This window comes from Dreissena polymorpha, chromosome 15 (assembly GCF_020536995.1).
Source record: "Dreissena polymorpha isolate Duluth1 chromosome 15, UMN_Dpol_1.0, whole genome shotgun sequence".
NCBI classification, from domain to species: domain Eukaryota; kingdom Metazoa; phylum Mollusca; class Bivalvia; order Myida; family Dreissenidae; genus Dreissena; species Dreissena polymorpha.
The window spans coordinates 24,125,620-24,197,708 of NC_068369.1; the positions used below are offsets into that span (position 1 = coordinate 24,125,620).

Genomic DNA, 72,089 nt, shown 5'->3' on the forward strand with positions numbered 1-72,089 from the left:
GAATACTGTTTTAATTATAACAGTGACGGATTCACGTTTTGAACAATAAGCGTGTGTGAAGGTATTAATGTCAAGATGCTTTTTTAATTAGCGGATCTGAAATTGTACACAAGATCAATCTAAGCTTGTAACAATACAAAAATATAATAATTGACCTTCATGAAATCAAACATTTCGAATTTATTGCTAAGAAATTATGAAGTAATCTTAGCCGCATATGTCCTTCTCTCACACATAATTTATGTATTGACTTCCGTATTTGGTAGCGTTAAACTAGCCACGATCTTACTTACTCGCTTGTTAGCGAGGGCATCATGATGACTGTGTCTTGATCACATACGTAAACACTTTTAGATTGATGACTTCCTTCCGATATCACCACCTAATTCAACAATGCGCTGTTAGATTAAGACATCATAGCGAGCAACATTAAGTGCAATGTAAGCACAACTAATACAACCTTCGAGTAAAACTAATTTTGAAATTATATTTTTACTTACTTTGAGTTGTGCATCCCGTATGAATGCTACTTTTTTGTTAAAACATTAAATTTACTTGCTCGTGTGAATGTACTCTATTGTCAATCGTGTGGATTGAAAAGATTGGGATATGAAATATTGAACAAAAAGATACCAAACCGGTCAAGTGTCGAGAAAAATGAAGATGGAATTATTCAACCTTCTACCTATCCTATGTTTGCTTTTACACACGCTTTGCATGTCGCTGGTTGGCGGTACAAGTAAGTTTAAAGTTATTTAATATCACTTTATCAGTCAGTTATAGGCAACTAGAAATCATTTCCACATAATTAATGATGATTAATAAAATATAGGTATTTTGTGTTACAAATTGCCAGTGTATTTTTCTATTTCAAGCTATACTTATGTCATTTGAAGATTAACCCATTTATGCCTTGCGTCTAGAAAAAAGGCCTTGACAAGCGTAGACCCAGATGAGACGCCGCATCATGCGGCGTCTCATCTGGGTCTGTGCTGCTTGCTTGGAGGAATTTCTGTAAGAAATATTCTATATATAGAAATAAATGTACTAGACATCCCTAATTTTGGAAATAAATTGATCCAATTTAGAAGTATGGGAGAGTCCACTAGGCATAAATGGGTTAAAAGACAACATCAAACCAGTGGTAACATTTAAACCAGATATTTACGAACATTTTGAATGTTCCGAAAACATCTTATTAATTTTAGACAAATCAATATTTATTTTTAATAGCGAAAATGCAGTCTGCTTTTCGTGTATAATTTTTACAGAAACGAAACGCTGAAAATGCAAAACTAACGACTGTGTAGATTGAGTAGCTCCAATGTGCATATTTTTGTATCGATGTCATTGCTTTCATCTTAATTTAAAAAACGAGACTTAATTCCATTGAAGATGATACTTTCATATTCACAATTGGAGGTAATATGGTGTTCAAACGAAAGTAACACGCAATTTAGGATTTATGTCTTGGCTGCGGTTTATTGCAGCTTGCGGTGCTCTTAACGGCGGTTTCGATGGCAATCGCTACCGTATCGATTTACAACCCAGTGATTTTCTACTACAAAACAAGGACGCTTTGGTGCGGTGGTTTATGGCTCCTGTAGCCCCAATCAGAGACAAACAAATCAGAATCATAACAAACGACTTGTTTACCATAAGTGATAATGAAACAAGACTTTATGTATTGGTTCTGAATGCTTCTACATATGGAACATATTTCGTGGACTGCTTTTTATCAAGTGGACCTGTATATAGCGGCTCTAACCGACATGATGTGAACAATATTGTTTTGGTCTCCACAACATTTGGTAATGACAATTAATACGTAATTTATTTTACATTAATTATTATTTAAACATTGCTAAGCTTTTTAAAAAAAATGCTGACCTATAAGTGACAAAATGCATAAACAAAAACATTACTTTTGGTGTTTGTCTTGTGTACGACAGGGACGTTGAAACAAAGTATAGACTGCATAAGGTAGCTGGTGTTTCTTCATATACTTTATATTTCATTAATAATATTTAAAATATATGCTATTATTATAGATAGATTTGTAGTAAGCAAGCTCATAATGAAAGTATATCTGTCATTACACTTAAGGTTAAATATTATAAAATGTGTACCATTCGACTTTGATTTAGCACCATCAACAGTTCCTTCGACAGACCAGACTAAACCTAGATCAGCGATGACCGGAACTACGATCATCGTGGTCAGCGTATGCGCACTGCTTATTGCTTTAATAATTGCAGCCACAATTCTGCTAATCATGCGAAAAAACATGAAACACAGAGGTAGGTTAATATCTGAACACTATGTTTACTCCGAGTGTTGTGTAAGTGTATGGTGTCAACAAAGGAAACGAATTTTATTTGATGGCTTTATAAACACCACATTGAGACGATCAAAGGTAAATGTGTGTTGTTGTCATATGAACACGACAATTATAATTCTGAAAGGCTTACCACTGGTTACGCTTTTGTAACATTTACGACATTTTTAAAGAAATTTCGAGGCTTATATAACTTTTTTTTTAATTTATTAAGCAATTTAACAGCAAATGTTATCTCTTGAATCATAGGGAAATAACTGTATTCACGAATGCTATAAAACATATCGCCTTAAATTTCCAAAACGGATAGATATTTATCTTTCATTTTAAGGTGTGTATATTTGTTACCGAAATTAAACGTTTTCCTCTCACGAACGGTGTTACGTGCATCCAATTTGAATAAAATGGTACGAAATTAAAACAAACCTTGTCAAGCCCCTATCGTCGTTATAATTTGCCAAATAAATGCTTCATTATTAAAGGAAAAACAAACAAATTAAACTCAACTGGGTGACGTTATGTTGCTCGGCATGAACTACTCATTCATGTATCTAATTTTAATCAAAAGCATGTTCTACTATGATTAATATGGCTCCTATCTTTCTACCGAGAGATTGCGAGTGTGATTCTTACTTGGGTGGATTTTCAAGACAACGACATATTAATGAATTTGAAAAATGCTCTTGGTTTAATTTTCAATATCTTAAGAAGAGAACACTTTATTTCATGTGTTACGGTGGTTTATAAAGAAATATCGGTGAATTACAACTGACAATTTCACTGTTTTAAACAGTGAAAATTAACGATAATTTTCACTGTTTACTGTGAAATAACGTCATTTTTTATGAAATGACGTCATTATCCCAGCGAAACCCTTTAACAATGTATATAAACGGTGAGAAAAAGCATAAAATAAAAAGAAAATATGTTGGATTCGGTAGAATATCGATTTTAATTCACTCGTGTTCATAAAAAATATATGTTTTCACTCGTGGGTGCGCCACTCGTGACAATATTATTTTATATGATCACTCGTGAATTAAAATCGATAATCTACCGAATCCAACAAATATCCTCTATTCAAAATATGAAACCATAAAAATTTGATGACATTTATTTTAACTCCAGATCTCTATTTTACTTCCAGCATCCAGACTTATCAACCAAGAAGACACATCAGCACAGTAAGTAACAGAAAAATAATTTTCTCATTATTTATTTAAAGAACCAATATGTATTAAAATTCGATATTTTTCTTGTACCGTGTGTTGAAAGTATAATATATATTTGGAATCCGCGTCAACGTATCAAATTAGATATTTTTCTTGTAAATAGTATTTAAAGTATAACATATATTTGGAAACTCCAATACAGTTTATAGAATCAATCACAGTATTTATTGGAAGCTAGTATCTGTTGTTCGGTGAGTCATTTATTGGGCAAAGCACAGCGGCGGTAAACATAAACTAATTTATTTACATCTACAAATATGTTCTTACGCTATTTGATGCGTTCAACATTCCTTTATGAAAAAAACTAACTATTTTGTTTAATATCACGTATTGTTCTCCTTATTGACTATTTTGTTTTCTGAAACTGATGGTTTTGCCTTTTGGAAATCAGTTGCTATACTTGAAATACCGGCATTTAATATGCGTTTCTGGCATTTAAAATTAGTAAAGCGACCCATATTATGACTGAATTAACGAAAACATGCACACAAAATATTAGTTGTTTATAAACCGACTCCATTTGGCGTTCTCAAAAATGACATCAAGGTCGTCAAAATTGCTTACTGAAAACCTGTTTGTTTCTTTGATATGTTTAAGGCAATTCATTTATCTATCAATATCTGAAACAGGAAAAATAAATATTGGTGTTATTCATAATGAATTATCATCTGACTCAATCGTCATAGTCACTACATATATGTCATTTGTGAATAAATTAAGATTCAATATTTTATTTAAATTATTAAGCTTATTTAACATTATTAAAACGCCTTTGTTTTTTTTAAGATTACTTTAGTGGATTATAAGATTGTTTGTTGGTTTCGGTATAGTATGTGTTTTAAGTTACGAATGACAACATGCATACGTTATTTCACAAGTGAATTAAACCGATAGTCAACCGACACCAACATTTCTTTTAATAACAAGCTTTTCCATCTTGTTTAATCTTTATTGAACGTTCTAGAACTTGATCATTTCGCAGGAAAAATAACTTACATGTACTTACGCCAAATTACTAAATGTTACAGTGAACTATTGATAATTTTTATTGTTTGTTTTTTCTATGATGAAAACAAAAAGCCAGTTTTAAATCACTCAAATGTCATGGTATCCCTATGTAAAGCATGCACAAAACTGATATGTATCCATAATAATGCTTAGAATAAAAGTGTACATTATAGAGCAGGAATACAGTTTTTGTATGCACATTTGCGAAAGTATACTGTACACTAACTTTAACCTAATTATTTACTTATAAACAAACATACAAGCTATAGGTTTTTGTTTTCAGCCAACAACGAAGTGACGATGCGGGTAAGAAACATTGATTTATTTAATAAAGTATGTGATGTGGTTCTTGTTACTTGCCAGTGTAAATGTGCTTATATTTTATAAATAGCTAGGTCACAGACAACAAAACAGAAGTCCCATACCGTATTAATAATGCGGAGTAAGAGCAGAATTTTCCTTAGTTTTATAAATCTACTAAAGAGCTTGTTGAGGTATTGCAGGATCTATTTCAGTTATTTCGGAAACCATAGCAGCCATAATTGTGTTTCTGACAACAGCACTGAAATAAAATATTGGTTTTCAAATTCATATTATGTAATTTCAAAGCTTATCATATACTGAATAAACAGCATCTGGGTTGTTAGTTTGATATCACATTTTAACAAACATTTCAAACAAACGAATAACCACTGCATAATGTGCTTGCAATTGTTTTTCATTCAGCATCTGTTTACGATGAAATTGACATGGACAAACACAGCAAAAGAAGTAAGAAACCTCAACAATCAGTTCCTATCACTGTACCTAGCAAACGACCAGGTCAGGTGCCCGTGCCACCATGTCGAGGTGATCTATCGATTGCTACAGCACAACGAATTGAAGACGATTACGCAATCATTGACTCATATGCAGATTCAGAAACGGGAAAACCTCGTAAAAGCTGTTCAGGTGCCAATTCAGTGCTAGTCGACACGTGTGTTGACTATTCAACTGTTGTTAAAAGCAATAAAACATCTGAAAACGTGAATGTCATAGAGTACGCACAGGTTAAGAAAGCTCTAACATCTCCTAGCAATGGGATAAAAGGTGGAGACAGTCTAGAATTTACAGTTACGTTTCCAGGCATAGATTGTAACACAATAAACACGTGTTTGCCAGCGGTTGATATGGAATATCGAACAACCGGGCCAACTTATTCTAACCTTTCCGCGACCTCCAAACTTCAAAGATCTCAAAAGAGAAAGGTAACCGCCAACACCAAAAATGTATATATGTATTATATTCGCTTAATAATGGACCCCCCCCCCCCCCCGAGGCTAGCGTAAACCGCTTTGTACCTTTCCTTTGGTCGATCTGGGGTCGGAAAGTCTGTTCGGAGATTTACCATCCTCGCTCGATATTTAGAGAACGATTTGACCCTGCAAACTGAAACGTTTGTACTTGAGATAACAACAAGTAACCTTTGATTTTAGGTCAAATGACAAGCTCACAGGGTCTTGTAGAGTGAAATGTTACAAAAGTACTTTTTATACGTTTAATACCAATAAAAAAAATACCTTTATAATGCTTTAAAACGATTGTTGTGATATAACCCAATCTGGACTTTCGACGCCCATTTCTATAAGAATGATCCATGTAATGGGACTGGCATCATACTCGCATACAGGGTAGTTACAAAAACTATCCAAATCCGTTTATTGAGCCATGGTGTTAGGGATTGACTATATCAACAAGTCATGCAATTGTTGGGGCAGGGAGAATGCAAATATGTTTTACAAATTGTTCATGTTTTTAATGGGTTGCATTGTTTTTAAAACCAAAGTTATTGCAACAATTACGCATATTTATTAAAAGATGGAGAAAAAACAAGTAAACACACACCATAATGAGGACAAGTTTGTATTAATAATAATGTTTACTCCTTATCAGTGTTCAGTTCATTTATTTATAGTATCATTATTGACATTATTCTTCTTAATGTTGAATATGAAGTAATAAAGCAAGTTTTTAATATCATTGAATAATGATAATACTATAACTATTAACAAGCATACTGACTTGGTGCGATTCCAGTGTGTTCAACATGGAAACTCCTTCCATCATAGTAGTCAAGTTTATTACTTATAAAGTAAATCCCCTTTACTATATTATGCAACAGAGCCGAGTGAAGAGTCGGGAGCTACAAATGCATTACGCAGCGCTTGACCACAGTTTTTCCGAAAGCCCTACAGGTGTTCAATCAGGCAGTTCGTCAACTGGAACCGTCGAAGACAATCAGAAATGTCAATACGCATCCATTGACTTTGAGCGACAAGCATTTGTTGCTCCGATAAGAAAGGCACCGTCCTCTTGGTTCAGACGAAAGAGGTAGCCATACTTCCCGGATGTTTGTGTTAAAGAAGTAACCGATTCTTCTTAACAATAATTGCAAACATGTATTGGCTTGTTTTGTTTTGTGTTGACAATATACTTCAACTTATATGCTTGACTTAAGAGAAATAGACAAAACGTGTTGAATCTGTTTATTATATAATGATCGTGTTAAAGCGAACGCTTATCGAAAATAAAGGTGAGCGTTACGGTTATTTTTTATTCAATATACTTTGACATGATGTCAATATGTCAATTTGGCATATATGATATACTTCATGTTCAAATTAAATAATAATGATATACCAAATGCATATACACATCATATTATTTTATTCATGTGTCACGAGTGTCATTCATGTGTATGTGTATGTTATGTACTTGTGTGTTTTGTCGATTTCATTCTTTTCATCTCGTACTGTTTAACAATTGGTCACTTGCAATACATATTGTTCACATGCGATCGAAAAAGTGTATCTCCTGTCGGTGCAGCTAGAGTTTCAGTTGTTATAATACCACATGTTAGTTCACTCTATACTCTATTTACTCTATGACATATAAACTACTCTTTTACAATACATATGGCAAGCAACCAAGTTTCTTTATTGTGTTTATATAATATCTTGTTTTAAGCCTGTCATTATAATTATATCCAATAGTCGGACACAAGAAGAAGCACTAGTAAACGAGTTCCACAAATCGTAATAAGAAATTATTACAGTATTTATAACAACACAATGACGTTTTAAATAAGACTAACAGATACTTTACATTGTTAAAATTTACGACCAACAGTATCATTAATTCTCTAGTCAATACTATATATTTATCTATTTCTTTGAGTTCTGAAATTGTAATTTGAGTTATGTACACTTGCACTCGACTTAAAAGCAATGGTGCATTTTCAATGGCCTTAAGTGTAAACCATGGAAAAGAGATTTCATCAGGTATGGAAGTTTATTTTGAGCTTCGATTAAAAAGGAAGATTGGTTTTATGTGTAATGGTCTCTTTCAAGTGTAATAGCTTTATACAAACTAATTGATCTCTATAAGTTTAGGTAGGCTTTAATTTAAAAAAAGTCATCTGGGAAGTGCAGAACAGAGCTGAACAGCAGTGGAAATAGTTGCTGTGTCAAAAAAAGCGCACGTATTGTTAAAAAATGCTCGTCAGAAGACAAGAAAAAGTCACTAACCGACTTACTTAACCGCATTCTGTTTTTATTAGGCAGTAATTCAGTCAGTCACTTCATGCATGTAAGTTGTTTGCTTGCGGGGATGAGTGCAATTCAGGAAAGAGTGGCAAGCGATGGGGGAAACCTTGCATCAATCCCGCCCTGACGGACACAACACAGAGCGCATTTATATGTTGCAAAGACATGTGACAGATTTTATTCTCTTATGAAAGTTTTGTTAAGTAAATAATGAAGGTTTTTTATTGCAATGAGGATCGTGCTAATGCCACAGCGGAGCGGTTGCGTCGATTATACGGCGTAAAAGAGATGACTGATAATGTTTCTAACGTGATTTTCACCGGGGTAAGCGATATTAAAATACAGCGCGACGAGCTGCAAGAGAAGATAACTTTGCGCCGAGCTATAAGCGATGATTACTTGCCGCAGAGTTGCACTCGATGAGGAAAAGCCTTATATTTACAAACATTGCAGAATGTACATTGGACACTTGCATGCAAACAACAGATGATTAAATAATATTTCTTGCTCTGCAATATATCTGTTTGATTCATGGACTAATTCTTTTCGTAATACTTTAATTAATTAAATCTTTAAATAATCACACAACACACAACTTATAAAGAAAATGTAAGATTGCAAATGTAGACGAAATAGTGGTGCGAATGTAAAAACCATATAAAACATGACATCAACATATTTAAATATATATATTACTTGTATCAGGATAAAATTAAATCACTTGCTGTTTACAGTTTACCTTTGTGCAAGGCATGTATTTTAGAATGAAATCTTCAATCATGTATTGTGTTAGCACTTAGTTGCTCGATACTTGTAAACATAATATTTCTGTATATAACTCGTTGGAATGGTCAGTTGTTATTTACATTACGGTGGGTAATACATACCATTTAATCCCATATGATTATGTAAATAATTCATTTGATTTAAACTGACATATACAAACAAATGATGTTTTATTCTAGCATTTACATAAAGCGGTTGTTTTTCACAAAAACAGACCAATTAACATTTTAGATTTGAAGAGTAATCATCGAAATATATTTGCCACAGAACAATGGCCATTTAACATTTACCATTATAAAGTTAAAAGCAAGGGACAAGTGAAACGTTAATTTTTATACACGTTTAAAAACGCTGTAGGTCAAAACAACTATTTGGTAAACAACCGTGAGAAAAGTGTTGACTTATCATTATTACTCGGATCACATTTCGAAGGTAGGTGAGAAATCTGATAACCGTATCATATGAATCCGGACCACCCTTTTTGTCAGCCTGACCAATTGCAATGACTTATATGTTCGATGTATTGCATATTATGTTTTCAATCATTACCATCAAGGACTTTGTTTACAGATATTTCATTTGCCAGTCATGATCAATTTACCTATGAAGGTTCATGATCCTAGGCAAAAGCATTCTTGAGTCATCACCCGGAAACCATTTTACTATTTCTAGTCACTGTGACCTTGACCTTTGACTTAGTGACCTGAAAATCAATAGGGGTCATCTGCCAGTCATGATCAATGTACCTATGAAGTTTCATGATCCTAGGCCTAAGCGTTCTTGAATTATCATCCGCAAACCATCTGGTGGACGGACTGACGGACCGACTGACCGACCGACCGACATGTGCAAAACAATATACCCCCTCTTCTTCGAAGGGGGGCATAATAATACGATACAATATACCAAACATATAATTTCAGGATCAAAATTTAAACATATGGCGTAAGCAGGTGTTACTATGCGGACATGTTTTGAATAATGTTTTAGAATATCATTATCTGATGTTATATTCCAAGATATACTGAGCAGTGTAGTAGAAAGTTTGGAATAATTTTGAATAAGGTTCACCCGGGTATTATTTTAAAGTTTTTGAAATCTGTCTAGCAATGAAGCAGAAAATACAGCTTGAATGAACTAACAGGCAAAGCCCGAGATACAAGAGGCATAGTTTAGGACAAGTAAAATATAGGAAACGATTTTCCTGATTAGTGTCCATATTTTAACACTTCGATGCTTTCTGATTGTTTTGGGTGTGCTTATATCTGGGCAAATTGACTAAATAAAAATTGTACAAGCTGTACATATTAAATATTGAATCCATATAGCTTCCTTCAGCATAATATGTTTGCTCAAGGCTACGATGGCATAGTCCACTGAAGCTTACATCTGTCGTCTGCCGAAGCCGACTTTACCGTATTTCCACCGGACTGCATGAAGAAGGTGCGATCCTCGACTCCGCAGTTGTAATTGTCCTCGTACTTTTTACTGGACAGCTCACGCACGACGCGGAAATCTGCTCTACTGAAAGGTACCCAATCGCCATTTAGAGTGTGCTTGAATCCATTTCGAAAGTTTACACGGCGCTCATTTTCCCCGCTACCTTCCCAGTCTTCTAAAAAGCAGGCCGTTGCATTCTGGAAATACACGTTTTTGACAGGGTAGTCCAGAGTAACCATATGGGTCCACGTTTGTTCCACGTGATGCTTAACCCAGAAGCCAAACTGTGTGTGGCCACTGTGATCCCAGCGTTTGACCATGGTTGTATACCAACAGTCGGGTTCCCATCCCAGAAAGAAGTTCCAGGTTTTTAAGCCCTCTCCCTCACCTCCAAAGCGTTCGCACTTTGTACCGGGACCCTACAATGCATTTGATTTTCACAATTGAATTGACTTGTTCACAGTGTCACAGTGACAAATTGTCTTTGTTTCTCACAGAATCAGTAAGTAAAAGAACATAATGGAGAGAAAAAACACTAAAGACGTAGACAATAACTTAAAATAAAATTGCCGTTAAACACATATTCATTTTAAATACATAAATTATAAAGCATTAAAAGGCGAAGCAAAAACAATTGGTAAAAATGCACAGTGTTACTATTGTTGTTTTTTCAAACTGTGTTGCGTCAGGTATTATATTGCTTAAATCATGTATGCCGCAATATAACAGTCTAAAGGTTAAGCAATAGCCGTTTAATCCAAAAAAGTTTAAAAACAAATGTGTCTTCCTTTTTTCAGTTGTTTGTATTGACATATAATACCAAAAGTTTTTGAATCAGATATTTCTATCGATGTAAGTATTTAATGACAAAATGCAATATCAAAATGCAAGAAAATTTAAAGTGCTTGTAGTAATGTTTACTCCATGCTCTATTAAAAGCAACCTATATGTTTCGATACAGTCCATTAATAAGCTATATAAGCTAAATTGTGAAGCATTAGTTTTACTTATATGAGATGCTCTACTGGGCAGTTTTATGTCTTAATAGAGGTAATTACTAAACTGTGATTCTTCAACGAGGTCAGTGCGGTGCTTACCTCATAGACTGGTTTAATCTTGGATTTCAGTTTAGGGTCGCATGGGTCCCAGATGGAGAATATGAAGTTACGTCCGTCAGGGTGGTCCTGAATCCCACAGTAACCGCCTCCTTCCTTTCCAGCGTTCCACTAAACATGTATATATTGATATTCAGTATACTGAGCACCGAACCGACTTCTTAATAAAAATAACAAATCCTGACAGACCAACAGACAGATACGGAGAATTATGGACAGATACAGACAAATACAGACATATAAAGACATATACAGACATACAGGTACAGATATATAAAGACATATACAGACAGACAGACGAATACAGATAGATATAGATAGAAACAGCAATCTACTGACAGATGCAGACAGAAACAGACAGATACAGACAGAGAGGCAAACAGGTACAGACAGGTACAGACAGATACAGACTGATAAAGACAGATGCAGACAGATGCAGACAGAAACAGACAGGTACAGACAGATACAGACAGATACAGACTGATGAAGACAGATGCAGACAGAAACAGACAGGTACAGACAGATACAGACAGGTACAGATAGATACAGACAGATACAGGCAGATACATACAGAAAGGCAGACAGATACAGACGGATACAGACAAGTACAGACAGACAGACAGACTGACAAATACAGATAGATATAGACAGAAACAGAAATCTACAGACAGAAACAGACAGATAGGCAGACAGATACAAACAGATACAGACTGATAAAGACAGATGAAGACAGAAACAGACAGATATTCAGACTGATACAGCCAGATAAATGCAGATACCCACAGATACAGACATATACATACAGATACAGACCAATAAAGATAAATAGGCAGACAGATACAGACAGATAAATACAAACAGAAGATCTGATACAAACAGATAGACAGACATATACGTACTGATACAGACAGATAAAGACATATACAGACAGATACAAAAAGATACAGACAGATACAGTCAGATACCGACCGGTACACACAGACAGATACTCACTTACAGACAGACAGACAGATATATAAGGAAAAATGCCCACTACCTGACGGCCATGTTTATTTACAGACCGGAACCTTTTTCAAACTCATGATCCAAAATATCATAAGAACAAATCTTCTGACCAAGTTTCATTGAGACTGGACTAGAGATGTGACTTAAACTATGTTAACAAGTTTTTACTGTAGCCTTATTAGGAAAATTGCCCTGCCTCCTGGCAGCAAAATTTGTCAAGCAACCGGAACCAAACCTGTCCAAGACAATTGGGACAAATCTTCTGATCAAGTTTCATGAAGATTGGACAATAAATGTGGCCTTTTGAGTGTTAAGTAAAAGTAAAAATGCCCAGCCCCCAGGCGTAATACTTTTAAAGCATTGATAACCATTTTCAAACTAATCCAAAATATCATTTGGTCAAATCTTCTGACACAGTTTAATGATGATCAGACAGTAAATGTGGACTCTAGAGTGTTAAAAAGGTTTTACTATAGCCATATAAGGTAACCCTGCAAAATGTTCCACCCCTTAGTTGCCATGTATTTCAACCAACCGGAACCATTTTTGAACTTGTCCAAGATATCATTGGGACAAATCTTCTGACTAACTTTCATGAAGATCAGACAATAAATACGGCCTCTAGTGTGTTACCAAAGCAAATGTTGATGACGCACAACGAACCACGGAGGATGGATAAAAGGTGATAACAAAAGCACTCCATTGAGCACATTTAGCTCAAGTGAGCTAAAAAAAACAACAAGTGTTGTAATAAAGAAATGTAAGAAATACATATACAGTTAATAAAGTTTTTTTTATGACAATACCATTTAATTTTATATGCCCTTTCAACTTTGAAGATTTACATTTCAATAATCAATTGTGCCCAATTTTGTCTAAACATATCGTGTCATTAACAACATCAGTTAAATCATTAAAAATCTACCTGGCTATAACTTTTTCACATTTATTGGATTATAGAGTATGCAAGATAGCAACTGACTTATCAGAGGACACGTATTAATGACACATTACATAGCAACGGTCGCTTACCAGATATGATTACCTGCAGACAGCAGTAATACGTGTACTTGGTAAGGCCTGACCTGGGTACACACACATCATGCATGAGAATATCTCCTTCCACATTATCGTTAAACCAGAGAGCCATGGACGGCGCACGATTTCCTGGCTGTGCCATCGTCAATACGGCACACTGTATCTTAATGGAAAGTGAAATAAATGTATATTTACAACAAAATAGGGAGTTTTGTTAAGTGTTTCACTATCATCATACTTCTTTCAGAAGGCTTTTACACAAATCACATCACATATGATAAAAAGTCTTTTTACAACCATGTTTTCCAAGTGGAACAAGATCATACACGTCTGTTACATAATGTGTTTCGTTTATACTTTAAACATAGAGGTAATACATTAGGCTTAAATATATGTAACATACTATCTCATATCGTGATTTTATGTAATTTTGAAATATTTCCATGCATGATAAACCCGAAAACCATGATTCCATTCAAAGCCCCAGTCTCTGTACATATAATTGTTGTGGTTATCCTTAAAATAATACATTTTAATGAATTTGTTTTATTTAATGTAATCTGTTGTGTACACTTTGTTCTTAACACTCTCCCCTATAAGGAGCAAAGTGAAATGGCTTTTGCAACCTGCATAAAACCAGAACAGCCTGCCAGTAACTCACAGTCTGTTCAGGTTTTATGCTGTTTGCTGCTTAACAGTAACTAGGGATGAAATGAAGCCTTTAATACTTGAATTTAGTAAGAAAGGTATTAAAGTAAATGTAACTTTCTAAGTAACTACAAATGCGTCCAAAAACTTATCTATGTGGAAAGAGTAAAGGGTGAGGTTTGGCTAGCCAAAAAACCAGTTAAAGTTTGCATTTATTGATGAAAAGGTGTTACCCAAGCTTTAATCAATAACAAGTGTATTGTTTAGTTATGTTCTTTTACGTTTGATAATAGCTGCCAGTTATAGAAATGACTCTCCTTTACTAATCGGAATGACTCTCCTTTACTAATATATCTATTCTAGCGTTTCATAGTACAATAAGTCATATGGCAATCATTTGTTTTACAACATAGTGATGTATTTTAACAATTACCAAGAAGAAACACATTTAAAGATAAATTATGGTGTATTCAAGAATTAAACTGTCGACTACAGGTATAAATTTACGACAAGTTATTTTAACATCATTCAAAGCAAAGAAATAAAACGAGCTGTACAAAGTTTTACAGAGATACCTGAATGCTTTACAGAAACCCGACCAACACATACCCAAAATAATTACTTCTTGTAAATGAACTATTAACCAACCAATGCATACTCCAAACCCCACTTAACCATACATAACCCAACCAGATTAAAACACATCCACCATCTATAATCAGGCATTTCCCCAGGGTTTTGGCCAGGCACAGCGGCAAGGCAGCATGGAAGGGAGTTGATGTGGGTGGGGGACCATTTCCTCTGTAGATTTATATATATATATATATATATATATATATATATATATATATATATATATATATATATATATATATTTTTTTTTTTTTTTTTTTTTTTTTGTTATAACTGAAAATCTTCATTACTTATTAAGAGCTATTATAAAACATTTTTGTTAACTTTTTATTTGTTTTAACTCAATTTATTTCATTTAAGTCATCTATTATAATATTTAGCAACAAACATAAAGACATGATCAGAAAACAAGCTCCGAGGCAAAATAGATTTTTACATTCAGGCACCGCGGTCCCGCTGTGCTAAAACCGCCTGGGGAAAAGCCTGATAATATAGACTTAACAAGGCTACCCCCTGATCGCGATAAATAAGTCGCAACAAATATAAACAATGCGACAAACAGGGACCATTGTCTTCAACGAATCTTTGACATTCAATATCCAAGGCTCTAGGTGGAGCTTCCACTACTCCATTGTAGACTACTATGTTCTAAAGCCCTTTCCACTTACAACAGAAACTCTGCAGCCTGGGCAGCACGGTTTGAAGTTAACGTAATTACCCAAAAGCTCAACATAACTGTTCTTCAGCGTAGCATACATTTTCTCATCTCGCTCACATCCACAGGAAAAGCAACGACTTACCAATTTACAGGTCTTTCTAAACTGGCGAACCAAGCGCCATTATCATAATTATGATAAAATGGAAAGGCACGATTCGGAAACTGCCGACGTTTCCGAATGCATTTCGTGTTTCGATATATATTTCGTGTGTTATAACATAAAATTATACGACTTTGCATGAGTGATATTAAATAATACATTGATAAACTTTATAATATTTATGAGAGCCCCATTTATAGCGAGAAGCTTACTTGGTAATTAAAACTTCCTTGTGTATATATTGCAAATCAACTACAAAGGGAAGTTAATAATAATGTATATTATAACTTAAGGGAAGCTACTATCGGTTACTATTCACACCGATTCGTCCCGAAACCGTTCGTTACAGTAGCATTTAATTGTCAAGTATGGCATTCGCTTCGAAAATTGTATGGTTTATCTTAAATGACACAAAAAAACTACCGGTTGATTAAATATTCAAATATTCTCCAATTCGGAAACTTTTAGACAAACTAGAAGATAGAGTCCGTGCCCAAGTATTACCCATTATATATATATATTCCTTCTGTAAAATAATAACGTCCATGTTCTATGTACTCGATATCTATTAGTTGGTTTATAGTCAGTCAAATTCGGGTGTTTAATCTATACGTTATTAAGTTAACTACAGACACAGCAGTTTTCCGATTTTGTGTGAAGAGTGGGTATTGAAGTACCGCACTTTAGTGTGTTAATTCATCTTCGGCCTTTAAAACCCCATTTTTATTGAAATATCAGAAAAACTAATTTCTTGTTGCTGAATTGCGCTGAAACAAACTTATTACTTATAATCTCACAATGATGATATATACATTGTGTCTTATAAGCTGTTAATTTTGAAATTATGATACTATCATCTTGACAGTTAAGTTTATTACGACTATTAAAATCTTGATGACGAATTAATCAAGTGATTAAGATAATGCTGGTAATGGTAGTATGGGTTTTTATGTTGAAGAACATGATAAAAGAACATGATAGTGGGATGGTGTTTCTGTAAATGTTGCTGTTGTTGATGATGTTGGTGATGATCTGAGGATAATGATGATGATTGTGGCGAAGATTAGGAGAAGAATAAGAAGGGCAGATAATGAAAAGGAATATGTGCCACTGTGTTATGATGAGTAACAAAATAAATATACAAACTGCACTGTGTTCAATAAAAAAAGTCAGATTGAAAGCACAGTGCATTTCGAAGTTTACAAACTTTGGAGTTTGACACCAATTACCGGTTGTCATCAAGTTGTGATGCAACACGACACAATAACTGCATGTTTATAGTAAGTGCGTGTTGTGAGTTTTTTTTTTCAATAAAGCAACACTCATAAACATTAAACGCTAAATTTGTACGCGGCGTACCGTTTATTTAATACATGCCTATTCCATCACTTAATGTGCTCATTTCAATCATTTTAATTTCGTTACCATTGTTTAAAGATAACAGTGTATGTCTTTATCAACGGAGAGATAACATATCCTATCTGATTTCCATCTTTCTACATATATCGAGATGCATTTACAAGATCATATATTGAGGGTAAAACTATTTACCAAATCGTGTTGTTTTGGTTTTTTTTGTTCTCCGACGTTTTAAATGTTGGACATACATTTATGGTTATCTCACGGAAATTATTGTCCGCTACTTTGATTAACAAATCACGGACATATATCAATATGTTTCATAAGTACAGAGAATACGGAAGACTATCATCCAAACATGCTTCTGAAGCCTCTGGTGCATGTAGTTGGAAATACTACAAATAAAAAAAATGTCAAATTATGACTAACTGTGATAGTTCAATTACAATGGCGTGCAGTTATTTGGTCATTATGATATGTGTTTTTCAGTATTCCTTTGCCGCTTCGTGTAAGTAAAAATTATCATTATTACATCTATCTACATCTATCTGCAATTAAAATTACAGTTTTATTTAATATATTGTATATAAAATGTACATTTGTAAGTGAGTTAACATATAATTCGTTGCATAAAATGATTATCGTTCCTTGTGTTATTAGTGTATTATTCGTGTATCGTTTGTTGTGTTATTATTCCATGCAGCCTCTACAAAACTCATAACCCGATCTACTCCATCTGCAATTACATCGACGACGATTAAATCATTCGATTCCACACTATCGTCTAAAGGTCAACTTATCTTTTTTACATTTTACTATATTGCACAATTAATTTGTCAGTTATAATGTGTTAATTGTTGATTATCCATTTGTCACAACTATCTATGGCATTTACAAGCTCTGTTCTAAAACATCAAATTATATTTAATATGATTAGTACATTTCATATAAAATGAGTAGGTACCACAAAGACATCAACAAAAAGCGCAGTAACCTCAACAACAGCAAATGTATCTGAATCCACAACAAAGCCGCGGCCGACAGTGAAATCTACCACCAATGACACGACACATTTGCGGAAAAGTACTGCGTCATTATTTAATACATACCATTAATACTGATATAGATCTTTTTAAATACATTTACTAGTAAACAAAATAATGTTATAACATAAATCTGCCCGCCTGATTAGAACAAGGAACGAGTTGAAAAAAAATGGTGTTACAAAATTAATAATATTAGCATGTTTTATTGTCATTAACTCACTAAGTAATAACTACGACATTTTTACTTAAGACTTTATTTGCATCTTTTTGTTACAACGAATAATTGTATTGCTTGTTTCACAGCTTCTTTTGTCGAAAACACTCTTCCATCAAGTACTCAGGCGACAACAATAATTTAACGTCTTATTATTTGCATAATATGAAGTCCTTATCAAGTCATAAAAATTATATACATATACACCTTTAAATATAGGTGTATATAATATTATATATTAATCAATATGTATACATATTTAATTATATATATATATATATATATATATATATATATATATATATATATATATATATATATATATATATATATATATTATATTATTATTTATTTATTTATTTATTTTTATTTTTTATATTTATATATTTATATATTTATATATTTATATATTTATATATTTATCTATTTATATATTTATATATTTATATATTTATATATTTATGTATTTATATATTTATATATTTATATATATATAATTAAATATGTATACAAATTAATTATACATATAAACTATAATTTAAGATAAGCGTACTTAAAACTTTGTGTTCTATGCAGCTTCTTCATCACTCACAACCCGATCAACTCCATCTGCAATGACATCAACGATTCAAACAATCGATTCCACACTATTGTCTGAAGGGCAGCCTATCGTTTTTTACAGTTTTACTTTATGGCACACTTAGTTTTGTCCGCTATAATTTGTTAATTTTTTATTATCCATTTGTCACAACTATCAATGGAATGAACAAACTCTGTTCTAAAACAGCAAAATATTAAATATAATGAGAACAATTAATATTTAATACGTAGGTACCAAAAAGACATCTACAAAAAGAGCAGTAACCGCAAGAACATTTAATGTATCTGAGTACACAACACTGCCGCGGACGACAGTGAAATCTACCACCAATAACACGACACATTTGCGAACAAGTACTGCGACATTATTTGATACATAGCATTAAGAATGATGTAGATATATTTTAAAAATACATTTACTATTCAACACAAGCAAGTTATAACAATAATATGACCGCCTGATTAGAAAAAGGAACAATTTGAAAAAAAGATGTTAGAAAACTAATAATATAGGCATGCTTTATTGTTAAAGTCACTAATTAATTACTACAACATTTTTTACTTAATATTTTTTTGCATCTCTTTGTTGCAACGAATAATTGTATTGTTATTTTCGCAGCTACTCCTTCCCCAAGCACTATTCCATCAAGTGCTCCAGGTACCCCTGCAACAAAATTGTTCTCTAAATCAGCAACAACCAATTCAATAAAAACAAGGACTTCTTTTCAAACCAGCAAAGAGCAGAATTACTATGCTACAAGTACAAGCCAAGACGCAGCCACGGTCATCTCGAGTGGTGATCAAACAATCACTATTAATCAGACAACACTTATCATCATTTCAGCTTGTGCTGTATTGGTTACTCTTATTGTATCAATCACAGTTGTCATTTGCGTTAGAGGTAAGTTTGTGCAAAAAACAACAAATAATGATGAATTGACAATTTAATGCATGGTTAAATTATGGTTAACACTGTAAGCGTAACCATTAATTGAAACGTTTTAACTGTAATCAAACTATACATTAACACTATTTAGAACAATCATTTTGAGATACTTTTATAGGATATAGTTCATGCTTCTACGTGTCTATTATCAATAGTTCGCTTTACAAAGCAGAGTGTATTTCTCTTTAAGTGCACAGTAGAAATTCCAGTTCAGTAACCATTGGATCAAACAAGCCATATACAAACTATTCAACGGTTAACAGACCACGGTACCGAACTACAAACAATGTTAACAAACCTGCATCCAAATCAAATGCAACTGTCGACCCCGGACCGCAAATGGGTCTTGGCTGCAATGGCGGGCAGAATTCTATTACATATAGTTACGCGACAAACCAAATACCACATTATACGTCTTCTCTCAGTGAACACAAAGTTCCACAGATGACCACCCCAAGCTCTTATTTCGGTGAGAGCCCAGGACGAATGCCGTCAACCAATGATGAAAAACAGTCGTATGTTGAGTATGCAGCGGCCATCCCATTGCACAAGTTTAACGCTTCTAATGGCAACAACGCTCAGGACAGCGTTCCAGGGCACTATGTTAATGTACACCAAGCGCAGATAGGCCAAACTAGTTTCTCGAGCCCTGTGTCTGTACAATACGCTTCTGTCAAAAGATCACTTCACCCCAAGCCCATCAGTGTCGACCATATTTATAGAGTTACAACTGGGCATGATTCGCCGAAGAGGGCAGGCACCAGTGATTTGCAAGTATGTTCAACAATCTTAATTTATAATAAACATAGAGACACAAATTATACATCTCACCGGCATCACCCATGTATTTGTGTAGATTAGTGATCTAACATTACATGACAGTATAAATATTTTCTTGATGTTATCTAATTATATATATATATATATATATATATATATATATATATATATATATATATATATATATATATATATATATATATATATATATATATCACATGCTATACCATGTTTCCCATGTAATACAACAATCACATATTAGTTTATATTACACATGTGTAATACACCATTTTTTAGCGTTTGCATTGGCTTAGCTTTCGTTTATTGACCAATCGCATTTTGTTATTTTGCTGAAATGACGTTGCAACGTTAAATGGCGTCACGAAATGTTAACAACATTCGGGATTTATCATTATGTTTGCGTAAATATTTATTTAATTTGCTCATTTAAAAGCATGTGATAAAAAAGATCTGGCACTCGTTGTCATATCATACCATATTTTATTAAACTCGTCCAGGAAATTCGTTAGTAAGCTCGCCAAAGGCTCGCTTACTAACAAAATTCCTGAACTCGTTTTATAAAATATGGAATGATATGACAACTCGTGCCAGATCCTATATATATATATATATATATATATATATATATATATATATAACCATCAAAACGAGAGCATCGCTATAATTATGATGTATTTTTATCGACATGTTTGTCAGGTTCATGAACTTCACTATGCGGATCTCGACCTTCCTGGATCATCGAGAAACATTGTTCAGATTCAAACGGACAATGCTATCAACAGATGTCAGTACACAGATGTTAATGTTCTCACAAAACAATAATTTATTTCCTCCAATGACATAGATCGGGTTAGGGTGTTTCCCTTTGGATAGCGCTGACACGGCCGACCAAAATAGATTTGACGCAATATGATAAATGTTGCAACTCACATATTTTTTCAGTGATGCATTATTTTTATTATTATTATTATTATTTGTCTGATACATTTAAAGGGGCCGTCCAACAGATTTTGGCATGTATTGAAGCTTGTCATTAAATGCTTTAAATGCTTTATATTGATAAATTTAAACATTTGAACTAAAAATCTCCTGCAAAAAAAAAACAAGAATATATTTTTAAAAAAGGAAAAAAGTAAACCTCAACAGGGCTATGCCACTGACCCCTGGATTCCTGGAGTCCTGGAGTAAAATGCCACCCGCCTAGACCACTCGACCATCCACGCTCATGTTTTGAGCGGATGTATTTTATAGCTATATAAGCAATCCTCGTAGTTTCCCAAAATATCGTTTCGCGTCGATACGACGCTTTATCTGTTGTACGGCCTCTTAGATACACGTGCAAATTATATTGCGTTTTCATGCAATTGTATATATAGCATTAAAGTGTCTACAGAATGATTAATTTGGTTTTTGAAAAATACTTTCGTGAACACAGGCATGTAAAATTCATAATCAACTTAGAACTTAATTTCGTGGGGTTTTCCTTATGAGTGTAAACAAATGTAGTTTTACCTTTTACACGTATTACGTGTTTTCTTGAATATATTTGGTAAGGTTTGTCAAATATATTTTTTATTTGACCCTATAGTTATGTTCAGGAATTACTTTGAATCGTTTAATGGAATGCTAAAATATGCTCCATTTGAACACAAATAAGTTTAAATTTATTATTAAAACTAATTTGTGTAAATCAAACTTCGAGCTAAGTGTTGCACATTTAGTTGTATATTCTAATTATGCACGATGTTTGTAAACATGTATATATAAACTTTGATTCGTACTCGAAAATATTTTAAAACGTGCATGAACCGATAAATGATTCATAATAGCTAAGCACGCGTCATTGCGCGTTTGAAAGTTAAAAGCAGCATTTCACATGCATAGATATTTCAGAACATATTTAGTAACTACTTATTATTATATACTAACTCTTATAAATATTTGGGACATATTGACTTAAGTCATTATATGAGCCTTGTTCTGATAAAACTGGGCTTAATGCATGTGTGTAAAGTGTCATCCTAGATTAGCCTGTGCAGTTCGCACAGGCTAATCAGGGACGACACTTTCCGCCTAAACTTGATTTTCGGTAAGGAGGCACTTCCTTGAAACTAAAAATACCATAAAAGCGGAAAGTGTCGTCCCAGATTAGCCTGTGCGGACTGCACAGGCTTATCTGAAATGACACTTTACGCACATGCTTTAGGCCCAGTTTCTCAGAACGCGGCTCATATATATAGTAAATTAGTAAGATGTAACAAAACAATAGTTGAATCTATGGACAATTAGTAACTTGACTGAACTGCTTGACTAAAATTAACTCTAACTAGTGTTTAAAAGAATTTATCTCCTGATAATGTTCTATTTATTCTGTTTGTCATATATATTTGATAATTGTCTTTATATGAATATTCCTACTATTTACATTGTGCATAAAATGTACAAGCAATTCATTTTCATAAAAAATGACTAATGTATTTTTTATTGAGAAGAACAGTCTGAAGGTTATGATTTCATTTAACCACATAAATTCATCGCCATCCGACATTTATCTTAGACTTTCATATATTCTTGTTTAATGAACAAAACTCATTGTATGAAAGTCGATTTCCGCATGGTTTCCTTCCTGAGTTAAACGACATCAATGGAAGGAAATCCATAGATGGAGATGTAATGAAGTTCAGGAAGTTAAACTAAAATAATAAGTCAGTATGATAATTGGAGTGGGAAGAGCAGTCCAAACAGTAGCCCATTCACTTTTGGGAATTTTAGTAACAGTGTTTAGTAACATAATTTTATGCTGCCAAGCGGTTTAATTCGACACGATTAAGACAAGTTGCTTTTACCGGCATCTTGTTTGGGAGTTGATTTGAGCAAAACACGTGATACAAGCTCCGCCATGGGAGAAGTTGTTCACCTCATTGTATCAATTATTTCTTTAAAAAATGAGTAAGACCTGGATTGTCATGGACACGTGAAGAAAAATATCACACAAGTGCAAGTGCTTGGGCCAGCTATTATATTGTCAATGTGTTTTAAATTACAATACAAATAACATCATTATTGACCAGTACAATTAGTATATATTTAACTGTTCTATACAGGTGTTCATTTGAAAAATATGCCGTATGTTGTTTGTCTCCCAATCAATTACAACTGCATCTTTCCAATAAGAATATCAAACATTTAAAGCCCATAATTCATTATAGCGAAACATACATATTTAAATGCATAACTCCACCACTTAGTTTATTAAACATACACCCTTTACCAATAATTTAATGTAGTATATCTACATTAATGGTATTAGATTGAGGAACGAACAGTTCGTACTTTTTACCATGTTCCATGTACCATTACTTTCTCATGGAGGATTCTAATCGACAAGCCCTATCACCCTTAACATGAAGAAAATATGTCAGAACGTATGAACTATGAGCTATTCCAGAAACGTTTAGCTCTGAAACGAATTCCTCGCGTGAACCCGGCATTTATTACATTTAAAGACTGAGTGCTTTGACTTGTCGACAGCAGTCTGACATGGAACACTAACACAAATGTACGTTAGCAAAATGTGCAACACTGAGCTCCATTGTCAGGGTTCCCTCTGAGCTTTATAAAGTTATCGCCACTTTCTTTCGCCAAATTCAAAAGGTTTTCGCCAATCAGGGACCATATTGGGGCAGTGAAGATGATGTTATAATAATACAAACACAAACTAATTTGTGTGCGTTTTATTCGTTCCTTTCATGACCGGTTACTGAACTAACGTATGGAAGAAGCGCCGTCTGTATTTCCCAATTGTGTTCCCAGTTGACAATCTCAGAACAAAAGGGTAACTCAATACATGTCCCTTGACATGACAGAAGCAAAAAGTGAGAATAGTGTGTGACAATTCATAAAACTCCCCGAGTACATTTCCTTAATATTTAGTCCATATATACATGAACGGTAATAGCATTCAATAATCATGAATAGCAAAAACAGTGATTTCTCAGTCGATTTGTGAATCGATCCTGCAAGTAACGGAACCTGCTCTATTTTAAAGACGTCATAACATGATCAGAACTCGTAGTTTTTTCCAGTTCTTTCGAACTTTAATGAGTAGCAAGAATGTATTAAATGTCCTTTTTTATAAATGTTCGTATCAAGCAAAATTGTATCAATGTCCCTTTTGAAAAACACTTAAAGCTACGTCTATAAACTGTGAAGGCTTATGAGACTGTGCCGCTTAAGCAGAAGCCTTAAACATATTAGCTTGTGTAGCAGATTTGTAAAGTACGCTATCAGATGTTACATATTTAGCAAAGCTCTTAATTGATACGTGGAACATATCTGTATACGCAAGAAATCCTTGTTTTCAGAATTCGGTTCCTAAAAAGCCTCGACAAAATGCATTAAAACAGCGTGTGTAGATTATCTAACAACCAGTCATATTCACTTTAACAATTAAGATAGCATGTTACCTATTTAGGGTGACAGTACTTAAGGTCTTCAACGTTACATAAGTAAGTATTCGGGGAAACAACTATTGATTTAAAGAATTGGGTATCTTAAAACCGTCAGAAATAATGATGTCGTAGCATTTTATCGTCACATTAAGCCCAAGTCAAAAATACAAATACAAATTATATTAAATTCCAAATAGTCATAGCGATGTAAAGTGCTCATGCCTCATAGTGACATAGGTCGGTATACAAAGGGATGAAACAAAGTTGTATGGACTTCCTGACCGAATGTAAAGTGCACAAATATAGATTATCGTAAAACTCAATGTCAATTGCTATATTGGTGAGGCTCGGAAACAGACAATGTGTATATAAGTGGATATTGAATCTCTATATTTACGGTGTCATTTGTGTTAAGTATTGATTTAATGGTTAAATATAACAACTATAGATATATTATATAAATCCTTCACTATTATGTCAAAAAAGAATATATTCCTATTTCGATAATAGTGAGCTAAAAGCACTTACTAACGTGACTTTCCAATTTTTCTTTCTTGAGCGATTGCTGCACGCAATTTGGATGTTTCCGGGAGATAAAAAAATGTATCAAATATTGTGACGATTTATTTCCTGTTCATATTATTTATGACACATAAACTTCTTGTTAAACAATTCTTAGCAGTTTAAGTCCATACAATTATAAGTCAATAAGTGTGTTGGATTCGAAAGAAGGCATGCATTTTACATATCCAGAGATTTTCGGGGAATGCTTACTTCTGATACTTGCGTTTCGATTAAACTTATATGCTCTTGCACAAAGTACTAGTAAGTGGAATATAGTTTTTTTTTCAGATATTTTGTTTGTTTCTAGTTTGTTCTTTGTTGAATAGTAATAACTGAACGTGGAGTGCTAGATTTGTGTAATACATAGATACGTTAAAGGCTGCAATTTACATTGAAAACTCCCTTTTATAGGATAACATTTGAGCAAGTATACTTACTGAGCAAAGGACAATAAAATGATAAAAGCATTCAATATTATTAACAAATTATGATGGCTTCGATTTGTTAACTTTGTGAATCAGTATTTTTTGTACGTTATGTTGTTTTTATAGCATGTGGAACTGTCAATGGAACCAGCGAAGCAAACAGACTATTGGTGCGTTTTGCACCAAGCGACTACTTCAAAAATAATTTTCTGGACTTCAGATGGGTATTTGGTAGAAACGTCATTAGTCAGCTCAACCTCACTTACAAATACAATATAGATGGGTACAATTTAACAATAACGAACCTTTCTTCGAATGACAGTGGGGATTATTATGTGGACTGTTGGAAATCCGGAAACACATATGAAAGTACACACTGGGTATTTAATTATGACTACTATATTAAAGGTAATACTTTTCAATACATATTATTAAAGCTAATATACATTATTAAAGGTAATGTATATACATTATATTATATATAATTTAATGTAATAGAAAAAAATATATGCATCTAAACTTCAAACATAGTAATTACGATAGAATTTAACACGAACTGGCGTCCATTATTTGTAAAACAACTAATAACATTACTGCAATATTCAGATAACATTGAACTTTTTTATGATTTGTTTTGATAATGCAACTCATAAAACGCTGCAAATGCCTTTTAAAGTAAAATATTATACTAAAATAAATTCAAAACACACTTAAAGACAGTTAATGTTTTAAAATAATAAGATTTGTACACTGACATTAACTTTATGATGACTATATGACTTCATGACTAATGCACCCATTTTTAGCTTTCGAGACTTCTACCAGCAAAACGACCTCGCTCTCGACCTTGAGCAAACCTCCACAAGAGACCCAAGCAAATGCAACAACTATTTTTCCTACATGGTTGGATACAAAACCCACCACATTCAGCAGTACCACCATTATATTGACCAAAGAGCACGATCTGGTTCAAGCAAGCAGCCATAATGACACGCAACCTTTGAGTCAGTCAACTATAATTATCGTGTGTGTTTGTTGGTTTTTTGTAGCTTTAATCGCTGCTGGCACAGTGGTCGTCATTCGCGTCAAAGGTGTGTGGTGTTTTTCTAAACAATCAGAGACCGACGACAAAGACGAAGACGACTAGGACTACGAAGACGAAGACGGCGACGACGACGACAGGACGACTACGCGGCGACGACGACGACGACGACGACGAAGACGACGAACGACACGACTAGAGACTACGACGACGACTACAAGACTACACAGACGACTACGAGATACTACACTACGACCTGACATACGACGAACTAAGAAGACACAAAAACAAGACGAACGAACGACGAAGAAGAGACACGAGAAGACGAATACTACTACTACATACGACTACTACGACTAACGATACGACTACTACTACGACTACTACTACACGAAGACTAATACTAATACGAATACGTACTACGAGACTACACTACGATACTACGTACATATATTACTACTACATAATAATACTACTAACTACTATATTTACTGACTATATTACTACTACTAATAATAATAGATACTATAATTATAATAATTAATAATAATAATAATTCGACTACTACCTACTACTACACTACTACTACTACTACGACTACTACTACTACTACTACTGACTACTACTACTACTCCGCTACTACTACACTCCTCCTACCTTCTATTCTACTTACAACTACTACTACTACATTACTACTACTAACTAACTACATACTACTACTAGCTACTACTACTACTACTACTACGACGACTTACTACTACTACTACTACTTCTTCTTCCACTGCGGTTTAACTACCGCTGCTATTACTGCTACGTATTCTTCTGCTGCCACTTATTCTTCTTTCACTGATTAGAAACAATACTATGTCAATTTTATTTCACTAGGCAAACCTTCGAAACCAAGCAGACCTAAGTCCACCATTATCCCCCAGGAAGGGTAAGGTCATTATAAATTTCCTTTTTCTCAAGTATGAAGCTTATTGCTATTAATCATGTAACGTATTGACATTAGTAATAACATAAAACGAGTACTACTTTGCTGTCTGCTATCGTTTTGTTGAGAGCTTAAGTGTGAGTCAAGTACACTTTTCATTTGTATATGAAGACTTAGTAAGACTTAAAGCGAGACTATACGATTTTTATATATGTAACAGTGTAATATATTGACAAAAATATGTTACAATAACACAAAATAGGCAAGAAAAATTATATATTGATGACGAATTTCATAAAATGCAACAGAGACAAATAAGCGCCCCGAGCCGATTGTGACTAAGTTAATTCGTACATATTTTCCTACAATAACCGAGGCATTCGTCTTTTTATTAGGATCGGAGTTAGTGTTCGTGTGTCGTATGAATAGATATCGTGGCAGGAAATTAAAAATGATCCGTAAAACTAAATTGAGATTCACATCGTACATGCATGATATATACATGCTGGCGAATTCGACTGTACAGACATTTTCGATTTTAGAATTAAATATCTGACTTATTTCGCATTTTTCGACACATGTTCTTCTTAACTTTTATTTTAATTTATATTGAAACATATGTATAATAAGTTGTTTACACATTTTATATAAATAAATATATAATCGACAAAATCGTATAGTCTCGCTTTAAACGGATATATATATATATATATATATATATATATATATATATATATATATATATATATATATATATATATATATATATTATATATATATATATATATATATATATATCTATATATATATATATATATATATATATATATATATATATATATATATATATATATATATCTATATATATATTGTTTTATTTCTAGAACAAGCAATGACGGGCGGCCTGCTGGTATGAAACAGTTAGCAAAATTAAGTTAATATATATCTGAGTATATAATGAAGTATAAAAAAAACGTTGGGAACGCGTGTTTAAGGTTAAACCATTTGTGTTTCTTCTCTTCGAAAAGTGATGATGCTTATCATGTAATATTTTATGTTTTTCATGTTTTAATTTCGAAAGGTAAAGCACATTGACATTCATTTCTGACAGATTATTTATCTATTATAGCCAGTATGTATGACGAAATATCAAGTCCAACCACAAAAAAGTCAGGACGCAAAAGCGTCCGGTTCATGCGGCGTTCAAAACGACGACTCCCGGAAGTACCGATGTGTGCATATCCACCGTCTGAAAACCCCTATGCAGACATTCCTGTGGATGAACCAGCCATTGAAAAGGTTTAAAAAAACGAATTAGCATGTCCACTGATAAAGTTTCATATTAATATAGCTTCACGTGTGCTCTCCTATTCTTTTCTTTTTGACGCGTCTAATGACAAGTTGTAACCCTGTTCGACGATTTTCAAGAAAGAATAATACAAATATCTGATTCATGTAACGAATTAGGAATTGATAATTTTTTACGCATAATACTTAATACTTAAAATAACATTCAAGTATTACATTACAAGTCCATGTGGAATAATTTATGTGATAGACGGTTGCCACTTTGCAGATCTATAATCTTAAAGGGATCTTTTCACGCTTTGGTAAATTGACAAAATTGAAAAAAGTTGTTTCAGATTCGCAAATTTTCGTTTTAGTTATGATATTTGTGAGGAAACAGTAATACTGAACATTTACCATGGTCCAATATAGCCATTATATGCATCTTTTGACGATTTTAAAACCTAAAAATTATAAAGCGTTGCAACGCGAAACGATTGAATAATTTGGAGAGTTCTGTTTTTGTCGTTAAATTTTGTGAAACTACGAAGATTGCTTATATAAGGTATAAAATACATTCAGTATGTGTACACGGCGGAATAGCTCAGTAGGCTAAAGTGTTTTTTACTTCAGGACTCTGGCAGGACTCCAGGGGTCACTGGTTCGAAACCTGGTCCGGGCAATGTTCTTTTCCTTTTTTTAATTTTATTCTTGATTTTTTACTGGAGCTTTTACGATCCAATGTTTACATTTATCGATATAAAGCATTTAATGAATAAGTTAAAAAATGCCAAAATCTGTGAAAAGGCCCCTTTAAAATTTCCGAAAAGTCATCACTCGCCGATGAATCCATATCAAATGCCACAAACGATCACATTTCAATGAATAATAAAACATCACAATGTGCTATAAAACAGCATATATTATAGTCAAATATGCACTTATGCTGTATGCAAAACCAACTGTAATCCAAATGTGTACTAGCAGTCAATCTGCGTGAATTACATTAGCTGTGAGGATAGTTGAATGTTGCTGAAATATTAAAAACGCACAAACAAGAAAACGATTTAAAAGATATTCACCGTATGTATAGTTCATTCCTACCATTTAAGATTCACCAGCAGAATCAAGATTTACTACATGTTACTCGTATGTCACATAGAAGTAAATTCTTTTTGTTGGTTTAAAGACTGTAGACTCCAATAAACCGGAGCTGCAATATGCCGATTTGGACCTTGTCACTACGTCGAAGGACGATAACGGGGCACGTACAAAAACCATGTGCAATGCGGTTGAAGAAAATACTGTTAAATGCCAATACGCGACCATTGACTTTGAGACAAAGGCATTTGTTGCTCCTGTTCGAAAAGCCCCCTCTTCCTGGTACAAACGAAAGAACAAGAACAGGAATGACACGTGAACAAAACTCGCGAATATGTGTTATATATTAGTTATATATGTGTTATATATGTGTTATATATCTTGATCCAGAACATGCAAATATTGCAAATATCTATACATCCATTTATGCTTCCAAAAGTAAGTATGTTTGAAGTCTGGCTGGCACAGGGGGACTGGTTATAAGACATCTTAGTATGTGCATAACTTTAATAACTAAGTTGAATAAAATAAATGTTAAAGGAACGCAATAAATCATCTATGATGTAAAACAACAGTAGTTAAGCGGTTTTCATTAAAGCGACGCTGATGTAAGATAAATTATATATGTTTATTTAACAGCCTCTAAATGTATGTATTTTAAGAGAGCGTGCTATGCATAGTGTTCGTATTGTTGGTAATAATTTATGTGCATGTGTTTGTTTGTTTTTCTTCACATTTTAACATGTAAATGATCATTTCAATTTTCAAGTGTAATAAAAACCAAAAGAGATTGATACGTGTATAAGGATTGATACTACCAAATGTATGGCTTACCTTCTATCTCTATGACAGTTTAATTTATATCACAACTATGCTCAAATATGTCAAAAACTGTTTATTTTGCGATTTTATATGAACGCTGCTCACTGATGCGTATATTTTGCGTCATATCATCTCACGCAAAGTAATATTCACTTATTTCAAAAGGCGATACTATATGAAAAAATAACTGTTGTTTATCTTTCCAAGTGCATGAATAGTAATTAACAAAATACTTTAAACAAAAAATTAAAAAAAGAACAGATGATTTTTTAACGTGCTGATTTGATTTGTATAAACCGCTGTCATACAGTTTTTATAGCGATAATAGTGCGATCACACGTTCAAAGCACACACAAAACGTCGTTGTCTTTGTTTGAATACTGGTGGCCTGTGTGTTCCCGCAAAAAAAATATGCCAACGGTATCCGTGCTTCCGGAAGATGTGCCAGATGCAGTTTATCGGAATAACCCTCAGTAGTTCATGTGGGCACGAGTATCGTCACCGGCGGAATAACCCTCAGTAGTTCATGTGGGCACGAGTATCGTCACCGGCGGAATAACCCTCAGTAGTTCATGTGGGCACGAGTATCGTCACCGGCGGAATAACCCTCAGTAGTTCATGTGGGCACGAGTATCGACACCGGCGGAATAACCCTCAGTAGTTCATGTGGGCACGAGTATCAAACCCTCAGTAGTTCATGTGGGCACGAGTATCGTCACCGGCGACTTTCTCGCTCAAAAATGTTCCCATAGTGTTAATAATACATCGTTCTAGTTCATGGATTTATACGTACGTTCTTCGAAGTTCTTGTAACTATCTCACTTTAGTGAAGTGGATGTTAAAAATTAGTTGCATACGCATTTCCGATTTCAACGCAGTGCTCACTTGATAATATGCTGATATAAGTATAAGCATATGTGTTTCAATACAGTTATACATCGTATTTCGAAAATATTGCCGCATGCATACACACACATACATATGGGCCGTGCTCTGTGAAAAGGGTGTTTAATGCTTGTGGGTAAAGTCCTCACAGGCTAATCAGGGAAGACACTTTCCGCTTTTATGATATTTTTCGTTTAAAGAAAGTCTCTTCTTAGCAAAAATGCAGTTTAGGCGGAAAGTGTCGTCCCTGATAAGCCTGTGCATTAAACCGCCTTTTCACAGAGCACGGACCATATAAATTGCTGTTATACATTTTAATCAATTATTGTTATATTACGCATTATCATGCGTACTGATTCGTCATAACAAAACAAGATTCCAGAGTACTTTAGTGATGGCTCGTTACAACGTCTTGGTTTGAAGTAGTAAACATTATTAAAGCAACAATATCACATGCAGCTGAGAAAACCTTTAACGAATATCAAACACAAGGCCCGCAACTGTTAATCTGTTCGCATAACACCGTTAAGCCGCCCAGCCATACACAATATCATTGTCAATTTTATTGACTCATTAATATTGACATTTTTGTTTGGCCCTTTAGCCATGCTGACTGTACGGAAATGTTGACGAGACTATACATATATATATATGTTGATTAAATATTGTTGAAGGGTGCAAAACACTTTTCAATACAATTGACAATGCGTCAATAAATATTAGAGATCTCTGATTTTCATCAATACATTGCCGGTGTCTTCAATATCATCCATTCACTATCAATGTTATTGTCAATCTTCATTATTGACAATAAAATTGACAATAATATTGTGTGTGGATGGGCCGCTTTAGTCTAATGTAGACTACAAACTTATTAAAACGACCAATGCTAATTTGAAGGATCAATCATGCTTGGAGAAGGAAACGTTGTCTTGAACTACCGATAACTGTGATTGCAAAGCTCGATTAGTTTGAATGCTAAGGAACAATTATGTTTAAAGCAGAAATCGTTGCCTTAAATTAACAGTAACTGCAATGGCAAATAAGGATCAATGGTTGATCTTAAAGAGTCTTCCACGTGTACAGATATCACTATCCACTAATGCTCCATCAACTGTTCCCAAACCCTGCCGGACACGCACCTGCTATGGCGGCACGAATCCCTCCACTAATGCTCCATCTACTGTTCTCAACTCCTGCCGGACACGCACCTGCTATGGCGGCACAAATCCCTCCACTAATGCTCCACTGTTCCCAAACCCTGTCGGACACGCACCGGCTATGGCGGCACGAATCTCTCCACTAATGTTTCATCTACTGTCACAAACCCTGCCGGACACGCACCGGCTATGGCGGCACGAATTCCCCCACGAATGCTCCACTGTTCTCAACTCCTGCCGGACACGCACCGGCTATGACGGCACGAATTCCTCCACTAATGCTCCACTGTTCCCAAACCCTGCCGGACACGCACCGGCTATTGCGGCACGAATTCCTCCACGAATGCTCCACTGTTCCCAAACCCTGCCAGACATGCACCGGCTATAGCGGCACGAACCCCAAATGGTGTATGATTCTGTAAATCTGAACGCACCCTGCTATCCAAAAACACGATTTACACGTTGGAATAAATCATTTTATCACCTTGTTTTTGTCTAGAAAAAAGGGCGTATTGTTTTGTTGTGCATGTAACTATTTAATATCTAATGCGCTTAACCAATAACCACTTAGATACGGATTTTTTACTCATTTGTAGTACCTCCGAAAGTTAAATTTTATGAAAGGCCTTTTTTACTAGATCCAATTTTTGAAGGTTTCAGTTCCAACCTTTAGATACTGCTGAGCAGCAAACAGCATACAACCAGAACAGACTGCGAGTTACTCGCTGTTCTGGTTTATGCTGCATGCACATAGCCATTTTCACTTTGCTTCTGAGTGGGAAAGGGTTAAGCAAAATTCATGTAATTTTTATTTTAAACGCAATTACTTGAAGAAAATATGCATCTTAAAAATTAACAATTAATTTGATTAATATAAAGTTTAGAGAAACAAACTTCATCATTTAGTATGTCGCAGACTAAGAGAGAGAATTTCATGAAATTAGTACACATGTACTTTGTAATTAATCTATAGTTTGAAACAAGGTATTCGTCTCTAATTACTAATAGATTCTACATTTAATGTATTGTTGTAAATAAGTGTTTGTGTTTGTTCGATTCGGGGCCGGTATAGAAACCCATTTCCAATCGAAACAGTAATGTATTTTTTCCCAAATGGAACCATACAATTCCGATTCGAAGGTTTTCCAAATAAATCAATAAGTCTCAATATTGAGTTCATCTTCCATCAAGCTATCTAAAATGAATCTTAGTAAATGTAATATTGAAATCACTTTTATTTTCATTTTTTAAGTATTTTTTACCAACATTTCTCAATTTTATTCTGAACGACGCGTGTTTCCCAAACCAAAGGGACCAGGTCCCATCCCGAAAATGGTGACAACAACACTGTAAATAGGACTCAAATATAGGAACCGCGCTCTTGTGAGCCCGTGTAGATCATCGTTTCAGATTAGCCTGGCAGTCCCCATAGGCTAATAAAGGGCGACACTTTGCCCTTTAATGGATTGTTTCGTTTAAAATAAGCCTCTCTTGAACGGCAATCCTGTCCGAACGTGTAGGTCTAGATATGTATGCACCGACGTCCAACGCTACTGATATCCAAAGTGCTGTTGTTTTTAACCGAAACCTTTGACCGCATGTATAAATGGTAACTGGTATTTATACAGCTAAACGTATAGTGTTTTTCTTTGAACTTACAAAAACCAATCATGTATTTTAACTATTCTTGTCTGAGCTTATAATAATCAAAGTAAGACATAATCCCCATAGGTTGAAAACATGATAGAATAACATAATATAGATGAATACTTCAAATAAACATTTTCTGTAAAATTTAATTGATTCCTCAGTTACTACACTACTATTGGTTACTATCGTTATTACTAGTTTTTCTACATTTATTGCTGGTTGTTATCTTAATTTTGCTAGTTGTTCTCAGAGTTTTTTTTCAAGTTATTAAATAGTTTCATGTATTACCATGTGCTACCAAAGTTATTACTATTCGTTACTACTGTTATTACTGGTCGTCACTATAGTCATTATACTAGCTGTTGCTTTAATTATTGCTAGCTGTTACGATAATCATTACTAGCTGTTCAACTAGTTACTACTAGTTGTAACTCTTATTATTTCTAGTTGCGATGCTTCGTCATCTATGTATCAGTTATTTTGTATATATCTATTTTTAGATTGTCGTATGTGGTTTGCTATTTGATTACGTACGTTACAGTGACCTTTTCACGTTTTGGTTAATTGACAACATTAAAAACAATGTTTCAGATTCGCAAATGGGCGTTGTAGTTATGATATTTATGAGGAAGCAGTAAAACAGGACATTTACCATGCTCTAAAATGTCCATTATATGCATCTTTTGACGATTTAAAAACCTGAAAATTATAAAGCGTTGCAACGGGAAACGATTGCATAATTTGGAGAGTTCTGTTGTTGTTGTCGTTATATTTTGCGACACTACAAGGATTTCTCAAATAAAGTATAAAATACCGCAATGTCAGTATGAGAACAGATGGCCGAGTGGAGCGATCGACTTTTACTCTAGTGGTCAGTGGTTCGAGCCTAGTGGGGGTCACTTTTTTTCTTTCTTAAATTGTATTCTTGTTTTTAACTAGAGCTTTTAAGATCAAAGGTTTATATCTATCAATATAACGCATTTAACGGCAAACTTTAAAACATGCCAAAACTTGTGAAAAGGTACCTTTCTTTATACGTAGCAGTAGCTATATTTACACCATTTGCATTATATTACAAGAACTCAACTGCCTCATATGCATATTCCACTTTCCATATCATACCATTCATAAGTTATAGCCTCTGCCTCTCGTATTTGATGTAAAAAAACTATTGCTGACTATTTAAGTATATGGACCCAAAAGAAAACTATAAATATTTTAATCAAAGAGAAATTATTTATTAAATATTGACATAACGGTTTTTTACATGGAAAATAATTCCGACACGCATTAAAGAGTACTGCATGAAATAAATTAAATATATTTCAAATCATGTTATTTTAGACGATAACATTTCTGATTTGTTTTTACAATGTTCTGATCATTTCCTCAATTTTGGATCATTTAGCTTTATTATGTTTGTCTTTCGTAAAATAAAAAAGCGATCAATAGGTTACAGTAGTAAAAGATATTAATAAAACATGATAATATAATAACACACATACAAGATATACATTTGTACAGTCATGATGCGGATGTTTGTCTCATAGTAAAAACTGGGTTGATTTTCACTGTCATAAACACATCCTTGTCGAGAAAACACTGCAGTACTGGGTAGCCGAGAGCGTGTACATATGCTGCGCAGCCACGTCCAATACGATTGGTTTTCAGAAGACCACGTGATACCATGCGCAAGCGCAGAACGCGACGAGGGTCAGCACAAACGTGATGACACCGTTGGTGGAAGGTGCGCTGTTGTACGGATCTGAAAATGATTTAAATTCAGTTAGGTTCATGTTTTTTATAAACCGTTTTGCATTTGATAATAAGAAGTCTTCAAGCTGTTATTTTATGTTTCTTCTATAAAGTCAATTCTTATTTTGTCCGGGTTTGAAAAGTACCAATACCCCTTACTGATCAACTGTTTCTTGATAAAGACTGAACATTATATCTTAAACGAACATATATACGTGTTCAAAGAATACATCAAAATACCTCTAAACTTCTGTTAGGTCCTGATAATAAACAGTTCTTTTACGGCATTTCTATTAAATATTATCAGGAATTTTGTATTGTTACTTTGGTGCATAAAGGGCACTATAATAAATGTTGTGTGTGAGTTTGTTTTTTCAAGTACATGATCCCAATAGTTATTAAATAGTAGAAGCTATTACAAAAGAACCAATGCTAACAATATATGTGCACATGCAGTTATACTATTAAAGCAGCGGATCACTAAAGCACCATTCATATAATGTACGTGTATATGCATCACAGTCGTTGACACTGTATTAAACGACTATAATGAAGCCATACGTTAAAACGCACCCCAAACCGTCGTGATCTGCGTCTGAGTGCTCGTGGATTGTGTGTTCCCGGAGGACGAGGCAGTGGAAACGCCGGCGGAACTAGTGGTTCCAGAAGTTGTAACAGCTGTTGCTGTAACCGGGTTACCCGCAGTAGTTCCGTTGGTCATGGGTGTCGTCACCGGCGGCTGGGTCGTCGGCGGCTGGGTCGTCGGCGGTTGGGTCGTCGGCGGTTGGGTCGTCGGCTGCGTTGTTTGTGGGTTCGTTGTAGGCTGACCCGCAGTAGTCGTGGCCGCTATTGAAGATGTGTTTTAGTTTACGCCTTAATGTTTTACCAAAAGGATATACATAGGTCAGTGAAAGCAGACACTCAGGTGATTGTGAGAGAGGTGAATATAGATGAGATACATATTAGATGTTCATATACCAGACAACGCTATTAAACATAGGAGCGTATACATATGGGCGCATGCGCGTGCAGCTGGGCTGAAAGCAAATCAGTTATGAGCATTCATAAACTGATAAAAATATATAATAGTTAGTTTTAGTTATGCTCTTAATGTGACATCATTGTAGACTCAGTCGTGAATAAATTTTGTAAAATTATTTCAAACGAATACATTATTTAAATCCATAACCGCTATTTAAAATTCGTTCTTACAGTAAAATTCATTGTTTGACTTTGAGACAAAAGCAGGCCTACTTTACCAGATATCATTGATATAAAGATTTGTCATGTTTCAATTTCAAATCTCCATTCATACCTGAATTTTTCACTTATTGTTAATACTCATACACTTGTATTTCTTTTAAGGTATATCTGTATTTAAATTAAGCTTTAAAAAAACGCATATATGCGCAAAAAGATATATGTCTTAATAGTTTTAATATGCAATAATTCAACCAAGTAACAATGCAGTTCACAATATTATTTTTAGAAATCTGGTTTCCCCTGCACTTTGTTATTACATTGCACGATGATGCAGGATAGTGAATCAATGTTTGAAAATTAATTAATACCACAAGAGAATAATCAATGAAATTAGCAATCGATAATATATACGATCTATCAAATTTAAACTAAATTAAGTAATGCGGTATAATTTAAACATACGAAATTAAGAATTTCATTTAAGTTTATTGGCTAAACCAACAACATAACATCCTGCGATTTATCTGTTGTATACATCGTTCTCTGTCATGCTCGTGCGTAAGTTCTTCTGCTTGCAGTGGAATAAGCATTTCGTTTCTGTCGAGAATATGCATTAAATACATAACATTGCCAGTTCCGAATACAGCTATGTGTGGTAAAAGTACATTTCTATACATGTATGCATAGAGTTAAAAATCATATTATAATAATCGTCGGATACATATACTCAAGAAAGTACATATTCTGGTTATACACTTTAACTGATGTTAAATTACTCATAAAATGGACACTCATTCTTCGTATTATTCGCAACTGTCCAATTAATTTTACGGCAATGATTGCACACTGGCACGCCTTGGTTTGAGGAAGCCGCATTTTAAAGCAAAAAGCACGCATGCAGCTGCGAAACAAAGCAACAGAATATCGAGCACAACGCCCGCAACTGTTAACCCGTTCGCGCCAGTTGCCTTGGATTGTTCTGAAACTAACATAAAAGCACGTCTTTTAATACGTTAGAATAAGTTACCGCTTGAAAACTATTAATTGAAGATGATAATATAACAAATAAATACCACCTTGTGCAAGAAAATGTTAGTCTCAGCTAGAATTGTTTACTTTTAAACATTTTTTTTTAAATTATATATATATATGTGTGTGTGTGTGTGTGTGTGTTTGTGTGTGTGTGTCTAATTCATGTAACCATTATTAATATACCATGTATTTGTACAGGCAGTATTCGGTTGCGCACAACTGCATGTTTGTTGCCAAATATAGTGCATGTTTGCATACGTCAAGTGACTTCATAAAGCTATTAGCCTCAGTTCAAATGAATGCTTAAATCGTTCTTTACGGCAGACTATTCATAGCGACCAACGATGGATTTAATGCGAATGATATCAATCTTGTTCAGAGAACAAACCCTTACGCTGAATTACCGGTAACTGCGATCGCAAATAAGTATCAACCCCGTACGAGTAAAGTACCTTGCGTTGTTGCTGGTAATGTCGTATAAGTAGTCACAACTTGTGTCGTGGTTAAAGCGGTTGTTAGTTGTGGCTGAGTGGTTGGATCGCCGGTAAAGGCAACTGTTGTCGGCGCTTGCGTTGTTGTTGCACTTGTGCTTGGTGGCGTTGTTGGTGGAGCGGCGGTGGTTGGCGGCTGCGTGGTCGGCGCTTGGCTTATTACCGATGTCGTCGGAAGAGAATCGGTGGTAGCTGGCAGCGTGGTAGGAAGTTGGGTAGTGGTGGGTGCGGCCGTGGTTGGTGCGGCCGTTGTGGGTGCGGCCGTGGTGGGTGCGGCCGTGGTGGGTGAGGGTGTACTGGGTACCAACGTTGTGGGAGTAGAAGTCGGAAGCTGGGTTGATGTTGGTGCTTGTGTTGTTGTTTGAACGGCTTCAATAAGTTGTAAATAAAGGTTTGTTCATGTTTTAACTACAGTTTCGTGTTAATTGCTTGACGATTATAATTTATTTCTAAAATGAATTTAAAGTGTTAACAAGTTTTTACACATAGAATTAATGTAGGTAAAATCAAATAAATGCAAATAACCTGTAAACATTTCGAAATCGTATAACTCTTGATTTTTTTGTATAACTTATTTAAAAATTTATTTATTGTATTAATGCACATGAAAAGTATATTGCATAGCAGGACGTCAGTGTTCCATGTGTAACGCTATCGCAATCCATCAATACTAAATGCACATTTTCCAGAATTACATTGTTGGCTAATCCGTGCGTGCACGGTAGCTACCTGAGTCGCAGTTGAGTCCTTCCCATCCAGGCGCACATCCTGCCGGGCATGCACCGGAAATGACGTTACAGGGAGCTCCAGCTGCGCATGCGCCGCATGTCTGAGCACATCCGACTCCCCAAAAATACGTGTTACACGCTGAAAAAAGCGTTATAGCTGCGCTAAATCTAGCCCACATGCAAATAGCAACTACTTTTGCAAGGTCGCGGTGCTAAGGGGTCTCAAACAACAGGGTGAGGCAGAAAACTTGCACATTCATGTTATTGTACCTGATACGGAACTATTGTGATAAAACAAATTGTTATGGCTTATTGATAGATTTAGAAATAAATAATGTAAAATTATACTTCTAAACATTTGACGATATCTCTCTTGAATAAATGCAGTATTGTAAAAACAGTACACATTCATTAAGTCTGCAAGAAATTAAAAAAGAGCATTACGGGGGTTTGTGATATGTTTTTATTAAATAATATGTGTTTCTTAAAAAATAAAAGCTATCATTGTTTTTGTAAATACATATCAGGACAAAAATACAGATAATGCACATGCGCCAAGCATCTACATTTCTACGCTAAAGCCAATACGTTGACTCAAATGCTTCATTACGAACGCACACAGGAATATTAACCGTGTGATTGAAATATCGAGTCATCCTCCCTTCCTTTCACGTGAGACTTAAATCATCGCATAAATGCAACGTCAATACTCTGATATAAAATGAATTAATGTATTCCTATAAATTTCAAACTTAACAAGAGGTGTGTTTGTCAGAAACACAATGCCCCTTATTGCGCCGCTTTGAAGCCATATATTTGACCTTTGACCTTGAAGGACGACCTTGACTTTGACATTTCACCACTCAAAATGTGCACCTCCATGAGATACAATACACATGCATGCCAAATATCAAGTTGCTATCTTCAATATTGCGAAAGTTATGGCCAATGTAAAGTTTTTTGACAGACATACACAATGTCAGACAGACAGACACATACAATGACGGACAGACAGGCCAAAAACAATAAATAACCGATCATTCGATCCGGGGGCATAAAAAGCGTAATGTAACTGTGACAAGATTGAAACTATGATGCATCAGGGAAGTCGGTTCATTTTATGTAGCTAAGTTCAACATTATAATTTTATAAATAACGAATTTCAAATAAATAAATTAAAAACGTATTTTTATTCCAAACGTTTTCTCCTATCCATTTGAAATAATCAAATCCGATTTAATCACTGATTGGCTCATACCAATGTCGCAGTTTGTTCCCTGCCATCCTGCGGCACATCCGCCAGAACAGGCACCAGTCACCGAGTTACAGGACGCCCCCAGTGCGCATGCGCCACATGTAGCTGCGCATCCCAAACCCCATGAACCGGTACTACACACTGAAAATTATATTTAAGTATATTTTCCCTCACCGTAAATACACGCTTACCGATTGCTTTCTGAACTTCAGATGAAATAGTTGACCATATACGTTAAGAAGTGTCTATATAGACGTCTAGACGATATCGTACCTAAAGTATCATTTTGTGTATATTGGTAGACATCTTATTTAGTATGAATTATTTTGTGTAATCTGTGTTATCAGTTTAAGTAGTACAATGATAAAAACAAGGATATCAAATCAAGCACGAAACAAACTATTAAAACTCAGCCCCATGTGCAAATTCCTGCAAAATCGTTTCTGTGATCTTCTCCAATCATCTCTTGTTCGGTGTTGTTTTTGGGAATCCTTATGGAGCATCGTTCGTCAAAACTAACCAGCATATAAATTCATCTGATTATAAGCATTCACTCTGTATATATTGTTTGGAAACAATATCCATGTTACAAGCATATGTGTTCTGAACGTAAGATCTGTTAACCTCAAAATAAAAATGCACCTTTCTTTCCTCCGAACAAGCGCGCGAATTTTGATGATCATTTAGCGAAACGTTCTCTAGATATTTTGATAAAACTATATCCATTTTGATTATCGTATGTTGCAGCCTTCTCGACATGTCATGTCTTAAAAGCGAATGTGATTTTCCGGTCTCCTCACAATCAAAAAGTGCGTTCTTTAAAGTCAAAGCGTCCTCAAAATATTCTGCTGAAACGCATATCCTGTTACTAATCATTTGGCCTTGAACTTTGACCTTATGCCCTTCAAATCGATAAGCGTCTTTATTTGCTCGCAATTGACCGACCGACATACCGACAGACGGGTTCACATAAATATATACCTTCAACTTGGAATAAGGGGGTTGGGGTTATAAGAAACTTATATATACCTTGCGTACACAGCGTTCCCTGGTACCCGGCTGCACATCCATTCTGACAGGATCCAGTGACCTTGTTACACGGCTCTCCGTTGATACAGTTACCACAGACAGATAGACACCCGACACCATAGAAACCGTCCGGGCATGCTGGAAATACAGCACAAACTGTTGCAAAGGACATAACCGATGGCATCATTTTGATTTTTACAACATGCGTATCATTGGTTTCGGTCATAAAAATAGTTCCTTTCAATCCAAATTAAGGCACAAACAATATTTTGTCTAAAGTGTTCTTTGGCCCTGATTTAATGCACCAGTCTCGACCAATCGTGATACATCGGCTATCTCCGGACTCTGGACTTAAGCAATAACTCGTTTGCTGATCCAGAGTGCAGTCTCGACGCAGACGTAGGAAGAATCCCATCAATAAATACCAAGCAATATTTCTATCGTGTTTTAATATATTGAAATGCACATTTAGGAACAATGACATTATATTATTGTTTGTTTTTCAATTGTGATATTTATACACTCGTGTCAATACATCGCGAGGGGCGTGTCAACTAAAGAGAATACCAGTAGTTTTATATTTAAGGATATATATTTAAGGATATATATTTAAGGATATATGCCCCTTTTCCGCAGTTGAAATTTCTGTTAACAAACCTAGGGACAAGCTTGCATTTATCTTACAGGGCATCATGTTCACTATAACATCATGTGTCTTTACTTGCGACTCGCCTGGTTACCCTATTTTTACATGTTATGTATGCAATATTTGAGGTGATGCAGTAGCGATAAAAAAAAACTCAACGAAAGAGAATTTCTTAAAACTCGAGCTAATTCCGGTTTCCAAAGTCGATATCTATATTTCTCTGTACGCTTCTCTGTGTACTTGCTTAATTCTTAGGCTTCATTACTATTCTTACGCTTGGGATATAAACTTAAAATTTACCCATTCATGCCTAGTGGACTCTCCCAGCCTTCTAAATTAGATAAATTTATTTACAAAATTAGGGATGTCTAGTATATTTATTTCTATATTTAGAATATTTATTACAGGATTTCCGTTAAGCAAACAGTGCAGACCCTGATGAGACATCATGCGGCGTCTCATCTGGGTCAACACTATTTGCCAAGGCCTTTTTTCTAGACGCTAGGCATAAATGGGTAAAAGTAGACTGCGCGCGATTTAATTGGTTTTGAAATATTTAATTTATGATTTTAACGATATGTGTGAGTGATGATGTAAGGTTGTCTGTCTTTATGGCGAGACAGAACATGAAGACACACGCGCTCTCTATATGATAATGGAAACTAATTTACCTATCCATGAAGTTTCAAATAAAGGTGGAGAAATAAGCAATTTCGGGGAAAAGGAACAACTGATTTATTATAATTTTTCAATAGTACCTAACGTATATGCAATATGAAATTGCGAAAGATTTTCCAAACACGGAAAAACGATTTTGTTAATCATTGGAGGCTTACTTATTTGAACAGCATGACACTGAATTTTGTCACATAAAAAAACCGTTTCCATGTATACATTTTACTAAATAATCATAGAGCATTAATATTCATGTGTAACAATCCGAACGAATTAAGAGATGATAATAAACATACTATCATAACTAAACTTTTTTATTTTAATAGCAATAATTGTCAAAGAAAACGAGTTAAATCAATCGAAAGCATAAGTATGCGTATTTCTACTTCCATTCCGCACAGAGAGTTTATTAGATATTAGTGTTGCTCGTCACGGTTCTTTTCCACGTGGTTCGCCCAACATTGTCATTGCTATGGTTACGTTGCAGCGCATCTATCTTGCTTTTGCCAAGGCCTCTCTTGATGCAAAAAATGAGGACGCCAATCATTATGATAAGTAGAAACACGTCGGCGACAATACTGGCTACTTGAATTGCCTCTAAGGGGTCATTCTGTGCGGCGTTTGGTTGTGTGGAATCTAGAAAATAAAAAGAAACACATGTTGGTTTTTGTTTTGTCTTTGTACGCTTAGTTTTAACTTCGAATGAAATCAATAACATATATTTCTTATTACAACGCTGAAAGAGGCATCTCGGCAAATATAAGCGTATTTGAATAATTTCAAACCAACATTGTTTCTTTTTATTTCAAGCACAACATTTCGTAAGATTGTTTTTCATGAGAAGAGGGAGGCTTTGTTTAGGGTACTTCTTCTACAATTTATGCATTGAGAAGGGTACGATTTATGCTAGATTGTTTGGCTCCGCTCCTTTTATTGATCCACCGTACACTATTGTAATAAGCATCTGCATGTTTATTTCTACGGCGACAAAGCATGGTCGAGATCTGTGATGGATAATTAAGATTGCAGCAGTAAACTAGTATACTCTTCCTGTGACGGTCATGTTTTTCAACTGACATATCCAATTAAGGTCGGGTAAACGTATTTTTCTGTAGTAAACTGACAAAACGATTCCCAATATGATAAGAATACGCATAACATGACGTAATCTTCCAGATCTCTATTAAACATGGCTTCTTATGGTAATTTTAATCAATATAACGTACCTTAGGCGATTAAGATCGAATGAAGATAACATTATCTCAAATTTGATTGTTATTATAGTAAATTTAAAAAAAGATATCGAAAACAATCATGGAAACCTGGACAACCAAAAAAGTTTTAAAAAGGCACAATAACTCAGGGTCGGTCGAGTGAGAAGAAACCAACTAGTTTTTCCGCCTACTGGTCAGGCGGCCACAGAATGGTCCTAGGATATTTCAGTTTAGGTTTACAACAGACGAGGATTCAAAAAAGAGAGACGAAAGCAAGCATTTAGTACGATGTGACAAACGGTTTCAAATGAAGGAAAAAATAAATCCGGGTAAGATTGCAGAAAATGATTGATACGTGTAAAACTATCATGGAGAGACGTAACGGTCATTACATCGATACTTTTACGCCAAAACATTGAATGCTTTTGTGATATGATTTAACATTCATATTTGTTTGTGGATGTTTCGGGTAGAAATAACACTCCAATATTTCGAATATATCAATTTGTTTAATAAATTATGTGAACAAATAACTCTATCCCACCATGCATGTGATGGCTGTATCAAATAACTGACATCAAAAGTTGTTCTTGTCATGCCGAGTGCAGATGTTAATTATCCAAAGTTTCTGATTATTTTGTTGTTAGCCTTAATAATGAAATTATGTATTCAACAATAACCTGTATATGCATAATTCAAGCAACTCTAACAGGAACTTGTCAGTTAACTATAGCCCATATTTATGGAAATGCATTGCAGATTATTGTCCTGTCAAGTTCCCTATTACTAAATAATACATGTTATCGTTCCAACCTGTTTTGCAATCCGGAAGTATCCATCCTGGTGCGCATGCGTTACAAGCACCGGAAACACTGTTACAGGCGGCTGAGTTGGCGCAGTTACCGCACGTGTTGGCACATCCAGCCCCAAAGAAACCTCCAGCACAACCTATCGACGAATAGCGAGCAAGCAAGAGGCTATTTGAAGCGAATGTTGGAGATACATATATATGTATTTTTCAAAGCAGCGTTCTAAGCAAAGCAGTTGGTACATGAAGCCACCAATAAGTGTTCATCTACTTTGAAAACATTTCTATACACGTTTGCCAAAATTTGCGGATGGTAGAATCTAACAGGCATTTGGCTAATTATTATAAAACGTTCGGTTTTATTCCGAAATTAAATCATATGTTAACACTGTACTTGTGTTAAGTAGGTCGGAAACTGACAATGAAATTGACAAAATTAAAATTATTAAATGTTGGAATACAAAAAGAAAATCATGTTTATTGATGAATACGCCTAAAATTATTCTTCATTTATCTTATCTAAATTATCGAATTTTGTTTTATTTAATTACTCAACAAAAATAATCAATAATGCAAGATAACATATAAATGTGAGTAAGAATGTCGTAGTCTATAAAACAAGCAAATTCGTTGAACTGATATCCCCCGCCAATATGCTTCTGGACACAAAAGTGTTATATTTGACACTCAAAAAGCATTTTCAAGATACAAAGGGTCATAACTTCTTTATTATCCAATGTTGTACAGTGCAATTTGGCGTGCATCATCCTCTTATCCATGTATATACTCATACCAAATTTCAATGAAATCTGCCAAAGCACTTGCAAGATATGGCTCCGGACACAAAAAAGCATTTTTCCAAGATACAAAGGGCCATAACTCTGTTATTAACAGATCGTGTACAATGCCATTAGGCGTGCATCATCCTTTTATCCATATAAACTCATACTAAGTTTCATTGAAATCCGCCAAAGCACTTCCAAGATATGGCTCCGGACACAAAAGTACCGGACGGACGGAAAGACGGACGGACGAACGGACGGACAACGCCAAAACAATATCCCTCTGCCTATGGCGGGGATAACAAATCAATTACCGGTAACATTTGTCCAAGCCTAGCTCTAAAAAGCAAATATGTAACTTCTATAAGAATAAAATGAACTTTACAATGTATATTGCGTAATACTTATCACATATATCGTACTTTGTTGGCAAAGGGGACTTTGATATCCCGGCGCGCATCCCGCTGCGCAGTTGCCTGTGACCTTGTCACAAACTGCTCCGCCCATACACTGGCCACATGCCTGAGCACACTGATTGCCATAGAAACCGTTGGGGCAAGCTTAAGAGAACATGTATGTATAAGCTTTATTGAGAACACTTCTTTTCATACAGCCGTAAAAAGACGACATTTTTTTTATAAATATCTGAGTTTCACTTACATCTTTCAATTTATTTATATGTATTCGTATGGTAACAACCATTCGTTTTGTTTGTGTAATGTAGTTCTTTGCACACATACTATGATTTTTGATATGCGGGCGATTTTTTGTTATAATTACATTTTTAACTATGAATATTTAAATACCCATCAATAAGCTGTGTTTTCCAAACAAAATTGAATTCATAGTAATAGCGTTACGACCGTGGGTGAACATTGAATGTCGGATGCATACAATGCAGACTTACGTAATGTACACAGCGAGCCTTGGAACCCGGCTGCACATCCGGTTGGACAAGAACCATCGACCTTGTTACACGCCACCCCGTTGAGACAGTTACCGCAGGCAGACATACATCCGGCACCATAGAAACCGTCTGGGCACGCTGAAATTGTGAATAGTAGTTTGAATACGGCGGTTCAGCTGTTGTAGGGATCAAGCCTTAACTTTAAAGTATGTGTTTCAAATATATCAAGAGATTTTTGTTAAACCTGTATGCCCTTATCTTACATAAATGGTATATGGTATATGGTATATGGTATATGGTTCCCAAAAGACCAGCACTGGTCAGCAGTATTCAGTTAAATGTATATAAAACAAGGCTATGACAGAATTGCACGACATACAGGTGTCGGGTTTAATCGCTATTAGTAAAATAATTGCTTTCATATTTGCTTGTATCTCTACATGTGTCATTTTCCATAATGAAATCATATTTTCTGTTAGCACAGCATTAGTGGGATTAGTTTGAAACAATCACCAGACGAGGTTCCTCTGCTAAATATGTGTGGCATATTAACGTCACAATGCGTTCATTGTGTTCACCAAGTTTCATGATCATATCAAAATCATCCTTTCCACACAAGAAAACACTGCCAATGTCCATAAATTATGTATAGGTCAAAGCGTTCGAACGATACCGTGCTGAAAGAAATAGTCTACGGACCGACCGTCTGACCTTCCGACAGACCGGTACGTGTGATGAAGTACACTCACTTATTCTTAGGAGAGGAAATATTGGGGAAATAATGGTGCCTCTGTTATTGCTGATTTTTTCTGATAATATTTTAATTTGAAATTCAAAATTGTTTAAATATATTTAGCAATATTTGTAAAAAAGTATTTTCATTTAAAATACAAAATTGTATAAACATATTTAGCAATATTTGTAAAAAATATAATGATACGACATGCCTTGAATTTTGCGACAAACTTAACCCAAAACAATACTGGTCTAATATTGAGATGAAACTCCACCAAATGTCTTCTATATCGTACCATTAACGCAGCTAGGCATCTGAAACCCTGGCTCGCAGGCCAGACACGCCCCTGTTACGGCGTTGCAAGCAGCCCCATCCTGGCAGCTACCGCACGTCTGCAGACAGTTCACGCCATGGAAACCAGCCTGGCAACCTGGCATTGATAATAGCTTATAGATAGACTTGAGTTTGAAAGGCATAGAACATTAAAATTCTGGAAAAACAAGTATTCTTCCGATTTTAATATAGATACTTACTAGTACGACTGCATTATGGATTATTATTATCTAGTATCCATCAATTTTAAAACCAACTACATGTATTTCTATTTGTGAAACAAAACGTTCTTTGCGACAAACCCTATTTTTGTTACGGTTATACATAAAGTATATGTAAACTCAAAATCCTTACCCTGATCGCAGTTCGCCCCTTGAAATCCGGCATTACATCCGGCCGGACATGCGCCTGTCACTTTGTTGCACGTGGCTCCCTGGAAACAGTTGCCGCATTGTTGAAGGCAGTCGAGGCCATAGAATCCATTGAAACACTCTGGAAAAAATATTTGTAATTTAATCAAATTCCAATAAATAATTACATATGTATTCAAAATAACAGACATCTTACCACGAAATGTACCTTAAAACAAGGTTGGACTCCGAAATGTGAAACTTAACGAGACAATGGGACTTATTGTTAAAGTGAAGTCAAATTATAATATTGACGCAATCTTTTTTTGTAAACAGTATTTCCTTCGCCGGAAAGCAATAAGTACACATTTTTTGTGTTGTTTCAGTCGACAAATTATTTGTATATACCACTCGTGAATAAGAACTGATACTAAACCAAAACCAACACAATATCTTGATGTATTATTGTGTTTACCTGTATCGCATTTTGTTCCCTGCCAACCAGCCGCACAACTTCCGGGACAGTTGCCGGATGTGACGTTACAAGCGACTCCACCAATGCATTGGCCGCACGTAGTGAGACAGTCCTTTCCGTATGTACCGGGTGCACAGGCTGAGCATAGTAGGAAAAAAAAGAATAAAGCGTAATTCCAGGAAACATTTTTATATTTATTACCCATAGTTTGTAAGCTTTTTCCCTTTACACGTTTAAACTAACATTCAATTCGTTACAATGATATAAGCCATGTAGAACCACAATGCGCAGTCAACCCATTTTTTCGAAATAAAAGTACGTTCGCTTTTTGGTCAACACCAAAGTTCGTTGATTAAACAGCTGATTTATCAATCTGAGGGCACTTAAGTTCTATTCTTTACATTCGCACACAGGCATATCTGGTGATGTATAATTCTGTAGTATAAGTTTATGACCACTATTTCCACCACCACCACCTCAACCATAAGTTCAGTTCGAATGACACGAAATGATGTGCATCAAACTTTCAAACGATCATGCAAATTCCAAACAGTGCGACGCAACGCAAATACGTACAAAAAAACGTGATTTTTCTTCAAAAATAATGAACGTCTTTTACCCTGTGTGCACATAGGGGGTCGGAGGCCGGGCTGACAACCTCCTGAGCACGTGCCGTTCGTAACGTCACAGGGGGCGCCCGCAAAGCAAGAGCCACACGTGTTGATGCAGTTGGCACCGTAGAAACCGACAGAACAGCCTTAAATCACAATTTAGTACCGGAATTATAATAGCCTAGTTATGTGAAAACTTGGCTTTAAGCATTTTTGTGAAGTGTCGTCCCAGAAGAGTTTCTGCAGTCCACAGAGGTTAATCAGATACGACATTGTCCGCCTATACTGAATATTCGTTAAGAAGAGATTTTCTTTAACAAAAATGACATGTAAGCTTGTAAGGACTACACAGTAACTACGCTCCATAAATTAATGTAGAAAAAGGATGGCATTTAATCTTTGTCATGGCAAATGCATTTACAGGTCAAGTGGTCTGGCTAGGGTACGTACTTACGAACCGTAATAGTCAAGCGCTCAACCAACTAAGCAAGCCGGATACTTCATTTAATATATCATACAAATTCAATTTCTTACCTACATAACATTCACAATTTCTAACTGTAAAAATAACAATACGTACGTGTAGTACACATCAAGCCACTCCATCCCGGGGCGCAACCGGAAGGACACTGCCCCGTGACCTTGTTGCACACCGTTCCGGGGGCGCAGTTACCACACTGAGATTCACATCCGACACCATACGTTCCGTCTGCGCATTCTAAAAACGATCTCAAAAATGATTTGGGATTTGAGAAATGAACAACACAAACTATGATAGGATTTTTACAAACAAATTAATAACTGAAACAAAAAAGTGGCACTTGATTGTTATGCCACATTTGAGCTTTAAATGTACACGAGGCAAATGGTCATCGCAAAATGACTGCTCAAATTAGACGTTGTTTTCATACCGAGTTGAAATACACAGTTAAGTTATAGGAGAGAGAGAGCCTAATTATTGTTGGCTTTTCTGTCACTATTTGACAAAATGCGGGTTGCACGAAGCCACATAAGCATCGACCGACAAACTTAAGTTGAAGTTATGCAAAATGGTGCTATATGACAAAAATAATGGCAAACAAATATGTGTTGGTGCAACGTCATTAGTGTTTTAACAATTTTTAGCATATAAAATGATCCATAAAACTCAATATTTTGTTGCTTATCATGCATTTGTAAAATGCTCATACGTGTCATATTGACTCATATCATCGTATCATCATGACATAGTTATTACACGCTGAGCAACAGCATGTTGTATCCATTGCATTTACATGTATATATGAATTAAAATGCCTCATTAAGCTCTAATAAGTACAATACGTACCTATCTTGCACGTTGGCATTTGCCAGCCAGGCTCACACATCATGCAGTTTCCGGTTACAGCATTGCAGGGTGCAAGAGCGGCGCAGTTTCCACATGTGAGCTGGCAGTTCTCGCCATGAAAGCCCGGTGTGCAAGCTGTAAAAAATGTCGAGTACAATAGGAAAGGTTTGACCATCTGTTGTCAGACATTGTGTGATACATAAAGCCATCTATCAAATACAGGTAATGAACCACCGATTAATATGCAGCGCATTTGTTTTCAGGCAAATAAATCACATCTACCTACGTGTGTTCAAATCTAGATTATGGATAATGAATAATCAAGACAAAGATAAAAGACGATTTATAAAAAGGATATGTTTAAAACTAAACGCTGAAATAAAAAAACATTTCGTATATTTTACAAAAGTCGATTTTAAAGTATGCCATTTTAAGCAACGAATTTTCATGCAGAAACAATTAAAATAATATATTTGAAGATTCCGAAAAAAATCGCATACGCGTTTTGCACAGCGTTCCTTCCCAGCCTGCTGCGCATCCGTCAGGACATCTTCCGGTGATTTTGAAACACGCCTTGTTTGCGAGGCACTGACCACAGCGCGAAGAACATGACATGTCGTAGAACCCGTCAGCACACGCTGTGAACAAAATTATGCTTATTTCATAAATCGTACTTATCACATGCTACGCGTTATTTTGTATGTAATATAACTACTAATACGTGTATCTAAGACATGTGTAATCTATCTTTTTGACCGAATTTTTGTTTTGCTCAGCATGGATTCCGCAACATGTTTGGGTCCAATCAAGTTGCTTGTCACAATGGTCATGCCACAATGTTTAATACACAATGACTTTGCAGTGCTAGATATCATATTAACATTTCTTCGGCTGCAGAACGACTAAATTAATTTCGAATCTTTCAAATATTTTGGCCGCAGTACATGTTTTATTCAAATATTTATTTTAAACACTTCAATATCATATACATATTGTAAATATAAAACTTTTCAATGGATGCATCAAAAATACAAATATTCCATAATCGGAAGAAGTGAATACCGGTATATAGACCGTTGAAAGTTCAGGTAAATATTCTTGGCACTTAATAGTATTGCATTACTATCTTATTCAATCATAACTAATAAACAACACTTGCCTTCAATTGCTTCCACTTCACACAATGTAATATAACCGTTGCCGGGTCTCTGAATGATGACGGAAGTGACGTCAGCTTCGGGCTCGATCGGAATATCAAAGGTTCCAGTTCCGTATGCCCCGGCGTTTGTGAATATGGGCGGGTTCGCAGTATTGTTTAAATGGAGTGTGAAACCTTGCAACTGGCTGCCAAAATCTGGTGGAGGAAGGATACAAAAGTACAACCTTTAAAAAACGTTGACATGTATCTGATGCGTCTACAAGATTTGTACTACAAACCACAAACGTACTTTACTAAATAGTATCCCTTAAAAACAGTAAAATGACAACCCACCAGATCTTACGTTGCAAAATTATCAAGGAATCATTTTTTACATAGGTAATATACAAAATATGTAACAAAACAGGTTCGGATGCGTCTGTCTGATAACAAGCAAATAATTGCGGTTACATGTTTAGGTAAAAAAAGGCGTTTTATCGTTACAACGAATTAAAGCATGTATAGCTTTATCTATGACGACACTTCACGCATATGCATTAAGCTTTTCCCAGAGCGCGGCTCATGTATTTTATATTATGTTTCTTATACGAATTCATCAACGTTCAGGGATCTGAATCTCCCTCATCTTGGACGTGACTTTTTATGATAATTTAACTGATTTTTTACTTAATGTAACTTTATATTGGTAGATACCATATCATGCTCTTAGCGTATAGAAACTTTAGAATAACACTTGCTGAGAATCTAAGGGCCTTATTGGGCATGGTCTTTTAACCGCTTTTATAGTTAAAGTTCATTTAGTATGAAATCAACAATCTCGTGCAATAATGTCATAATTCATTAAAAATAAAACATAAACAGTCCACAACATCCGGGGGCTGTATTTACATGGTCTAATAACTGAACCTATAACTTCTTCACTCTAAAAGATATAACCTCATGCACCAACATAAAATATGTTGATAATAACACATACCTGAGCGTCCGAGGACCTGAATTTTCATGATTTTATAACTCCTGCCAAAGTCAACACGCCAGAAGTTGTTCCCTGTTACCCCGCTAAATGGATCGCTGCAACTGCAGCATCGGGACTCATCGGCGAGAATTTGGTTCCGACAGCCGTCGACGGCCTTGTCGGCGGTCCAAATGAAACCGTTGTAATTGAGAGATGCGAGGTGTGTCGCAGTTCGATTTAGTGCAACGTTGACTGAAATATGGCGACATACAATGTGTTTGTTATTAATTTCATTAATTTAATGCTGATATGCTATATGTTGTTACCACACAATAAACTCTATTCAAAATACGATAATGTACTTCTAAAATTCTACTTGAATAGTATTTAATTATATCATTTTAAATCGTAATAATTGAGTTTTAAATCAAACCGGTTAATATTACATTTACTCGCTGATAGATCAAACCGTGACATAGAGGTAGAAAGCTTTAGATTGTATATGTAATGATCCTATTATTAGAGTAACTGTTTTGTTCCAAACTTATGTTCATGAATAATTACTTGACTAACCCAACACACTATATTTTCCCGTAATACAAATGCGATTAAGATGAACAAATATTGTCTGATGTACTGATTTACTTATATATGGAATGGACAATAAATTCAAACAAGCACATTTTCATTTTTAGGATGCATTTACAATTAATTTATTTCATGCTTTCCGATGGTTCATATTGAAATATCAGTGAAATAAAAGTCGTATTTAACTGTTTTAAACAGTGAAAAATAACAGTGGAAAATATCGATATTTTTCACTGTTTTACAGTGAAATGACGTCATTTTTTCGACGAAACGACGTCATAAATCAAGCAAAATTATACAGTTTAAACTCTTTTACAATGTTAATAAACGGTCAAAAGAGCATAAAATAAAAAGAAAATTTGTTGGATTCGATGGAATATCGATTTTAATTCACTCGTGATCATAACAAATACATATTTTATATGATCACTCGTGAAATAAAATCGTTAATCCATCGAATCCAACAAATATCCTCTATGTATTCAGGACGGCAAATGCCATGCACACTTCTAGCGTTTAATCAAACATAACATTAATAATATTTTAGTGGCACTGGTTTGGACACAGATTGGTTTTACTTGTGAATTGCTTAATGTGTCTTTCTTTACATATCAATGTTAACTGGCTTTAAAGTATGGTTAATTCTCGCCAGTATGCATATGCCCGGAGGTAGACTCAGTTCATTTGTTAAATTCTTTTTGTTTTTACGGCTGTTCAGGGCAACAGAAAGAGTGTTCTTGCTTCCATATTTCAGAGTTACCGGTAATGCTTTTGTTCATTTTTGTTTTAAATTGTGTCAAGAGTATATCTTGCAAAATGTATGAGAGATATTAATTACAAACTTAATCGGTAGATTTATTTTATTTAAGAGATGTGCGGTGCATTTGAGCTATAACTCTGGTTTCCATATGTTTCACCGTTTGCTTCAACATTTATAATATAAAACAATAATAATGTCTTTTGGGCATAGACCTTTTTGTCATTAGACCTATCTACCCGTGAATTTTGACGATATGACTCTTAAAATTTTCAACATATACCCTGCGCAAGAAATCCGACGTTCGACGGCAATGCAGACAAACTGATTCAAGTATGCACCCCACCAACAATAAGGATCAGCATCAAATAAGGAAAGTTTCAAACTATTCTGTTTGAATTTGAATTGAACAAACAACACTCACTGGGTGGTGGAGGAAGTGGTGCTAGTGTTGTGGACACGGTGCCTGTGGTTGTAGACACGGTGCCTGTGGTGGTAGCTGTCAGAGCAAACAAACACAAATTTCAAATATACATTTATACTAGATTGTTGGACAACTGTGAGTTTAAATCATAGTTGAATGATTGATTTTAAAAGTTTTATACGCCATGTGTTGATATAATTTAAGTTTGTTTTTTCAAAAACAACGTATTAAAGTTCACGTATTTTATTTTAAGTTAAACAAAAATTAAAGGCAGTGGGTTCAATCATACCCCGACCTTAATTTTAAATTAGTTCGCACAAATGAAAAGCGCAACATTAAGTTGGTAATCATAAGCACATCTATGTCACTAAAAATAACCTACCTTAAACACACAACACGCTTAAACAAAGATGAGGTTGACTCCACCTAGTTCTGTTATTGCTTACAGTACATGGATGGTTTGTACCCATCCAACACACATACGTAAAAAATAAACATAAAGCATACATGATCCATTTCTAACGATTAGACAAAAGACCGGTTAAATTACTAAAACGTGGGTTAACTATTTCCGGTGAAAGGACTGTTAGTCCCGTGCATGGTGAATTAGAAAGTGAGTTTAGTATAGAGTTTCAATTCAGAGGTAAATCATAAAAACAGAGTGCATTAACGATTTAAATATCCAGCGGATGTTGTGACTGCGATTGTAGTCAATATACACTTTATCATTAAAGGGGCCGTCCAACACATTTTGGCATGTAATAAAGCTTGTCATTAAATGCTTTAAATGCTTTATATTGGTAAATTTAAACATTTGAACTAAAATCTCCAGTTAAAAATAAGATACAATTTTAAAAAACAAGAAAAAACGTTAACCTCAACGGGGTTCGAACCACTGACCCCAAGAGTTCTGGAGTCTTGGAGTAAAATGGCTCCCGCCTAGACCACTCGACCATCCACGCTCATAGTGGTATTTTTAAGCTATATAAGTAATCCTCGTAGTTTCCCAAAATATCGTTTCGCGTCGAACGACACTTTAATCTGTTGGACGGCCCCTTTAACGCTGACTTCAAGAAATCGCGTGGTTTAATGATATGTACCGAACATGATTTGTATATTTGATTATTTGTTTAACTGTTTAAATGTGTCTTTTAATCCTCGGTTGATTTTAAAAACTTAATGACACAGTAATGCGATATTGTCATACAATCGGCTGTCATTTACTGACAATGAAGGCCGGTAATGCAAGATTGTTCTTAATTACCACATAGCTTTCAAACAGTCAACATGTTTACATGTGTAGGAAATTCTGTAATCTTTACTTCTTTACACCAAACAAGCACATTGTATTGTATAATGTATTTTATGCTCGATTTTCTAAATCTACGTAAATCAAAATATAACAAAACTTACTGGAAATAAAAAAAAATGAAAGTGCGAATTGATAACTGGCTATAAAAAATTATGACATTTGTACGAATAATTAAAACGGATCTGATAGAAGTTTTAATAATCATTATACATTATGTCGTTCACATCGGCATCGGGAACATAGTGCGCGTATAAGCGCAATCGGTAATTTTGAAGATGAACAAACACAAATAAATGTATTCATTAATACTCATGTATAATATGTACCTTTCATGCTAATGTTTACAAAACGATTTTCCTGTACCGGGTTAGTGCTCGTGTGTCGTATGCATAGATATCGTTGCAGGAAATTACAATAGAATATATTGTGCCACAAAAAATAAAAACAAGCATTTTGTATCTCGTGAAATCTGTGTTACCATACCACAGCTAGCGTTAATATTTTGTCTTATGCTAAAAGCAGCAATTATTTTATGAGTTACCTTTATTTTACGAAATATTTGGCGAAATATTCGTTGATTTTTAGTATTCATGTTACTTTAAAGGGGCCTTTTCACAGATTTTGGCATTTTTTAACTTATTCATTAAATGCTTTATATCGATAAATGTAAACATTGGATCGTAAAAGCTCCAGTAAAAAATCAATAATAAAATTAAAAAAAGGAAAAGAACATTGCCCGGACCAGGTTTCGAACCAGTGACCCCTGGAGTCCTGCCAGAGTCCTGAAGTAAAAAAGCTTTAGCCTACTGAGCTATTCCGCCGGCTACACATATTTGATGTATTTTATACCTTATATAAGCAATCTTCGTAGTTTCACAAAATTTAACGACAAAAACAGAACTCTCCAAATTATTCAATCGTTTCGCGTTGCAACGCTTTATAATTTTTAGGTTTTAAAATCGCCAAAAGATGCATATAATGGCTATATTAGACCATGGTAAATGTTCAGTATTACTGTTTCCTCACAAATATCATAACTAAAACGAAAATTTGCGAATCTGAAACAACTTTTTTCAATTTTGTCAATTTACCAAAGCGTGAAAAGATCCCTTTAAGCGCGACCATTTACATTCTTCGGAACGGAAATTTGTATTTGCATGACATTAATATTCGCACATTGACAAATTATTGGAGATAAATTACTGACCTTCTTGAGAATACGTGATCCAAAGGATTTAGGTAAATACTTTGAGTTTCAAATAACACCTATTAAAGCTTGATATATAAAATAATAACATCATAGTTCAAGCAAAAAGCGTCATACAATTGTAAATATAAAAGCTAGAATAAAGCATCCCCGCATGCTAATTGCGCACAAAACATATGAATAAATATTTCTATAAAAAGCCTGGTTTTATTGCCATTTTTAAAACGTCTTAACCATAATATAACGATAAAGAGTATTATTGATTTATATATCGATCAAAACACTAAAAAATAACTGAAGGAATTTTTAAAAGTTATACGTACTTGAAGCAGCGGTAGTCGTAGCAGGAACCGTGGTCGTTACTGCAATAATTATATAAGACGATCATATAACCATATGATTGTAAACGAAAAGTGTCATGATTGCACAGTATAAAATTTATTTAGTGGTAGTAACATTACATGAAACACTTATTTGTAATAGTTTAAAGGTAGTAACATAACTTTATAACACGTATATGTAATTTCTGCTGCAAAGTTCGAATTTATATTACGTTTTATTGTATGTTTTGCTAAAAGTAATATATTGGATTGAATAACTCAAAAACATGTTTTTAAAGTAACGTTCTTCAATACTAACAGCAAGAACGTCACCAACGTGTCTCGGACATTGTTATTCTTTCTATAAGTTAACGGAACTGTAACACACCACTCTATGTATAGTCATGCCAAAAAACGCATCATAAAGTTCATGCATTATTTTAGTAAAGACGTTGTTGTTGTTGTTGTTTTTTCAACACTTCAAAGAGAGTTAATAAACATTGATTCCATAAAAAAAAACATTTGAAGGAAACATGCATTTATCACCAAATACGAATGAAATAACGAGGTCGGATAAAGTGTAAAAATATGTGACAAAGGTTGGAAAGCTCAGAAATTGTAAAGTACTAATGACAAACAAGTTTCACACAAAACGATGTACAAACTAAACAAGAATAGTGTTTGTGGGTTATGAACAGTATTTTAAACCAACTCGTTGAAGCGACGCTGGATGCACTGGCTGTTGTTGGTATTCCAGGAGTTGTACCTAATTGATATTTGTCTTTTGTCAATTTTCGTTGAAATATGTTTATTATCATATTTATCATAGTAATTTCCCTATTTAGGATAAATTCCGAGTGACAACTTATGTGCATGGTCAATATTGTATTTAAGAACCAGTTTGTCTGAAAAGTCAAGGCCGAAGTGCTGTATAGATTACATCATGTAAACAAACGTAGCCCTTATACTCTTCTATATAAGCATGTTTGTATATTAATTACAGCTTTACAGATTCAACAACATAGACACTAGAAGTGTAAAATGATATTTCATGGCAAATCGTTGGAAATGTTACCTTTTTTAATCTGTGAGTGACAAACTATGCATAAGTTGAGTGTGATTCGTTGATGTTTTTCAAAGAAATTAATTAGTTATTCATTAATTTAGATTTACCGTTATTTGCACTGGTTGCCACGAGAAAATACAAGATTATTGATATCGAGCACGACATCGATATGTTACTGTTCTTGTCAATATTATAAAAGCTATTGGCTTAAGTGACATAAGCTATCCTGAACGCAGATAACTTTATCATTACACCTATTTTTCAGGCATATTACACCATTGACAAAATTAATATATATAAGAGAAAAAGACAAGGCAAGGCAAGGCAAACAACTAACTAGATGTCGACGTTGACGACGAGGCACTTGTCGTCGTTGAAGGTCCTTCTGTAGCTGAACCTGGTTTGCACAATATGCAGTTGTAAGCATTCAAGCAGGACGCATAATATAGTATACATGGCGCATAAGCGTAGATTCCTAAACTAACGTACTTCTAAGGGTTATTTTTATTTCAAATGGGTTTATATTGAGTTATTTAATATGGGCTTGTATACACTTTAGCGAAAAAATGCAACATTTTGAAGATGGAATGTTTTATTTATGGTATTATAAAATGCATAGAAGTCATAAGAGAGATATAGTTTAAAAATAACACGCGAAGTTTATTTGAAAAAAAGCAATTATGAAAAAACAGCCAAAAGCTAATTAAATTAGTATAAGTCTTAAATAAACATACACAATCAATTATGAACCATCCTGTTGTTTGCATAGTGGCTTGGAGATTTTATTTTGGTGAGAAACATAAAACGTCATTTTACTAGTGTTGTATAACCTCATAGCGCTATAACGTCAAAAAAACACACAATATTATGATCAAAATTTACTAACTAGTAGTAGGCGTTATATCAGTTGTAGTAACTGCCGTTGAGGGACCGACTGTACTTGAACCTGATTTCAATAAAATTTTATATAAACACATGCAAGTTTATAAGCACTATGACCTTCTACAAAATCTCATCTACAAACAAACAAGAAAGCGTATTAAGATTAAACTATATTATTTAGGAAAACTCTCTACAAAAGCTTGTACTAACAATATCAGTCTACCTAAAGCAATTAGTTGCAATTAGTTGAACGTTAATGAATAATCTAATGGAAAACCTATCAATAAAAGTATGAAATCGTCGTCACAAGGTGCACGTACTTGCCATGACCTTAACCTCGCATAAGGTCAATGGTCCTGGAGACCGGAAGATCCTGACAGCGTCTCCCTGACGGTTGACGTTGACGGTGATAGGGCGCGTTGCGTTATCCGTCGTCAGCAAGTGGTCGTAAACCAGCGTTTGAATACCGGCAAGTTCCACATATAGTTTGAAACCGCTTAACTGGTTTGACACGTCTATATGTAGCAAACAAAAATAATAATTTAAGATATTTGGCGAAAATTAAAAGTAGCTAGTATAGAAGTGATTTAAAACTTTTAAATCTTCAGCCACGTTCAGATGTAGAAGTAAACGTTAAAACTATTGTTATTTACGATTGTACTAAAGATAGTTGAAACATGTATTAAAATGTATGTTACCGTTTATTTATGATTGTAGATCATAATTATCACTGTTATTATTGCGGCTTAAACAAGAACTCAGATATTAATATATACATGTTGTGTTTTTGCAAGTTGAATTTAAAATATAATGGCAGATCAAATATCAGTTCAAAACATGCTAACATTACAACGAACGCAATTACCGAATCGTCCTTCTATAACAATGTGGTCAATGACGTACGTCTGGGCCAGCGTTACTCGCCACTCGTCAAACGACCCGGCACTTAAGCTGCAGCTGCAGCACCGTGAATTGTCGATGCTTCCGGAATGGTTGGCAATGATCTGCGCGGGCCCACAGCCGTCAACGGCGAAGCCAGGCAGCCAGTCGTAGCCGAGGTAGTTCAGCGTTTCCGTCTGTGTGGCTGGCCTGTTCAAGGCTACGTTAACCACCTGCGGGCCTGAAACGTAGACAATGTTTTCGAAAATTAAGGACGCGTATTGTCTAATCAAGGCGTATTTTATGTTTTCTTAAATAAATGTATATTTAAGTTGAAATCAGATTTATTCCAAGTTGTTTATTCAAAGTGAATTGCAACAAACGTTACAAATAAACCAAACATATACTATAAACATAAGATTTATGCCTACGCTGTAATGATAATATATGCATTTACCCAGCCTGGAGTAATTGCAAATTATAAAAACTGAATGCATATACAACAGTCACAGAAAAGCCCTAATAAACATTCAGGTGTTTATTGTTAAAAGTCGCACGTCGTTCATAATTTGTATATACCTGTATTTAATTACTAGTATTAGGTTTCCGTGTGGTTGCTTTTTTTTGCTCTGTTTTGAAGCGCATGCGTATGGACAATCCCTGTCAAGTGTCATTTCAGAGGAAACTGCATGGTCGATGTACTCAACCAGACTACCAGTATCTTATCTCTAGTACATACATCATGAGTAATTTTTGTTTAACGTGTATACTCATATTCTGATCAAATCAAAGCAGCTCAATTATAAACGTGTTTTCATCCAAAATACTACTGTGAGTTTGTGTCTCTATTAAATGTACTACAAATAATTGGCACGTACTTGTTGTTGGTGTAGTTGGTTGAACTGCAGTCGTCGTAGCAACAGTTGGTGTATCTAAATGAAATGTGTGTACAATACAAAAACTATTTTATTTGTTATCTTTGTAAGTTTTTCGTTTTAGATCTTGTATTTTTGTATGTAATGCCATTAATTTGCATGGGAAACATTTCTCATTACTGCAAGTTTTACTTTTATTTAAGATATCGATGACTTATCGATACAAATTAAATGTGATTTGTTGTTGTTTACTATATTTTTACGGTTTAAAATGTTAAAAAGCACAATATCTGTATAAAAGTAGAATTAAAGACATTTAACGGATATAACACAATGCTAATAGTATGTTCAGAAACAAACAATATGTTGAAATGATAATCAGCACTCCACTGCAATATAAGAAAGAAGTTTGCTTAAGAAATAAGGAACAGTTCAGAAACACTATACCAGAGACACACACGCTACATGACACGTGGATTAAATTGTTGAACACAGACGATGTATTTACAGCAAAAGTCCACGCTTACAGCTCCTTTTCATCGGAACACTCTTAAAAAATATTTGTTATAACGACTCACTTCTTAAGTTTACGACTTTTCCGGTTTAAACAACACTTATTTACAAAATAATGGCCCTTGTGGTGATGTGTGTTTAATTATTACTCGAATTCTACCATTTTATTAAAGTTAAGAAAGAAAGGTTTTGACTATTCAATAGTGTTCAAAAAATATTGGTCACTTAAATAATGGTAAATGATAAACCATGTTTAATACAAAATAAATCAGGAAAAAGGATAGACCAAACGAAATAAAGAGATTATATATGAGAAAGAGTAGCATAATCAGACAACGAACTAGTAACTGATGTCGCGGCTGAAGTGGTGATAGTCGTTAATGGCGTTGAAGTCCCTTCGGCGACTGTACCTGGGTTGTGTCGAAGTTTATGGTATAAGCAAGCAAGCACATGAATGTGTACTCATACGACGGATTGACTATGAAGTCGTCTTATTTATAAAATGACTAAACATGATAACTATTAAATTGGCCAGGTGGAGCAAGATGCATATTATAACGAATCGATCTACCGGTATTTCATCAAACAGCGAACAACAATTGGGATATTATACGATATTTAAAAAGAATTATTTTTTTCAGGTTTTAATGATGTTATATTGATGCATCAGTAACACAGATTATATTAGGCATGTGTGCATCTGAGACTTTTATGTCGGCCATAAAGAAAAGGCCAATCTGCCAATAAAGATTTGGTCGTTGTGGTCTCTGTAAAAATCGCTTCGGACCGTTTTCATCATGCGTTTAAACTTAAGTAAACTGACTTTTTGTGCGTTTTAAAAAATGCATGAAACCAATACCGATAATGTCGTTCACAATCCATTCTAGATAAAATGTCGTTAATAATCCATTCTAGATAAAATGTCGGTAATAATCCACTCTAGATAAATGATGATGCAAGAACAACGTCGGTGAAAATTATTTACATGTAATGGCTTACATTTCCGCTTATTAAGACATTACATTACCAATATGGTTTTATACGAGTGATTCTTATATGAGTCGTGTTCTGAGAAAACTGGGCATATTGCATTTGCGTAAAGTGTCGTCGCAGATTAGCCTGTGCAGTCCGCACAGGCTAATCAGGGACGTCGCTTTCCGCCTAAATTGAATCTTTGCTAACATGAGACTTCATTTAAACGAAAAATGTCATAAAAGCGGAAAGTTTCGTGCCTGCGGACTGCACAGGCTAATCTTGGACGACACTTTACGCACATGCATTGTGTCCAGTTTTCTCAGAACGCGATTCATATGGTTGTCAGATACCGGTATATCGAACAGCTCATGTGAGTGATTTTAATATGGCAATATCGAAGCATAAAAATAAGACGCTAAAGCAAAAGTTTGTTTCGTGAGGTGACACAACACCGTATGCGCAATAATATGAATACCGACTTAGTATAGTGGCATAGAGGTGGCATTCACAGCTCTTTTTTTAATTGCTCTCCTCTTTTTTTTCTATCTCGTGGCCTCGAGTTAGCTATGTCGTGGCCACGAGATAGAAAAACGAGGAGTGCAAAACTAAATAAAAGCGGAGTGCAATTAAATAAAAGAGCGGTGCAGTAAATTAAGGCAGAGTGTATTAAGCAGAAGAGGAGAGAATTTTCGCTATCTTGAGATCCCGAGTTAGTCAGCCAATCACATTTTGCGTAACATGTGTAAATATTCTGTACGCATATATATAGCTGGTCAAAGCAGGCAAGGCTCTGATATAACATAACATACTACTACAAGATAAGTATTGATGCAAAGCATCAAAGTGCGTCGGGAATTTCAGTGTAAAAGGCACTCAATGAACTTACATGGAACGATTTTTTTCTACTGTAAATATTAATATATTGGCCGATTATTTTAAACAAAATAGAAAAAGATACTGGTATAACCATTATCTATGATTTTGTGTTATAACCCCCAAATAACCATTATCTATGATGTTGTGTTATAACCAACAAATAACCATTATCTATGATTATGTGTTGTAACCCTCAAATATGTCATAGTTCATTTTATTAACATTGGTTTCCTTTTTTACTGGCATCTGTGTGCAGTTTTCATTAATGGAACAGAACTGTGTAGGTTTTAAAAAATCTGCTTCATCTTGTTAGCGTAATTTCATATTTTTCTCAACTTCAAGGGGAGATGATTCTGAACTTATTCTTACGTTGCTCACTTACGATAGAGATTGAGTACTCATTGATATGAAAACACTGTAAAAGTTTTAATGTGTTTACGAACCCCCCCCCCCTCTCACACATATATTTCATGGGCATAATAGAAACAAAAAATGGTTACAATAAAACCGCATATTTATTTAAACTAAAATGTCTACATCAAAACAAAAAGTTAACATAGAACACAAATAAAATAATTTGATTCTACTAGGGCTCGAACCTTGGGTCTCTGACATGTGAAGCGAGCGTGTAACCACTACACTACGGAACCGCTTACAATTAATCACCTAACTAAGATATTATTAAGTGACTGTTGTGTAACGGTTATCAATAAAGTAATAAGCCATGTAATCGCTTTCGTCTCGTAAAATTGAATAAAATACGCGTTAACCAAAACTCGAACAGCAAAAGTCTGCGCTATTGTTAGAAAAAAACACAAAATAAATATATATAGATTATGTATTGTTTTTTTACACCAGAAAGTGTCACCGGTTCGCGTATTTGCCCAGTCCCTGTGATCTTTTATTATTGCTCAGTCACTGTGATCAGTTATTAATTAAAAGAATTAGCTTTGCATTATTGGCAATAAATGTTGTAGTAAATGTAATAGGCACAAATGCAGTACTTATTTACACTAATTTACACAAAAAATCACCACTATGCAAGATATTCTGACAACAAAAATATATACATTGATCCGTAAAATAACTTCTCCTCCCATAAACGAAAAAAACGTATTACATACGAGTCGCCGCACTTCAGTGCGACGCCAATTAGTACTACTAGTACTACTACTGCTTCTGCTGCTGTTGTTGTTGTTGCTGCTGTTACTACTACTACTACTACTACTACTACTACTACTACTACTACTACTACTACTACTACTACTACTACTACTACTACTACTACTACTTCTACTACTACTACTACTACTACTATTACTACTACTACTACAACGACTACTACTGCTACTACTACTTCTACTACTACTACTACTACTACTACTACTACTACTACTACTACTACTTCTACTACTACTACTACTACTACTTCTACTTCTACTACTACTCGCAACAGCAGCAGTAGTAGTAGTAGTAGGAGGAGGAGGTTGAGGATCAGTTACAGCAGTAGCGAAAGTAGTAATAGTAGTAGTAGTGGTAAAAGTAGTAGTAGTAGTTATATCATGGCCTTGCCTGCTTTGACCAGCTATATATGTGCGTACAGAATATTTACACATGTTACGCAAAAATTGATTGGCTGGCTAACTCGGGATCTCGAGATATCGAAAATTCTCTCCTCTTTTGTTTAATGCACTCTGCCTTTATTTACTGCGCCGCTCTTTTTTTAACTGCACTCCGCTTTTATTTGGTTTTGCACTCCTCTTTTTTCTAACTCGTGGCCACGACATAGCTTACTCGTGGCCACGAGATAGAAAAAAAAGGAGAGCAATTTAAAAAAAAAGAGAAGTGAATGTCACCTCTCGTGATCTCGAGATGCCGACTTAGCTAACTCGTGGCCACCAGATGGAAAAAAGAGCAGTGCAATTTTAAAAAATAGGAGTGAATGTCACCTCTATGCCACCGTATCTCAGTAATATGCTTTTTCAATTATAAATTGTTAAAAGCAACACTTATTGGTAAAAAATACAACAACGGTACTTACTAGTGGTGGTTGCGGCTACAGTTGTGACGGCTGATGTCGTCGTATCGCCGGTACTTGAACCTGATTAACAAGTAGCGTTGATTCACGACAGAAAGAGAAATTTAAAAGGCATATAATTGTACTAATTGCATGATCAGATCATTTAGATAGAGCGTATTGATTTAAAATTCTACTGATTCTCCATTGGCATTTAATATGACGAAAATACATGTGATATTGCGTGCAAACATTTCCCTCTGATACTATGTTAACAATAAATACTAGAACGAATAAAAATTAACATTCCTCAGCTTTGTCTTTTTAAACGATTACAATCCGATTACAAAGCAACGTAACTATGATTGTTTAACCCATTAATGCCAAGTGGACTCCCTCATCCTTCTAAATTGAATCAATTTAATTCCAAAATTGGGGATGTCTAGTATATATTTCTATATTTAGAATAGCTCTTACAGAAATTCCTTTAAGCAAACAGCGCAGACCCAGATGAGACGCCGCATCATGTGGCGTCTCATCTGGGTCTACGCTGTTTGCCAAGGCCTTTTTTCTAGGCGCTGGGCATAAATAGGTTAATGTATTAAGTAAACGTTATTGTTATTGTAAAGCGTTAGTTTGTAAATAAATAATGCGAAAACATTCTTACTAGCCATGACCTTGACCTCGCATAAGACCAGTGGTCCGGGAGATCGGAGGACCCTCACAGCGTCGCCCTGGCGGTTGACGTTGACGGTGATAGGGCGCGTTACGTTGGCCGTCGTCAGAAAGTGGTCGTAAACCAGCGTTTGAATACCGGCGAGTTCCACATATAGTTTGAAACCGCTTAACTGGTTTGACATGTCTATATGTAGCAAACAAAAATAATAATTACAAATATTGGGCGTTAAAAAATTGATACAAATGTCTATTTGTTTTGTAAATTGGGTGTGATGGAATGCTTTTTAGCAAAAGACTCTTATGTGCGGCATCCTTGTTATAACAAATGTTATTTATATGAGTGTTACATCCGAACCTCCAATAAATAAATTTGATTGATTTAAATATTTCAATCGCGCAATCGAGGATTACATGTTTATTACATTACATTACAGTGTGGGATAAAACATTACCGACATACTGTTTGAACACAGAATATATGAACATAAAAAAATCTTATTATTTTCAATATGTAATATATTGACAGGGCCGTTTCCTTCATTACGTATGGCAAGGAGTCGAAGAAATACACGTACCGAAGCGCCCTTCTATAACAATATGGTCAATATTGTACGTCTGGCCCAACGTCACACGCCATTCGTCAAATGACCCAGTGCTGAAACTACCGCTGCAGCAGCGCGAGTTCTCGACGTCCCCGCTTTTATTAGCGATGATCTCTGCCTGCCCGCATCCGTCAACGGCGAGACCAGCCGCCCAATTGTACCCCAGATAGTTCAGCGTAAACGTCTGGGTAGCCGGTCGCCCCAAAGCAACATTCATCAGCTGCGTTCCTTTCAAATTGTAAATTAAATTATATCAGGGATCAAAGTTCATCTCAAATCATTCATTATTAAATAAATGCATTTATTGAATGGCTGAATTATTTCCGCGGTAATCTCCTTCGCGGTCACAGCTGGAATACAGTAAAAATATAATTTAATGAAAATCTGTGCAACATATTTTTGCATAATTGGTCATTCATATTTCGTTTAAAGTCAACAAAGAAATGGAAACTACTCATGAAAAGTATTTATTTTTTTTAATATTGTAAGCGATGTCCTCGTGGTTTGTAATATCGGCAGGGATTTTCCGTGATCAGTGTGCAGGATCACGTGTCTTTGTGGGGTTCCTCCTTTTAACTTTAATGGATATGATTTATTTCAAATAAAATTGTAATCCAATTTTTCTTACGAATTTCAACTAGTGCATACAAGACAGATTTTCTGCTGCTTATTAGTAATTCATTTTAAAATCTACATCAATGAGTCCCTGGGACTCTCATATTTTAAAATAATGGGTCCAAACTGAAAACAATGGGTCCCAGATTGTGTCTTTGTAAATTCGTTACAAATAATCTACTTAACATGATACACCTTAGCAGGGTCTTTTTTATGCAATTTTACAGCTAAAAACAGAAATAGGTTTATAGCAAGTAAACTCTTTATTTGTTTTACTTTTAATAACAAGCAGTGAAACATATAACATCTAAAACAGAGAACTTTTTACATCTTAAACAGTTTGGACTGACTAGACTTTAAATACATTGGATGACTAGAGTTTATAATTTTTTGGTCAAAATTAGCCCTTTCAAACAGCGTGATTAAAAACAATTTCTCCTTTGGTCAAAAGGTTTACAACTTCAATACAGATTTAATGTAACAACACTCATACTGTATTTAGGGTGTATAGCCTTGTCGCCTTGTTTTTTCTCCAAACAGGAAGAGCTTTTTCCACAAATCCATTCCGGGCAAAATTGCACAACTGCACTCTCATGGGTATGTCTTGTTTCCGTAAAGTAAACCTGTTCATAAATTTGGTCAAAACCTTATTCTGTATAAAAAAAACAACCTCTCACATCCTGCGGTATGAACAGCAGATGTCTGTGTTGTTATATGTACTTACATTCTACGTAACATAGGACGGAATACTGTACGATCTGTATCACTATTATGTATGTACCGTATAAAATAATGCTATTTATTTCAGAACTTGCAAATTTTAATTGTCACTTTAGAAAAAAACAACACTGCTCAATTAATCCAGAAAAGTATGATAACATCGCTTTACTATATAAATAATAACTGTCTGCGCTCACAACAGACGAACGCAAACTGTGTTTTCCGCCGTTTATTCTTCATATTTAAACCACATCGAGGCTGCGTTATCGATAAATATCTACACAGCGAGTTTAAATTGTTGAGGATCAATTTCGGAAACCTTTTTCGGTCGCATTTTCTTTGTTTACCACCCGGGACAGCAAATTAATCGTCCAACAAACTTTTAAATAAAACGCCGTAACTGATTGGATAATTGATATATTTCAACCAATCAAAATACGCGTACTACATTCCCAATGTAGTAATGTGACTTCCGTTCTACTTTTTCAAAACGGTGCTGACATATGTTTTGCTTAAATCCACGAATTTTACTCGGTATCATGTACAACTTTGACGATGTTGAGAATCTGAGTTTTTAAACAATTCGTCCCGAAAACGCACATGTTTGAGAATGGTGCGTCCCCAGAAAATGTGCGTCTGGCTCGCGGGACGCACGGCAAAATGAATCACTGGTTATGACAATGTGAAATACATCAGAATAAATTTATTTAATAAGCCAGTGTTATTGTTCAAAACTCGATTTGTACTACACGGTAATGCTTCACGCAACGTGAAAAACTGTCTTTTATGCGCTTAATATTTTTGCAAATGTATTTCAATAACTTGAGATATTTGCAAAAATAAAGTTCTTAATGGTGTGATTACATTCTGTCCAGCCGGTGTGTAACCCCCCGAAAACCCTGTTGATTCTGAACCCTGCTGATACCTTGCACACAACCAGTCTCAGCACCGAGAAAAAATTGTGTATGACTATGCTGCAAAACTGACACTCTGCTGTGTGTGTTTATTTTTAGTAGAGTGCCGTTATGTGTCGGAATCAAACATCTAGCATAAGACTCAACAATTTAACCAGTATGATTATGCCGATATGAATGGGTGTGGATTGTAAATCACGTATCTCACCCCAGGTAGTTGTAGCTTGTGTGGTTTGTGGTACTGTAGTAACGGTAGTAACTGCGGCTGAAGTCGTTGTTGGTGGTACTGTAGTTACGGTAGTAACTGCGGCTAAAGTCGTTGTTGGTGGTACTGTAGTAACGGTAGAAACTGCGGCTGAAGTCGTTGTTGGTGGTATTGTTGTAGCGGTAGTTACTGCGGCTGCAGTCGTTGTTTGTACTGGAACTACACACGAATCAAAGGCGCTTACATACATGTACGAGTAAGTGCACATTTAATTGCATATATTAATGAATTAATTCAAATATTGTTCGTGACATTAATCTTCTTACAAAGGTATTAACATTTGTGTAAATGCATGTTTATATTGCTAATAAAACACGAATTGAAAGCGTTAGCTTACATCATTAAATTTGCCTAAAATGTTTTGTAGAATATGCTATAGAGCGGCTTTTTAACTTAGTATTTTAAAAATATAATTTACATGCTTATGACTAATATTATTGGCTTTGTTTCAATCGACGTGAAATTGAATCCTACTACGACCGTTAATTCCGAAGTTCCCAATAACGGCGGAGTGGTAATGCTCATATTATTTGAATGTAGAATGTATATGAATGTTCTTCAATGTAGTAGAACAGCAACTTCATGGGATAGCTATATGGATAGATTATATAATTTACCTACACTTTTCCGCTAATACATCTCATATTGTATCAAAAAGTTAATCCATAGGCTCAAATGATATTTCCTGTTTACAATTCCCGTAAAGTGTTGATGATACTTCCTGCTTAATTTGCATAGTCGATGGAAATTGCACGTATATGTTAACGTCGGGAGTTTCAATATATAGCTTAATTTCGTGTACACTAAAACAGCTCAGAATTCGAAGCTATGTATTTCATTAGAATGGTTTCTAAGAGTTTCGAGGTCTCCTGTACGAGGGTTGCATCAGCATGGTTAGTCTATGGTCAAATAGACTTAAATATTTTGATGATTTGAAAGTTTCTTTTAAGTGATCAGAATAAAGCAACAAAACAGCTATCGGTATCGTATTATTCAGTTAATCCATAACGCATCATCCCGTTTAATGCGTGTCGATACCCAGTAAGAGAGCTCGGATTGTTGTAAACAAAGCAGCATGAAAAAAGAAACATGCTATATGAAATACATGAAAATCACAAGATCTCAAAATAATAATTGCGCCATATTCAGCAACATTTCAGGTATGAGCCAACTGCTTGCAACTGTACTACTCTACTTAGAAGTATTAAGGGAAAAGGCCGTCAAAATTAACCAATTTATGCCTAGCGTCTAGAAAAAAAGGGCATTGGCAAACAGCGCAGACCGAGATGAAGACGCATGATGCGGCGTCTCACCAAGGTCTGTACTGTTTGATTAAAGGAATTTCTGTAAGACATATTATACATATAGAAATAAACACACTAGATATCCCTGATTTATAAAAAATGAATTGATCCAATTTAGAAGGATGGGGGAGTCCACTCGGCATAAATGGGTTAAATAAATTACCAATTTAAAAATTGAGACTGGGTAGAAGCGAACTTGCGGGTATGTGTAGTCTACCGTTCTTAAAACTGTGCGAACCATCCCGTCACTGAAACCTAAACTTGCATACCTCCAAATACGTCCACTTCACAAAGAGTAATTATGTTGGATCTCCGAATAATAATGGCACGGGTCAGTTCCGGTGGATTGAATGTGATGGAGTAATAGCCGGTCGTGTACGACGTGGTGTCAGTGTAGATTAGGAAATCCGGGAACCCGACCTGCGTTTGCGCGAATACTTGGAAACCGGACAGCTGGTTATTGCCTACAAGTAGAACGAAGCTTGTTTTGCAATATAAGATATTTGGTCGTTGAATCACTTTTAGCCATAGCAGCAAAACATCTACAACAGCAGCATGAGTGTCCGAATAACTTCCATAATCACCACCACCAGTATCAACATTTTATTATCGTCATCATCGTCAGTACCATCACAGTCAAAGTAAACAGTTCAATCACAGAAAAAAAACTACCCTATACTAAAACGTTTTCTAATACGGTATTGTTTTATGATTACGCAACTTTTTACAAAGCTTTTCTCATACAATACAATAATGTCCGTTAAATCCATTATATATATGTCTAAAATGCGTCAAGCATACCGTCTCCTCGACTATAAATCTCTATTTTATCCACAAGGTACTGCGTGTCTAGGTTTACACGCCAGAAATTCTGTTGCCCTGGAGACGCGTCTGAGG

The 72,089-nt window shown here is 35.0% G+C and overlaps 5 protein-coding genes across 12 annotated transcripts; 3 read left to right on the forward strand and 2 right to left on the reverse strand.

Moving 5' to 3' along the window:
* Nucleotides 1–252: 252 nt before the first annotated feature.
* Nucleotides 253–7,519, forward strand: LOC127860653 (uncharacterized). Its single transcript, XM_052398887.1, has 7 exons — nt 253–739; nt 1,491–1,811; nt 2,148–2,300; nt 3,486–3,522; nt 4,862–4,884; nt 5,305–5,825; nt 6,740–7,519. Exons 1-7 carry the CDS (start codon nt 658–660, stop codon nt 6,950–6,952), a joined length of 1,350 nt encoding a protein of 449 aa, XP_052254847.1. The 5' UTR covers nt 253–657; the 3' UTR covers nt 6,953–7,519.
* A 1,183-nt stretch (nt 7,520–8,702) lies between these two features.
* LOC127860654 (uncharacterized) lies at nt 8,703–15,910 on the reverse strand. 5 transcript variants are annotated; one of them, XR_008039878.1, is made up of 4 exons: nt 15,628–15,848; nt 13,541–13,709; nt 11,486–11,614; nt 8,703–10,807 (listed from the first exon to the last, which is right to left on the reverse strand). XR_008039878.1 is itself a non-coding variant. In XM_052398889.1 (4 exons), exons 2-4 carry the CDS (start codon nt 13,686–13,688, stop codon nt 10,307–10,309), a joined length of 765 nt encoding a protein of 254 aa, XP_052254849.1. In that variant the 5' UTR covers nt 13,689–13,709; nt 15,858–15,910; the 3' UTR covers nt 8,703–10,306. The 5 variants fall into 5 exon arrangements, 4 of the variants coding, with proteins under 4 accessions (XP_052254849.1, XP_052254850.1, XP_052254851.1 ...); XM_052398889.1 differs by lacking the exon at nt 15,628–15,848 and adding an exon at nt 15,858–15,910 and having other exon boundaries at nt 13,554–13,709; XM_052398890.1 differs by having other exon boundaries at nt 13,554–13,709; nt 15,628–15,846.
* A 1,295-nt stretch (nt 15,911–17,205) lies between these two features.
* Nucleotides 17,206–22,013, forward strand: LOC127860812 (mucin-5AC-like). 3 transcript variants are annotated; one of them, XM_052399101.1, is made up of 7 exons: nt 17,209–17,512; nt 17,708–17,794; nt 17,965–18,087; nt 19,096–19,218; nt 19,484–19,765; nt 20,001–20,584; nt 21,308–22,013. In XM_052399101.1, exons 1-7 carry the CDS (start codon nt 17,425–17,427, stop codon nt 21,431–21,433), a joined length of 1,413 nt encoding a protein of 470 aa, XP_052255061.1. In that variant the 5' UTR covers nt 17,209–17,424; the 3' UTR covers nt 21,434–22,013. The 3 variants fall into 3 exon arrangements, with proteins under 3 accessions (XP_052255062.1, XP_052255063.1, XP_052255061.1); XM_052399102.1 differs by lacking the exon at nt 19,096–19,218 and having other exon boundaries at nt 17,206–17,512; XM_052399103.1 differs by lacking the exon at nt 17,965–18,087 and having other exon boundaries at nt 17,208–17,512.
* Nucleotides 22,014–24,475: 2,462 nt separating this feature from the next.
* Nucleotides 24,476–31,207, forward strand: LOC127860261 (uncharacterized). Of its 2 annotated transcripts, none has more exons than XR_008039653.1 (7): nt 24,476–25,887; nt 26,178–26,431; nt 26,858–27,142; nt 27,979–28,030; nt 28,912–28,937; nt 29,157–29,326; nt 30,504–31,207. XR_008039653.1 is itself a non-coding variant. In XM_052398199.1 (7 exons), exons 1-7 carry the CDS (start codon nt 25,797–25,799, stop codon nt 30,732–30,734), a joined length of 1,137 nt encoding a protein of 378 aa, XP_052254159.1. In that variant the 5' UTR covers nt 24,771–25,796; the 3' UTR covers nt 30,735–31,207. The 2 variants fall into 2 exon arrangements, 1 of the variants encoding a protein (XP_052254159.1); XM_052398199.1 differs by having other exon boundaries at nt 24,771–25,887; nt 26,178–26,459.
* Nucleotides 31,208–40,116: 8,909 nt separating this feature from the next.
* On the reverse strand, nt 40,117–51,905 carry LOC127859621 (multiple epidermal growth factor-like domains protein 10). The gene is made up of 12 exons (XM_052397124.1): nt 51,790–51,905; nt 51,290–51,424; nt 50,543–50,680; nt 49,971–50,108; nt 49,352–49,489; nt 48,881–49,018; nt 48,489–48,623; nt 47,458–47,595; nt 46,973–47,110; nt 45,774–45,908; nt 42,426–42,563; nt 40,117–40,280 (listed from the first exon to the last, which is right to left on the reverse strand). The coding sequence occupies exons 1-12, from the start codon at nt 51,902–51,904 to the stop codon at nt 40,117–40,119; spliced, it is 1,650 nt and encodes a 549-aa protein (XP_052253084.1). The 5' UTR covers nt 51,905.
* Nucleotides 51,906–72,089: the final 20,184 nt, after the last annotated feature.

Excerpts from the sequence above, each read along its gene's own strand:
- LOC127860812 (XM_052399101.1), top strand. The coding sequence starts at position 17,425 with ATGACTAACTGTGATAGTTCAATTACAATGGCGTGCAGTTATTTGGTC. Across the intron at positions 17,513-17,707 it reads GTATTCCTTTGCCGCTTCGT|CCTCTACAAAACTCATAACC; the intron begins GTAAGTAAAAAT and ends TATTCCATGCAG. Across the intron at positions 17,795-17,964 it reads TTCCACACTATCGTCTAAAG|GTACCACAAAGACATCAACA; the intron begins GTCAACTTATCT and ends TAAAATGAGTAG.
- LOC127860261 (XM_052398199.1), top strand. The coding sequence starts at position 25,797 with ATGCATTTTACATATCCAGAGATTTTCGGGGAATGCTTACTTCTGATA. Across the intron at positions 28,031-28,911 it reads ACCATTATCCCCCAGGAAGG|AACAAGCAATGACGGGCGGC; the intron begins GTAAGGTCATTA and ends TTTTATTTCTAG. Across the intron at positions 29,327-30,503 it reads ATGAACCAGCCATTGAAAAG|ACTGTAGACTCCAATAAACC; the intron begins GTTTAAAAAAAC and ends GTTGGTTTAAAG.
- LOC127860654 (XM_052398888.1), bottom strand. The coding sequence starts at position 15,585 with ATGTATGCTACGCTGAAGAACAGTTATGTTGAGCTTTTGGGTAATTAC. Across the intron at positions 11,615-13,553 it reads CGTATTACTGCTGTCTGCAG|TGGAACGCTGGAAAGGAAGG; the intron begins GTAATCATATCT and ends ATACATGTTTAG. Across the intron at positions 10,808-11,485 it reads AGATTAAACCAGTCTATGAG|GGTCCCGGTACAAAGTGCGA; the intron begins GTAAGCACCGCA and ends AATGCATTGTAG.
- LOC127860653 (XM_052398887.1), top strand. The coding sequence starts at position 658 with ATGAAGATGGAATTATTCAACCTTCTACCTATCCTATGTTTGCTTTTA. Across the intron at positions 1,812-2,147 it reads TTTGGTCTCCACAACATTTG|CACCATCAACAGTTCCTTCG; the intron begins GTAATGACAATT and ends ACTTTGATTTAG. Across the intron at positions 5,826-6,739 it reads AAAGATCTCAAAAGAGAAAG|AGCCGAGTGAAGAGTCGGGA; the intron begins GTAACCGCCAAC and ends ATTATGCAACAG.
- LOC127859621 (XM_052397124.1), bottom strand. The coding sequence starts at position 51,904 with ATGTCATGTTCTTCGCGCTGTGGTCAGTGCCTCGCAAACAAGGCGTGT. Across the intron at positions 51,425-51,789 it reads AGGAACGCTGTGCAAAACGC|CTTGCACACCGGGCTTTCAT; the intron begins GTATGCGATTTT and ends CATTTTTTACAG. Across the intron at positions 49,019-49,351 it reads GGGAACAAAATGCGATACAG|AGTGTTTCAATGGATTCTAT; the intron begins GTAAACACAATA and ends TATTTTTTCCAG.